General features: G+C 38.6%; 4 protein-coding genes across 7 annotated transcripts; 1 reads left to right on the top strand and 3 right to left on the bottom strand.

Annotated features, from left to right (window-relative positions):
• Positions 1 to 19,431: 19,431 nt before the first annotated feature.
• Positions 19,432 to 26,097, bottom strand: LOC107777381 (origin of replication complex subunit 4). The gene is made up of 16 exons (XM_016597389.2): positions 25,896 to 26,097; positions 25,478 to 25,568; positions 25,296 to 25,352; positions 25,095 to 25,142; positions 23,213 to 23,263; positions 23,086 to 23,129; positions 22,819 to 22,882; positions 22,654 to 22,740; positions 22,166 to 22,257; positions 22,005 to 22,086; positions 21,546 to 21,631; positions 21,334 to 21,443; positions 20,702 to 20,794; positions 20,567 to 20,631; positions 20,327 to 20,470; positions 19,432 to 19,644 (listed from the first exon to the last, which is right to left on the bottom strand). The coding sequence occupies exons 1-16, from the start codon at positions 26,003 to 26,005 to the stop codon at positions 19,609 to 19,611; spliced, it is 1,260 nt and encodes a 419-aa protein (XP_016452875.1). The 5' UTR covers positions 26,006 to 26,097; the 3' UTR covers positions 19,432 to 19,608.
• A 1,431-nt stretch (positions 26,098 to 27,528) lies between these two features.
• On the top strand, positions 27,529 to 33,164 carry LOC107777379 (sec-independent protein translocase protein TATC, chloroplastic-like). Its single transcript, XM_016597386.2, has 4 exons — positions 27,529 to 27,872; positions 29,698 to 30,005; positions 30,853 to 31,143; positions 32,659 to 33,164. The coding sequence occupies exons 1-4, from the start codon at positions 27,626 to 27,628 to the stop codon at positions 32,866 to 32,868; spliced, it is 1,056 nt and encodes a 351-aa protein (XP_016452872.1). The 5' UTR covers positions 27,529 to 27,625; the 3' UTR covers positions 32,869 to 33,164.
• Positions 33,165 to 33,361: 197 nt separating this feature from the next.
• Positions 33,362 to 63,803, bottom strand: LOC107777380 (uncharacterized). The gene is made up of 4 exons (XM_075241293.1): positions 63,611 to 63,803; positions 63,413 to 63,506; positions 36,139 to 36,348; positions 33,362 to 34,300 (listed from the first exon to the last, which is right to left on the bottom strand). The coding sequence occupies exons 1-4, from the start codon at positions 63,683 to 63,685 to the stop codon at positions 33,588 to 33,590; spliced, it is 1,092 nt and encodes a 363-aa protein (XP_075097394.1). The 5' UTR covers positions 63,686 to 63,803; the 3' UTR covers positions 33,362 to 33,587.
• A 1,190-nt stretch (positions 63,804 to 64,993) lies between these two features.
• Positions 64,994 to 70,377, bottom strand: LOC107816781 (protein DETOXIFICATION 12-like). Of its 4 annotated transcripts, none has more exons than XM_016642528.2 (7): positions 69,936 to 70,376; positions 69,677 to 69,825; positions 66,842 to 67,386; positions 66,656 to 66,742; positions 66,499 to 66,555; positions 66,170 to 66,408; positions 64,994 to 65,742 (listed from the first exon to the last, which is right to left on the bottom strand). In XM_016642528.2, exons 3-7 carry the CDS (start codon positions 67,378 to 67,380, stop codon positions 65,471 to 65,473), a joined length of 1,194 nt encoding a protein of 397 aa, XP_016498014.1. In that variant the 5' UTR covers positions 67,381 to 67,386; positions 69,677 to 69,825; positions 69,936 to 70,376; the 3' UTR covers positions 64,994 to 65,470. The 4 variants fall into 4 exon arrangements, with proteins under 4 accessions (XP_016498014.1, XP_016498015.1, XP_016498012.1 ...); XM_016642529.2 differs by having other exon boundaries at positions 65,303 to 65,742; positions 69,657 to 69,825; positions 69,936 to 70,075; XM_016642526.2 differs by lacking the exon at positions 69,677 to 69,825 and having other exon boundaries at positions 65,303 to 65,742; positions 69,936 to 70,377.
• Between the last annotated feature and the right edge of the window lie 1,712 nt (positions 70,378 to 72,089).

The following is a 72,089-nucleotide window of genomic DNA, read 5'->3' as shown; positions in this document are numbered from 1 at the left end:
CATCTTAACTCTTCAGGCCACATTGGCCGCCTCCTGGAAGGAAATCTCACTCCCTGTCTCCCTAGCCATCTGAAGACGAATCGGCTGAATAAGTCCATCAATGAACCTCCCCACCCTCTCTCTCTTGGTGGGAAGTATGACAAGAACATGACGAGCTAGGTCGATAAATCTGGTCTCGTACTGGGTAACAATCATTGAACCCTGCTGGAGACGCTCAAACTGCCTCCGATAGGCCTCTCTCTGAGTGATGGGGAGAAACTTATCCAAAAATAGTTGAGTAAACTTCTCCCAAGTCAAAGCTGGCGATCCGGCTGGTCTAGCCAAACAGAAATCCCTCCACCAAGTCTTGGCGGATCCAGACAAGCGAAAAATGGCAAAATCGACCCCATTGGTCTAAACTATCCCCATGTTCCTGAGAACCTCATAACAACTGTCTAGATAATCCTAGGGATCCTCAGTAGATGTACCACTGAAAGTAGTAGTAAAGAGCTTGGTGAACCTATCCAGCCTCTAGAAAGCATCGACAAACATAGCTGCTCCATCATCGGTCTGAGCTACCATACCCGATTGAACTGATCCAACTGGATGAACCGCTGGAGTCTAAATCTGGGGAGCTACCTACTCCGGAGTGCGAGTAGCAGGAGTCTGGGCTCCTCCTCCAGCCTGAGAGCCGGCTAGTGATACAGGGAGCAAGCCTGCCCGGGTGACACTCTCCATAAGGCCCACTAGACAGACCAGAGCATCCTGGAGTACGGGGGTAGTAATAAACCCCTATGGGACCTGAGCTGGGCCCACTGGAACTGCCGGGGGCCGGAACCTCATCATCAAAGTCAACTTGAGGATACGCCGTTGGTGCTGCTGCTCTGGGCTGAGCTCTGCCCCTACCTCGGCCTCTAGCACGGCCTCGGCCTCGCACTTTGCCCCTCGTGGGAGCTGCTGCTGAGGGCTCAGGCTGCTGGTCAGTGAATGAAGAAGCGCGTGTTCTCGCCATCCGCGAAAGAACAGAGTAGATATTCAATTAGCTTTGAGAAACCAAATCGCACGACAGGAAATAATAAATGTGAGGTTTTTCCTAACTCTGTAGCCTCTGGGGATAAATACAGATGTCTTTGTATCGATACATCAAACTCTATTAAGCTTGTCTGTGAAATGTGAGACCCATGTAACCTAGAGCTCTGATACCAATTTGTCACAACCCGGATTTTCCAACCTCGGGAGCCGTGATGATGCCTATTAATGTGAGCTAGGCAAGCCAATCCTTTTAAACTAATTACTTCATTATCCAATTAATTCTTTTTAATAGATATAAAACGATAACGTATAAACAACGGAATATTTAATTAAGTGGAAGAAAAACAATAAAATCTCTGAATCTGTAGCTATTACAACCACTTAAGCCTTAATCACCCAAAACCTAATGTCACGGTGTCACAGACGGTCTAAGACTGCTAAATACAAGGTCCGAGAATGAAAGACACGTTGTTTCTGAAGCAAAAAGATAAAACAGGAAACAAAAGATAGAGGAGACGTTAGGGCATGCGGATGCCTGCGGGTCTACCTTGAATCTCCGCGTGGACTGAAGGTAGCCTCCAACTACGGTCCAAGAGCTACTTCGGGATCTGCACATAGTGCAGAGTGTAGTATCAGCACAACCGACCCCATGTGCTGGTAAGTGTCTAGCCTAACCTCGGCGAAGTAGTGACGAGGCTAGGACCAAACCACCAAATAAACCTGTGCAGTTATATAATATACAGCGGAAAGTAAAGCAGGAATACACAAGTAAAGATGGGAAGGAGAAACATGCTTCGGGGAATAACAAGTAAAAACAGAATATCAAGAGAATAAAGGAATCAAAATCCAACCACTAACAAGAATAAGGAAAACAAAGGCAGATTTCACTTTCTTTTTACATCTTGTTGCAAGCGTGCAACTCGATCCCATTCCCTGTATCTCGTGGCAGGCATGCCACCCGCTCCCATTTCATGTACCTCGTAGCAGGATTGTCACCCGCTCCCATTTCATTTATCTCGTGGTAGGCGTACCACCCGCTCCCATTTTATTATATCTTGTGGTAGGCATACCATCCGCTCCCATTTCATTATATCACATGGTAGGCGTACCACCCGCTCCCATTTCATTATATCTTGTGGTAGGCGTACCACCCGCTCCCAGTTACAATCCAACAGTAATCACAAGGAATCCCGTCAAAGGAATAAAAGCAATATAACAACCTCCCGACAAGAGAACAATGATATTTCAACAACATCCCGGCAAGGGAACAATAATATCAAAACAAACATCCCGACAAGGGAACAATACTATCAAAACAAATATCCCGGCAAGGGATCATTAATATCAAACAAACATCCCGGCAAGGGAAAAATGGTGATAATAACATATGAAGTGCAATAAACCACAATAGAGTCATAATAATTATAATACAAGACTCACGGGCATGCTTGACACCAACGTATAGATACTAGTCACCATGTCTATACGTCGTATTCCACAATTAACATGTAGCAAATAAGACATAACTCCTAATCCCTCAAGCTAAGGTTAGACCAAACACTTACCTCGATGCCACGAACACAATTCACGATTCAACTATAGCTTTACCCCTTGATTCCACCACCAATTCGCTCGTATCTAGTCAAAAGTTACTTAATTACATCAATAAACGCTAAATGAATCAACCCCAATGCATGAAAATGAGTTTCCTAAAGTTTTACCCAAAAAGTCAAAAATCGCCCCCGGGCCCACATGGTCAAAACCCAAGGTTCGAACCAAAACCCGATTACCTATTCCTCACGAACCCAAAATATAATTTGTTTTGAAATCGGACCTCAAATCGAGGTCTAAATCCCTAATTTTTGAAAAACCTAGGTTCTATCCAAAACACCCAATTTCCCCCATGAAAATCATTAATTTTAAGTTGAAATCATTTTAAAAGATGTTAATAATTGAAGAAAATGAGTTAAAAACGACTTACAATTGATTTGGAGAAGAAGAAACTTTTGAAAAATCGTCCTAGGGTGTTTATGTTTTGAGAGGATATGAAAAATGAGTTTAAATCGGTTAAGTATAAAAGTTGCAGGTCGCAGTTATGGAAAATGCGAACAGGGGTTCGCAATTGCGAATCCCGACCTCTGCTATGTTGGGAAATGCGAAACAGGGCTCGCATTTGCGAAACCTTCAGGAAAATAGAACCTTCGCATTTGTGAACAGCATGTCGCATTTGCGACTTGGGAATTGCGAAGAATGGGTCGCATTTGCGACCCGAGGCTGAACAGGGATTTTCGCATTTGCGAAAGAATACTTGCATTTGCGAGCAAGACAGGCCTGGGCTGTTTTCGCATTTACGATCCAGCCTTCGCATTTGCAAGCCAGGCTTCACAAATGCGAAGCCTGCAGGCCTGGGCACACCAGCTAAAATTCTACAATTTTTTAAGTTCAAAATGCACCCCGTGGCCTATCCAAAACTCACCCGAACCCTCGGGGCTCCAAGCCAAATATACACACAACCTTAAAAATATCTGACGGGCTTATTCGTGTACTCATATCACCAAAATAACATCAGAAACCTCGAATTAAATCTCAATATCAATGAAATTTCTCAAAACTTCTTTAAACACCAAACTTTCCAATTAAGGTCCGAATCACGTCAAACGGACTCCGTTTCTTACCAAACTTCACAGAATTATCTTAAATCATATATAAGACCTGTACCGGGTGCCTGAACCAAAATATGGGCCTGATACCAACATGTTCTAATCAAAATTCATTTCCAAATCCTTTAAACAATTTCAGAAAACAATTTTCTTTAAAAATTCATTTCTCGGGTTTGGGATCTCGGAATTCGATTCCGGGTATACGCCCAGGTCCCATATTTTCTTACAGACTCTCCGGGACCGTCAAATCACGGGTCCGGGTCCGTTTACCCAAAACGTTGACCGAAGTTAAATTAATTCATTTTATAGTCAAAATTTATCATTTTTTCACAGATTTTCACATATAGGCTTTCCGGCTACGCGCCCGAACTGCGCACGCAAATCGAGATAATGCTAAAAGAGGTTTTTAAAGCCTCAAAACGCAGAATTCCTTTTAAAAACAAGTGATGACCTCTTGGGTCATATTGAACTTCAAATTAAATGTAGAAGCGTTGATTTCAATATGTGACATTCATAGTTTCATATTTAAACAAAACTCAATATCCAAATACTCTTTTTAAATTTCAACTTCAACTATTTTATTTTTTCAACTTCAACGAAAAGTAATCAAACACCTATGAATCAAACTAAATATTAATTTCCATCAATCTTTATTTTTTTTATTTTTTTCAAAGCCAAGTTAAAGTTCAAACCCAATTTTCATTGCATGAACGGGCCTTTAAATGCTCAGCCCAACCCATCCCTATATATATATATATATATATATATATATAATATGTATATATTTAATATGTGTATAATCATATATAATTAAATATATACTCTAGGTATATGACTAGAAAAAATAAATAATGAATATGACTGGCTACTTGTGTAAAGATTTCAAGTTTAAAACGCTACCGGGCCTACGCCGGTTAAGGACTAGACCATCTATCCATGAGCTACTCTCCTAAAGGTTTGATGTTAGGGATTTTTACACAAATATCCAGTCATATTTATTAGTATTTACTTTTTCTAGCCAGTGTACATGAATTATATATTGATTATATATAATTATACACATAATATACCTGAATTATTTATATACTATACATTCATCGACTATTTTTAATTAAGCGGTTGGGTGAATGACTATTTAGGTTAATTCTTCTCGTTAATTATCTCACTGGTTAATGGGCCAGTTGAATGACCCACTTATCTTAGTAAAAATAGCACGGTATAGCCAGTTTTTGGACTGGTCATTCAAAAATAACCAGCGTTTACGAAGTCAAGGAAAAATAGCCATTATTTTGCTGCAACAGAGACCGGTCCAGCATAATATACTGGAGTTCGATGCATCTGTGTATGAACTCCAGCATATTATGTTGGACCGGTATACTTTGCTGACTCCAGTATAATATACTGGAGACTGGAGCACCGGTGCACCAATCTCCAGTATATTATACTGGACAATTATACTTGTTGGAACTCTAGTATATTATGCTGGAGTTCTAGTGTACTTATGCTGGAACTCCATCATATTATGTTGGAGTTCCAGCATACTTATCCTGGAACTCCAGTATAATATATTGGCATATTTTTCGGGTTTTGAACAGTATTTTCGCTCAGATTTATCTTTACTGAAAAATGGCTAAATTTCGATTACTTTTAAAACTAGGCTATTTTTGAACGACCAATTTTAAATCTGACTATTTTTTAATTTCTCCCCTTATCTTATGACATATAATGGGCCCAATAAGATTAAGCGAAGGTTGAGAAGAAGGAGTAAAGTATACAAATAGTCCTCAAAGTGGATGACCTTGAATTGTTTGTCCCCGATTGATCCACGGGTAGAACTTTAAGTTTAATAAGTGTTACCACGCTTGTTCATGAGCAATACTTTTAATATTTGACCCTGAACTTCTGCCGATGAGGCAAGTGGCGGTGAAAAATTAAAAATCGGGAAATAGTTTTTTTTACACATTTTCCAATGTTTGTCACATGTTTTTGTGAACATGTCACGTGCAATTATAATGAAAATTTGTACTTTAAATCCACGTTAGAAGAATAAACAATTAAGTATTAAGAATTAAGTTCATTACTTAAGTTGCTTCTCTTCGAGTCATTTCCTCAAATTTTGGATATCGCTCTCAGCTTAGTCAGCAAGGTTATAATCATGTGCTAGGTGCATTTCTAAAAACATAGTTATATGCTTGTTAAAAAGCTAAAGACTTACGACTTATTTGATGTTTGTTTTGATTGTTACTTAAATTTTATTATATTGTATCGTTAAATTCGTTGTTACGTAAATACGAAATATGTCATTTTATGTAACGATTAATTTAGTGTGATTGCATCGTTACCTTACAATCTTTTTCTCTCATCTCAACCTTTTATTATCATTAAATAATTTTATTTTGTCATTTAAAATATATTTTATATAATAGTTTTACCATATATTATATTTTTTCTTTATAATATTGCAAATTTATTCTTTATATTGTCCGTTGTGTGATATCATAAAACGACAGCAAACGATACAATCTATTCAAACATTGTATTAGTCAAACGATACAGTACAATACAATACGATATGATACAATACATTATGAAATGATATGTAACAACCATCCAAACAAGTTGTTAAGCTTTAATTTTAATTTCTTGATTGCATGATATATTAATTTTTTAAAGAAAAAAGGGAAAGAGGAAATGAAAAAGATAAGCATCTTGGTTTAAAATAAGGTGCTATCAAAGCGTTTTAATGGATTCAATCAGAACTGTAAATTAAAACCAAACTAGGATCCTAACATGAGAAAACATACTTACATTTAAAAGGAAACTATGTACAATTTCCTATATAAACTTTATGTTTTTTGTTTATCAAATTTTTTTAGTCCCATATTCAAATTGCAATAGGGTACGGATTGGTTCATCTTATATACTAACTAAAATCATTTGAGTACAAGATTGGAATCAAGTCAAGTTATTTTTTTTAGTTGGAGCAAACGAGAAGCGCAATTTACTCCTACTATATTATGTTTTTCGATGTTTCTCACAGACGCTTAGGGGAGTTCAAACCGAATTGGAAAATCGCACAAACCGAAAAGTCAAAGGAAACCGATTAAAAAACCCGATTTGGTTTAGTATTGAGTAAAAAAATTCGAACTAACCCGACATATAAATATATAATTTATATATATATTTTTAAGATTTTATATAGAATTTTCTTTAAAAAAATGTCTAGAAATATTTAGGATTCTCTCATGGGATGTAATATTTAATAGAACTATAAAGTGAATCCATTTTTATTTTACGTTAAATAATGAGTTGTATCATCACTTTGTTATCAAATGTTATAGAAATGCGTCAATCTCTTTTTCATATTGATCATATGTCGAAATTTATTAAATTCTTATAACTTTTTCGAATTTGAAATGGTAGTTCGATAATTTTAAAGTTAAATAGAACATATCATTAGGTTTCATATTGATTTTATGCTTAATTTATTAAATTCGATTAAAAAGCGTACATCAACAAAAAATTATTGTTAGACGATTAAGAAAATAACTATAATGTATTAGTACAAAAATTCTCCCATAAGAATATTTTAATAGATCATATGTTTGTCAGTTTTTTCAATTTTTACTGAACATATATAAACTTATCAAAATTTTATCTATAACTTTAATAAATTAAGTAAGATTGAAATAATATTCATGTAACAAAAAACCGACAAAACCGAACCAATCTAAACCGATATAGTTGATTTGGTTCGATTTTGATAAAAAACAAACTAACCCGGTCCATGTACACCCTTATGATACACTTATGATAAATTACATTTGCTTCTAATTAAACTTCTACGAAACTTATATCCAAGTTGTAGATTAAGTAATCATAAGGTGTTATATTCATTTATTACAAGATGGCAATCACATGCAAAGAAAAACCATTTGAATATAAAAAGTACATGAGAAGTCTATAAATTACACCATTTGGCATCAAAACTTTCCCAAACCCTAAATTATTGTTCCTAATTAGCATGGCTTTGCTTAAGATGGGTTTTGTTTTCACTGTTCTTCTCATGGCAGCTACGAGTTAATATCTATCTTACATTAAATCTAGATTATGATTCTATCATATTACATATGTATGCATGTCTTTTCATGCATGATAATTTGAATGTGTGTTTTTGTGTATTACCATCAATATTTTAATTTTATACTAATTATAATGGTGAATTATTTCAATTAATATGGCATATTGGTTCTCTGAGACGCATCTTGTGGTTGCAAGAAATGTTGCTCGTGATCTCTCAGGAGTTGAGAGAAGACTGCTCCCGCAACTTAATACTTGTTTTCGATCTTGTGAAATAAACTACGATTGTAATGATTGTTGGACGTGTTGTACTTGTGCAGGATACGTGGGATACAGGACATGTAGATTTTAAAAGTACATTGGTGTCCAATTGCAGTTTACATTGTTTCAAATCCCTATTATACAGGACAAGAGGGGTTGCTATGATGGTAAGCAACCTCCACTTCCAACCAAGAGGTTGTGAATTCGAATCTCCCCAAGAGCAAGGTGGGAAGTTCTTGGAAGGAAGGATGCCGGGGGTCTATTTGGAAATAGCCTCTCTACCTCAGGGTAGGGGTAAGGTCTGCGGACACACTACCCTCCCTAGACCCCACTAAGTGGGATTATACTGGGTTGTTGTTGTTGTTGTTGTTGAGTCTAGTGTTCCTTGTTTTTCTTTGTACTTTGTTATTGTTTCCTTTTCATGGTTTGTGCACTATTGTTTTCTTTTCAAAAAGAGCCGAGGTGGGAAGTTCTTGGAAGGAAGGATGTCGGGGGTCTATTTGGAAATAGCCTCTCTACCTCAGGGTAGGGGTAAGGTCTGCGGACACACTACCCTCCCTAGACCCCACTAAGTGGGATTATACTGGGTTGTTGTTGTTGTTGTTGTTGAGTCTAGTGTTCCTTGTTTTTCTTTGTACTTTGTTATTGTTTCCTTTTCATGGTTTGTGCACTATTGTTTTCTTTTCAAAAAGAGCCGAGGTGGGAAGTTCTTGGAAGGAAGGATGTCGGGGGTCTATTTGGAAATAGCCTCTCTACCTCAGGGTAGGGGTAAGGTCTGCGGACACACTACCCTCCCTAGACCCCACTAAGTGGGATTATACTGGGTTGTTGTTGTTGTTGTTGTTGAGTCTAGTGTTCCTTGTTTTTCTTTGTACTTTGTTATTGTTTCCTTTTCATGGTTTGTGCACTATTGTTTTCTTTTCAAAAAGAGCCGAGGTGAGAAGTTCTTGGAAGGAAGGATGTCGGGGGTCTATTTGGAAATAGCCTCTCTACCTCAGGGTAGGGGTAAGGTCTGCGTACACACTACCCTCCCTAGACCCCACTAAGTGGGATTATACTGGGTTGTTGTTGTTGTTGTTGTTGTTGAGTCTAGTGTTCCTTGTTTTTTCTTTGTACTTTGTTATTGTTTCCTTTTCATGGTTTGTGCACTATTGTTTTCTTTTCAAAAAGAGCCGAGGTGAGAAGTTCTTGGAAGGAAGAATGTCGGGGGTCTATTTGGAAATAGCCTCTCTACCTCAGGGTAGGGGTAAGGTCTGCGTACACACTACCCTCCCTAGACCCCACTAAGTGGGATTATACTGGGTTGTTGTTGTTGTTGTTGTTGTTGAGTCTAGTGTTCCTTGTTTTTTCTTTGTACTTTGTTATTGTTTCCTTTTCATGGTTTGTGCACTATTGTTTTCTTTTCAAAAAGAGCCGAGAGTCTATCGGAAATAGTCTATTTATCTTTACAAAGTAGGGATAAGGCTGCGTCCACATTACTCTTCCCAGATTCCAGAGATTACACGGAATTTTTTGTTATTGTTGTTGTTGTACTTTGTAAGAAAATAAAGAAAGTCAAACTAATGGCTTTCGATTTGCTGTTTCCAGTTTTCTCATTGTTCTTTTTATGAAAATTTAGAAAGTCTAAGATATATATTGGCTTTCAATTCATGAATAAAAAGGGATTTGAATATCAGTGTTGTTAGGCTAATTGTAAAAGTTTGTATGATTCATTATATATTTACCATATTTATTAATGACATACTATTACTTATGTGATCTTATGCTACATTTTTTTTTCTTATTTCATAACTATATTTTGTTCATTAAATGTTTTAGTCCAATATTCAAATTGCAACACACTATAAATTACTGAGGCGTACCTATGTGTAGTGTTGAGGCCGGGGTCACCGAACCCGTAAACTTTGGCAGAGATCTTGTATATGTATATGTAGATATCTTGAAAATAATTATATAAATAACTTGGTACCAAAAAGCCATTAAAGGACGTTAGTTGAGTAAAATAGTGGTGGCCCCTCACGTTAAAATCCTGGTCCATCTATAGCTATAAATCTGTTTATCTTATATAGTATACTAATTTATATATCAAAGAGTACAAGAGATCTAATTAATTAAGTCAACACATTTTCTTATTTGAATATAACAAGTACATACAAGGTCTATAAATTACAGCATTTGAATAGCATTAGAACACAACCATAAAAACTTTTCCAAAGAATAAACTACTCTCCTCACCATGGCGTTGCTTAAGATGAGTTTCGTTTTCACTGTTCTTCTCATGGCTGCTACGAGTTAGTTCTTATCTTACATTAACTTTAGATTATGATTCTACATTTCCATGTCACTACATATGTAGGTAGATAATGTCAAGTATGTATATATAGAAAGAGAGTCAGACCTCTCTATAACAACATTCCTATATAATAATACTTCATTATAAAAGCCAAGCTTTTTTCGGAATCAATTTTTATATTATGTTATAATATATGTTCTCTATTATAGCATTTCGATATAACATTCAAAAAATATTCGGAACAAACGAGACTGTTATATATAGAGAGATTTGACTGTGTATGTATATATATATATATGTGTGTGTGTGTGTATATGTGTGTGTGTGTTCTATTGATATTACTGATATATTGTCTCTCTTTTCGTCTTCTTGAGCCGAGGGTCTACCGGAAACAACATTTGTATCCCCTCGGGGTAAGGATAAGGTCTGCGTACACGCTACCCTCCCCAGACCCCACTTGTGAGATTTTACTGGGTTGTTGTTGTTGTTATATATACATATATATATAGAGAGAGAGAGTCATAGTTCTCTATAACAGTATCCCTATATAACAATACCTCACTATAAAAGTCAAGTTTTTTTCGGAACCAATTTTTATATTATGTTATAATATATATTTTTCACTATAACAACACTTCGCTATAACATCCAAAAATATTTGGAACAAACGAGGCTGTTATAAAGAGTTAGGTTACTCTCTCTATATATATATATGAATGTCTCTCCATACATGTTGATTGAAAGTGTGTTTTTGTGTTTATACCATTAATATTATGATTTTACTAATTATGATGGTGAAATATTTCAGTTAATATGGCATGGTTCTCTACGACATATTTTACGACTGCACGGAATGTTGATCATGATCTCGCAGGAGTTGAAAGGAGACTGCTCCCACAACTTAATACATGTTTTCGATCTTGTGGATCACAGGGTGAATGCAGTGATTGTTGGGTCTGTTGTGTCTGTCATGGATACCCAGGATCTTGGAAATGTAGCCTCTAAAAGTACGTACATTGATGTCCAATGTACTTTGATTCAAATCCCTGTTATGTATTTGTAATGTTCGTGTTTTCTCTTTGTATTTTGTATGAAAAGAAGGAAAGTCAAGAGAATGACTTTCTGTTCTTGAATAAAATAGGGATTTGGATGCAAGAATTGTCTAATTTTATAATGTTTGTATGATTCACTATACATTACCAGATTTGTTTATGATGTATTACATATGTAATCACCTAATGTTTTTCGTTTTCGCGAGGAATTGAACCTGAAATTAGGGGCGGATCAAAGCCAGCGTAGGACCTGCGGGGTTCGGCCGAACCCGGCAATGTTGGTTCAAACTCTATAATTGTCTTAAAAAATTCATTGAATATGTATAAATTGTTAATTTAGAACCCAGTAATATAAATGAACTAGAATCCCAAACCCACAAGGTCCACATTCTGGCTCCGCCTCTGCTGAAACCTCATGGTCGTAAATCCACTTCATTGAACACTAGACCACACCCTTGGTTAAACTACTTTTTTTATTATTATTATTATTATTATTGTTATTTTTTTTTAAAAAGTCAAAAATATAATAAAAACATATTAAATGAAAGGGGGGGCGAAGTGCTACAAAACAACTTTGTTCTTATTTTTAGTCTGCATAATACCTTTCAAGGGTTCCAACTTGGGTTGCCGTTGAATACTTGATAGCATGTTTGGCTAAGCTTCTAAAATCAGCTTATTTTGAGAATTATTGTTTTTCTCAAAAATATTTTTAAAAAAAGTACTTTTGGTGAGAAGTAGTTTGTATTTGATTATTAATTTGAAAAGCACTTTTGAGCAATAATTAGTGTTTAGCCGAGCTTTTGAAAACTGCTTCTAAATGTATTTTTCTCAAAAAAAACTTGGCCAAACAGGCTATAGAGTGTTGTTTTAAAGTTAACAACTGATAGAATTCCTGATTTTGTATATCCATATGGCACACAACAGCAAACCTAATGGAAAAATACATGAATTCAATACTAAACACATTAAAGGTAAAATAATATTTCTTAAATCCTAAATCGGCCTCTGATTGTTATAGGCAATATTAGTACGTTGTCTTTAATACATAGTTTGAATTGCCCGCTAGTATTTTATATGGATAAAACCACTGATGTTATGAATAATTGAATGCCCTAAATACTAAGTAATGAAAAGCATTACTACAAATTTAAATGAAATTTAAATTGTAAGCTTAAGACCTGGTAATATAATACTAACATGAGAATACATATCATTATAATAAAACTATCTATAATTACTCTTTATAAGTTGACTTATGCCATGTTAAATAGATTATTTCAATAGGCCTATTCAAATTGCATGATGCTAAGGGGTCGTTTGTTATGCAGATTAAATTATGCAGAATTATATTCCTTGTTACTTGGCCCAATAACCCATTAGAAAATGGCCCATTTTTGAAGCCCTTACCCAATATAGTCCAAGTTGTACATAATCTGAAAATTAATTTTCACCAGTTAGCGCACCCCTTATTTCTTCATTCCCTTTTTTTCTTCGTTCTTCTTCTCCTTCCCGTGTCAGCCTTTGCACCACAAAATTTCTCTATTGTTGTTATTCTCCTTCAATTCTTTTCCGGATTTCAATGGTTAACTAAGGATTTGAAAAATAAAAGTCACCATTACAAGTGGTTCGAAGATTCAATTTCAGAAATTAAGTTTTCCGATTTGTTAGTTATTTGGAATGGGTGTTGTCTCAACTGATTGGAATCATCAAGATGAGTTCAAAACTCAAATTTCAAGTGATTTGGAGTAGATTTAGGCTATATTTGAGTTAAATTTCAGAAATTGAGTTTTCCGATTTGTTAGTTGTTTGGAATGGGTGTTGTCTCAATTGATTGGAATCATCAAGATGAGTTCAAAACTTAAATTTCAAGTGATTTGGAGTAGATTTAGGCTATATTTGAGTTAAATTTCAAAGGATGCCCAAGGAAGAAGAAGAAGAACACGTGAAGTTCCATTGATAGGATTCATTTGTATAATAATGTATATTATTGTATAAATAGTATATAATAGTGTATAAACACAACTTATATACTATTATATCAAGGTTGATACATTATTTACAGGCATTTGGTGAATTTCTCGAATTTTCTTCTTCTTCCTTTTCTTCTTTTTCTTCTTCTTCTTCTTCTTCTTCTTCTTCTTCTCGTTCTTCTTATACACTTGTATACATAGTGTATCAAGAATATTTTCACTCTGTGATTATACATCTTTATACACTTTTGTACAACTATATACATATTGTACCTCTTTGTATAAAAGTGTATAAGCATCGCTGACGAAATTTTTTAACGATTTTCACTTGCAATTCTTATATAAAACTAGTCCAAATCTCCAGCAAATAACTTCAAACTTTGTATACAACCAAATTAGACTATTTCTAATAAGTTCAAACAATACCCACTCCAAATTTCTCACAAAATCATAATCGAAATTTAACAAGATTAACATTAAAGGAAATGAGATTTTAGGTTTCTCGCGTCTGTTTTTGCATTTTGCAGTTGTGATAGGTATGTATAAACCTGAAGATATACAAATTTTTTATAAAAAAAAACAGAGAAGTATTGGTTATGGAAGAAGGCATGAATGAGTGTTGACTGAATGGGGAACTGATTTTTCTTTTCAGTTTTGTTTGCAAATGATTCTTTTTCATTAATTAAATTAAATATTTATGGGTGAAATATGAGGAGAGAGCTACAATAGGGGTAGGTAGGAATAAATGAGGTTGTTATAATTAGAGGGAATGAGAAAAAAAAAAGATTTTATTGATATTTGGCTATACATTTGCAAACTTGTAACTGGACTAAAATAGTGCAAGGTCAACTTATGGAGTGCATTATTCTGTAATTTTGTCATTAAATTATCCTAGGATTATAGTTCTGAGATTATAATATTCGGACTAATCTATCCCACCTGCGAGGTGGATACATAATCAGTAGTTTGTCGGGGGTAAAGTGGAATAAGATGGGATATCCAGAATTAAGTTTGCGATTAAATTTATATCGTATATAAATTTATCTTGGTTGAAATAAATTTATATTGTCAATCAAAATACAGTATAAATTTAATCATACACCTTATCCCATCTTATCCCGCATACCAAAGAACCCCTAAGTATACATGAATCCATAAACAAGAGCTTGAAATCAGGTGAACGCTTTATCTTTAATTGGAGTAATTAGAAATTATAATTTTCTGCACATCTCTCCATGTTTTGTCACATGCAGTTTAAATGGAACTTCGTAAACCTTAAACCCAAGTTAGCAGAATAAACAAATATTAAGAATTAGGTTCATTAATTAGCAAAGGTATTAATCATGTGCAGGTGCGTTTTCTAAGAATAATAATAACATAGCTAGTTCAAAAAGCTTTATCTTCCTATATATTCGATACTCATTTTGAGACCCGATTAATCTAGAATTCGAATTTGCGCCAGAAAATTTTACTTTGGGTGGTATAATGTTCCTTTCCAAAGGCGAAACCACTTTCTTTCATGGTTATACTGACCCACACATATTATGGCAGTTACATTAGTTGTAGAGTCGTTAATATGAGCTTGACTCGCTGGATCAACCTAGCATGACTCGTGACTTAGTAGAATTGGGCTATGATTTCTAGAGCCTATTCAAGTACGAGGCTTTTTAGCCTGTCCAAGTAAGCCCGCGGTCTGTGAGGTTTGATTGAGGTTGGGCTGGGTCGGCCCGTGGATCTAAAATATTTAATTAGGAATATAAAAATAAAAGAAAATAAGGAATTAAAAATAATAAGAAGAGTAATTCTTCCTCAAAGTCCACTAAAACCATCATATTAAAAGATCAAAATCTTACATTTTAATTTAAACATAAAGTTAAGTTAAATAAAATTAAGAACTAAGCAACTAATAAAATCCTGAATTTTCTAAATCCTAAAAAGAAGTAGCGCTCTTTCCTTTCTTTCAAATTTACTTGATGAAGATGATGTGTTGGTATCGGATATGTCGTAAGTTTGTATAAGTTTTTTTGAGGTTTGGCTTCTAATGGATGAAATTTTATCCTCCCTTATTTGTTCTTTATTTTAATCTACTGGAGCAACGTCAAAAGTTATTAAGTTTTGCATAAACTTTGTGCTCAACAAGATATTTTTTGAACTATTTATGTTTTTGAATTTTGTAGGTTATACATTAAATTTAAAAAATATTTAAAATATTTTTAAAAAGTGATGGGTCAGCCTGTGTGGGGCCTGCGGCCCACGTAGGGCTAAGCTGTGTTGGGCCATCAAAATGGTGGGCCGGTCTAGGCCAGACCAGGCTATCAAATGTCAAGGCACGCGTGAGCTGGGCTAGACTGCGATTAGCCAGCTCGTATTGATAGCTCTAATTAGTTGAAACTTTACTAACTTAATTGTATAATTTTTTATAAATCTTTAGTGAATACCCTATGCATTAGTACAACTTATATATTAACTTACATCATTTTAGGTAAAAGATTTAAAATTAAGTCAACTTATTTTTTTAAATTGTAACAAATAAGAGGCGCAATTTACTGCATTACGTCTTTCAATATTCTTCACATGCACTTTTATGACAAGTCACATGCACTTCTAATTAACCTCTAATAAACTTGTATCTAAATTGCAGATTAATTAAACATGAGATGTAAGGTTCATTTATTAACATGACAAAAATCATGTGCAAAGCGAAATACTTAATATGAATATAATAAGTATATACAAGGTCTATAAATTACACCATCTTAAAAGCATTGAAACACTACCTTAAAAACTTTCCCAAAGCTTAAAGTTGTATTGTCCTCATTATGGCATTGTTTAAGATGTGTTTTGTTTTCATTGTTCTTCTCATGGCAGCTACGAGTTAGTATCTATCTTACATTAACTTTAGATTATGATCCTATTATATTTCATTTAGTATGCATGTCTTTCCGAACAATACTAGTGGTCTAGTGGTAGAATAGTACCCTGTCAGTTATAGACCCGGGTTCGATTCTCGGTTGGTGCACTTACGTACTTTGAAAGGGAGCCTTGACATAACTGGTACAGTTGTCTCTATGTGACCAGGAAGTCACAGGTTCGAGTTGTGAAAACAGTCTCTTGCAGAAATGCAGGGTAAGGCTGCGTATAATAGACCCTTGTGGTCCGGCCTTTTTCCAGACCCCGCGCATAGCGAGAGCTTAGTGCATCGAGTTGCCCTACTGCCATGCATGTCTTTCCAGGCATTATGATCTAATTGATTCCGAGTTGGTGCCCTTACTTTGAAGGAGAGCCTTGGCGTAACTGGTAAAGTTGCTACCATGTGACCAGGAGGTCACGGGTTCGGGCATGCATAGCGGAAGCTTAGTGCATCGAGCTATGCCCTACTGCCATGCATGTCTTTCCAAGCATTATGATCTGATCGATTCCCGGTTGGTGCACTTATTTTTAAGGGGATCAGAGCCTTAACGTAACTAATAAAGTTGTTGTCATGTGACCAAGAGGTCACGAGTTCGAGTCGCGGAAACAGCCTATTGCAGAAATGCAGGGTAAGGCTGCATACAATAGACCCTTGTGGTCCGGCCCTTCCTCGGACTCTGCATATAGCGGGAGCTTAGTGCACTGGGCTACTCTAGTGCCATGCATGTCTATGCTCTAACTGTGTATTTTTATATTCTACCATTTAACATTTTGATTTTACTAACTATGGTGTTGAATCATTTTCAGTTAACATGGCGTGGTTCTCCGAGACACATCTTGTGGTTGCACGGAATGTGAATCATGATCTCTCAGGAGTTGAAAAGAGACTGCTCCCGCAACTTAATAGTATTACATGTGGCCGACATTGCGAAATTTATACTGATTGCAACGATTGTTGGATGTGTTGTAGTTGTGGAGGATTACCAGGATACCAACAATGTCAAATCTAAAACTACATTGGTGTCCAATTTCAATGTACTTAGCTTCAAATCCCTATTGTCCATTTGTCTTGTTGTAAGTCTAGTGTTTCTTGTTTCCTCAGAAATGCCAAGTGTTTACCGGAAACAACCTCTCTATCTTTGTAAAGTAGAGGTAAAGTCTGCGTACACACTACTTTTCCCATACCACGTTTATGAAATTACCCTGAGTTTGTCGTCGTTGTTGTTGTGAAAACTTGTTCATGAATAAAAAGGGATTTGAATACAAGGGTTGTTTGTCTAATTTTATAGTATTTGTGTACGTAATACATTATATATTTTCCATATTTGTTTAGATATATTACAATATGTAATCTATGTTAGGTTTTTTTCCCCTTATTTCTTTATTTAAAATCTTGTATCCTTCATCTTTCTCTAAACAAACTTCTCTTTAAACTATCTATTCTTAGATTTCTATTAGTTAGCAGGTATCATGAGAAATTATTTGAGAAATTAATACAAAGTATTTACAAGAAGAGAATTTGGTACGTAACATAAATTTTTTAATCTATATTCTAAGACTATGAAATTATTTTGTGACTTCATAAAAATGCTACGTAACATAAATTTTTTAATCTATATATCTAGTTCAATGTTGATTGATAAATTCATAAATGGATAAACCGATCACTAATCTGTAGAAATATATATATTTTATTCATTTGAATTTATCTTTAAAATCAATAAAAAATAAAAATTGTAATATCTCATACCTAATTGGGCTCGTGAAAAATGGGTGCACTTCAGTTATATATCGTGACTTCCCAACTTCAGAAAAATTTGTAACTTAGATGCGAATTCGGCTACATATGTCTTAAGTTGTGTCTGAAGTGGGTAAATTATATTACAGAAATTATTTAGGGTACAACTTGAAGAAGAGATGCACACGACAGCTTAGGTGAATCCCATAGAAAAGAAAGTAGAGAGTTTTATAAGGCATAACATAAGTTCACATAGTATGCACATTTTGAGACTCGATGATGGCGTAGCCCAAGGGACAAATACATAAGATCTATTGGATCAAAACAGACAAAACGTGTCATAGTCTTAGAATATATGTCACATACAATTTTCTACATTACATCTTTCAATATTTGTGACATGACTTGTTATGAAACTTTGCAAACTTCTATCCCAGATTGCAGATTGGCGGGCCGGGGGGGGGGAGGGGGATGAGAAAGGGTTTATGGAGCCGGCAAAATTAGAGAGAATTAATTTTGCAGTTAAAATATATTGGACCCCTTTCATAAAATCATGTGCCTTAAAATCGTGTGTCTCTTTTATCCGTGATGACTCAAACATGTACATCATTCAAACTTACTTATCTTTATATATTTTGTATCCTATTATCATATTCGATCTAGGGACTTTTTATGTTAATTATCTAATATATGGTATCAGAGCTAAGGCGATCAAAATATCATAAGTAGTAGAGATTAGGATTTTGTAATAGCAATATTTTCATGATAATGGAATAATTTCAATTCAATATTATTATCAGTAGAAAGTTCTCAAATATAGATATTATATGTATTAAGATAAGGCAACTAGTAGAAAGAAAATTTTAAAACATTGTGACAATTTCACTAACTTAACATTAAAAAATTTGGTGGACAATACGTCACACAGTGAAATTAGTTATCCTAAAATTATTTTGGTATGTTGTATTAATTCCGGGATTGTCAATTTTATTTTTTTATCCTAGGAAAACTTATCATTGGATTGTCATTCCATCGTCTGACAGGTGTAAGTTATTCATATACTATTTTTAATCCTAGGCGAACTTATCCCTTGATTAGTAATCAAACAAAGGATAATGTGGTACTAAATTTTTATATCAAGATTATTTTTGCTTATCCATCATACAACAACAACAACAACAACAACCCAGTATAATCCCACTTAGTGGGGTCTGGGGAGGGTAGTGTGTACGCAGACCTTACCCCTACTCTAGGGTAGAGAGACTGTTTCCAAATAGACCCCCGACATCCTTCCCTCCAAGAACTTCTCACCTTGCTCTTGGGGAGACTCGAACTCACAACCTCTCGGTTGGAAGTGGGGGTTGCTTACCATCAGAGCAACCCCTCTTGTCTTAAACGACCCCTAATATTACTGAGTTCAATTCCAGTGACCTCGATTGCGGCAAAAAGAATAACAACTTCAAAAGATATAGTAAAATTTAACATTGAAAAATAAAAAGACGACAACAAAAAATAGAGGAACAAAAATAGGAAAATGTGGCATAATTAACAATCCTTGCATATTAAACAACCATTATGTGTACTATATATTACAAAATTTCTCTGATAAAAAGCATATAGGGATGGTTACACTTCAAACTCCACGGTCAATTAGTTTATGAAGAATTGCCTGCAAATGAGGAAAATCAACATGCTAATTAGTACTGGTTGTCAAAAGCACCAAATAATTTGAAGGCTTATTTGAATAATAATAATAATAATAATAATAACTCGAAGAAACAAATAAGTAAAAGGGAGAAACAAATGACTTAAAAAAATGTTTTAATCAACAAGCCAAGACCAATTAAAAGTTGATTAAGATTTATGCGTTATTGGATATGAAGATGGATATTAAGGACAAATTCTCTACTTGTTGCAACTGCTTCGTTCCATCTATTTTCTGGCTCTTATTTCTACGGTTTCTTTCCATCTTTCTTGAGCCGAGGATTTATCGGAAACAACCTCTCTACCCTCCCAAGGTAGGGATAGGGTCATACACACTACCCTCCCCAGACCTCACTTGTGGGAATTCACTGGGTCTGTTGTTGTTGTTGTTTATACTGACAAGTGTGCTTGTTTCCATCATGAGAGTGACATCCGCAACCACCCTAGTATACTTCAGACTAAAAGGGTAGCCCGGTGCATCAAGCTCCTGCTATGCGCGGGGCCTGGGAAAGAGCCGAACCACAAGGGTATATTGTACGTAGCCTTACCCTGCATTTTTGCAAGAGGCTGTTTTTACGGCTCGAACCCGTGACCTCCTGGGTATACTTCAGACTAAAAGAATATAATTGTTCTTGAGAGTAACTTACCGGACATGAACGGTATGATTTTAGTCCCTGATGTAGTTCATATGATGAGATCAAAAGCCTCACTGGACGAAACTCAACAGATTGGCCATGCCCTCTATTGTCAACCAAAGAGATCAATTGGCGTTGTAAAAGATGTTCAAATGCCTGGAAAGAAAGCAAGTATTTGTCAGTATAACTTCAAAGATCCAAAGTTGAATGTTAGACAAAGATTATTTGTATTTAAGTCTTTGCTATACACACCCGGAGGCATACATTCCGTGCATAATAATCACTTGTTTGGAACGAATCATGTACGCTTTTGTACTCTGGAAGGCATGATAACATGGTCAGTCGCATAACATTCACATTATTAACATAAGAAGGGAGTAGTCAAACCTTTCATTAATGAATTGAAGTTGGTAGTCTCTTGCTCTTTGACTTCCAACCTCCTCAAGCAAACAAGAATATATAGTTCTAAAATGGAGCAATCTGCATCAACAAATTGAGAATCACGCTGTTTTCAGTTTGATTCGTCTTGGTGGTGGCCTAGCGGTGGAGAGGGTATTCATATTATAAAATGGTTTGCGAGTGACTCACACGATATACAAAATGGTTTGCTAGTGACTCATACCATATATAAAAAGGTCGATTTTTTTTTTTTAAAAAAAATATTAAATGAAAAGAGGGGTAAAGTGCTACGAAAATATTAAAATAACTCTGTTCTATCTTTTAGTCTATATATAAGAGGAGATACTATGTAACCGATTCTTTATGAGTGACTCACGCCATATCCCCAACAGTATGTACTATTGGGGCCTGATCAAATTTCCAAGCAATTTTACGACTCACAATGTCTGAGACTATTGTGTCGAGAGAAGATATGTGAATAGCTGAAGAGGTCGAGTGTCGAAGGAAATTTAAGAGGAATTGATGTGGAAAAGGTGAGGAGTCCGAACTATTTTAGCTCTACTCCCAAACTTTCAAGAAGAAGCTAGTCAACACTCAGCACAAAATACATAATGACATACCTTTCAAGGCTTCCAACTTGGGTTGCCGTTGAATACTTGAGAGTGCTGTCTTAAAGTTTTCAAGTGATAAAAAACCAGGTTTTGTATCCATATGGCACACAGCAGCAAACCTAATGAAAATTATCATACAATGAGTTTTCATTAAAAGAACAGATGTTTGATACAGCACTGTGAATGCAGCGAATAGGTAGTTCAATGATAGGTAGACTTACAGAAATCTCAATAGATGGTTCAACGTTGAATCACACTCACATAATGATGTAATGATGTCTTTGAATTTGTCATCCGACAAAGTATTCTAATAAATATTAAGGATAATTTAATATCTGCTAGCAAAAAACTGATTATAATTCGTCAAATTGTAGCAAATTTGATTCTTGTTTTTATGTCTAACCTAAAAGAGAGGTTTCCAAAACGAAACGAACTATTTTAAACCTTGAGTTACAAGAGAAGGACCAGCATTTCGAGTATCTCATTTAGGCTTAGCACAAATGAGTTATTACCACTGTTCTAAAGGATAACCCTATACTTAGCTGAGCATTTTTGAGCCTCACTCTTCTTACATCTTGTCGATTGCTCTCTCTCTCTCTTTTCAACTTTTCTGGTCTTTTGGTATCATCTCACTTTAATTCATTCGTTGACAATGAAAAGTGTAACGAGTGAAAGGATACAAGAAGCTTTGTGTTATAAGTAGCTACATATTGAGAAGGAAGTTCTGACTCTGTCGGCAGTAGTAAAGCGTGCTGCAAAATTCTGATATACAGACTGTCAGTATTGATAAAAATTCTTGCAGGCAGTAAATGAGGAACCAAGGTATGCAACGAGAAGTTACTTTTGCAAGTCTTCTTGCGAAGGGGGTAGAAACAACAGCTTTCTATGTGAGAAACGAGACCTTACTCTCTTCTCTAAGAGTTGATCGGCATCCTGCACAACACAAGTTGCACCACTCTTAATTTACTCATTACTTCAAAAAGTTATCCTATGGTAGCTATATGTATTAAATGACCCAAATGTGCATTAATGACAAGGCAACTATTTCAATCAAATTTGATCTTGCTCATCAGCAACTCAAAACAAGATACTCAATATTTTCACAAAAAAAAGGAAAAAGAAAAAATGAAATCGAGCATGCACATTTGATTTTTAAGTCCCAACAACAACAACAACATACCCAGTATTATCCCACACCGTAGGGTCTGAGGAGGGTAGTGTGTACGCAGACCTTACCCCTACGCAGACATAATGATGTTGAGGAATTTATGGTTCCTAGAGAAATAGAACGCGCGGAAAAATAATTAATCCTAAAACTAAGGAACATACCAATCTGCAACTCACACCAATGACAACAGCTTGCGACGTTACAGACTGCATTGCATCTAGCAAGCTATAGAGTAATCGCTGTTTACCCTGCAAATTGCAAAGACATCCAATCCTGAGAATTTGACATATTTTCTCATATTTTTCTTCACTACATGAGAATCTTACCTGTGTAAAAAGGTCAAACTCATCCAACACAAAGATAACGGTTTTATGTGCCAACCCGCACTCCCTGATAAGAAATTACAGTAGAATGAGCACATCCACCAGGAGAAGAAAAAACGAGTACACGTTTTATTTGAAGATTACCTAATTTAAACATTCATTTTTCAAAAGGAAAAGAACCAAGTTTAAACATTCTCAGGCACTTCGAAAAAAGCCTATTCTCTTTCGGCAATAAAGCAAAGAAGGAAATTACAGGCCATATAGACTCACCTTAACATGGATAATACAAACTGGGAGTTATCATCAAATGATGCCTGTTAAAGGAAATACACGATGACTGGTTGATGCTTTTGGTTAAAATATAAAATGGATATCATAACCAGAATGGACACAGTACCATTTTTGAGAACATCAAGTGATGCTCCATACATAATTGCCTTGCAATCTCCTGCAAGATGAAATAGAAGGATACAAATATCAACGACAACATTATGGACAAATATCTAACAAGGACAAAGATGTAACACTTTGTTCAAAGGGGTCAAAAAATTTTGGAAGATAAAATAGTTAAACCAGAAGTAGAAAAAGATGCAGGTGAACCCTGATATTACTTGTGTACTTCATATTTGAATATTCTGGTAATATTAAAAAAATAAAGAGAATTTTCTATGACACCCTACATATTCCATTTGAAACTAACTCTTGCTCAATCAATTTTTAGCTATCAATTTGTAAGGAATACAAATGAAGTATCAATTTAAGCACGAAAGTTTCAACTGATTATGGTTTCTCTTACTTAATAGTTGACCCTTTTATTGAACTTGATTATTCTCTTATAAACTCAGAAACTGCATTCTGCTCAACCATTCTGCTGCCATATAGTCTTCGCTTGTAACTGAGAATCAAGAAATTTTATTGTTCCCATATCTCCATTTGACAATAAAAATAATTCTGATCCCCATTAACCTTTATATATAAATGCACAATGACATATGAAATAAAGACAGTACAACAAGCATAACAGGTAACAATGTGCACTCGTTCTGAAAAAAATTCTAAAGAAGAAATTGGGGTGATTTGGCACTCTCTTCCTTTTTTTTGTCGAGATGGATGCACTTTCTCATCCTTTCTTCTTTCCAAACATAGAACTCATTGTTAAATTCATTAAGAAGCCTTTAGTTGCAGGTTTCCTTTAGAAAAATGATTTAGATTACTTTGATGGGTTAGTTTCAAACACAAAATTACCACTTGCTGCCAATGGAGTACGGTTACTGCTCCTAAGGAGTGAAAAAAGATCTCCATAGTCTTACTCTTGGTACACAATACTATCGTTATGAAGGAGGGAATAATATGATCAACCAAGACTTGTTAAGTTTTAATACCATCTTTGTTCAGAATGTAACTGTGCCTGACGAGTTGAGTCAAAATACAGTATGCTACTGTCTTGGGGGAAAAGCTTCAGAAAACAGACAAGTGCTGTTCCCTGCTATTGGGTGAAAGGAGGCTAGCTTGCTGAGCTTGAATAATTTCTTGCAGTTCCCTTTGATCCTGGAGGAGTTAGAACTTCTAGTCCATATTTCACCTTAACAAGGGTGATCTCAACCGGAAGGAACTGATACAGGTAAAAATTGGCAATAAACTCAAAGGATATATGAGCTGAAGGTTGGTTTAGAACAAGGCATGGAAGTAGCTGAGAATACGAACATGAGCTGCAAACTTAACATGATTTAGAAGTCAGAATGTAGCTGCAAGAAGCTAAGTTAGAAGTTAGTTACAACACCTGTTAGAGTCAATAAACAGTTCGATTAGTTATTTGAAGTCCAGAAAAGTCAGTAGGAGTTTTAGCTGCATTTGCACACATGTCAGCTCTCAAGGTTAACTTCCAATTTGTCCACTAATAGCATTGTATATTTTAATCAGATCAGTGAATGAAGAACTAAATTTCTTTTCTTAGTTACAATTCTATCCTCTAAGTTGGACTTCTAGTTTTAGACCGCTGAACCAACATTCCCCTTCTCGACCTGCCATAGCTCGTCTAGTCCTACCTGTATTTTTTATGTTCAAGCTTGTGCTTTGTAACACAACAACATAAACAAGACTTTTTGTTATACAACAACTATTACTACTATACCCCTCAACCCCAAACAAGTTGGGGTCAACTATATGAATCCTCACTGATCATATTTCCTATTTTAAATTTGTTATACAACTTATATTGAGCAGAAATCCAACCTGTACCAAAAAACAATTAGCTAAAAAAAGGGAATTTGTATACACACCTTCAAAGCACAATTGTCGTCACTGTGCAAGAGTCCATTCAATTTAACCTGTAATCAAAATAGCGATTAATTACAATAAAACCATAAGTCTAGTGAGACTTATTTTCCTATAGAAGTATGTCACTGCCAATTTTCACACAAGAATGCAAGATACAAAAATTGAAGATATAATACAGATAATTAATTAAATTAAATATATACCACACAGATCATATCAGGATATTCTTGCAGTAAATCCTTGATAACCAGCTCCAAAATCTGACATAAATAATAATCAAGAAAATTTAATATCAAATCAAGTTTACATTTTTATCAAATTTCACAGCACAAAAACTACACTTTGTACAAAAGATCAACCAAAAGAATAAAAAAAGTCTACTGACCGGAACTTTTCCACAACCACGAGGGCCAAGAAGAAGAACTGAGTTGTTACATGCTTCAGTTACTGAACTTGACATTATATACTTCAATTTGCTGAAACAAATAAGAGCTAAACGCAATTAAACACAAAGGGTCTTCAATAGATTATTATAAAACTACTTTGGCCAATTCTGATTTCAAGAAAATGAAATAATGTTCAATTTTGAGTGGGAAAAAAATTGAAAAATTAGAACAAAAATGGAAACTTTTAACCTGTAATTGCTATTTGGGGAATCAAAGAAAAAGGTGAAGAGCTAAATGCAACTACATATAAAAGGTATTCAATAAATTCTTGAAAAAACAAAAAATAACGAAAAAATTATATTCAATTTGGAGTAGAAATCTTGAAAAAATGAGAATAAAAATGAAAACTTTTTGTACCTGTAATTGCTACCAGGGGAATCAGAGAAAATGGTGAAGATGAAATTGGGATTGTAGAGTCTGGTTCTGAGCAGAACCTGAGCTTGCTCTGCTGGATTTTCAACGCCCATTTTGATGGAATTTTTACAAAGAGAATTTGGGAGAGAAAGTTGTGGAGAAGTAAACTTGGCGGGAATGAGGGTAGTGAGAGTGAAGGAAGCTGTGGGAGAGTTGGACTGGGCCTGGGCCTTTTGTCAAGAAAAGGGCCAAAATTAGTAAGAAATCTCGTAAAAATAGCCAGTTTTTGAACTGGTAATTGAAAAATAGCCAGTGTTTGCAAAGTTATTGAAAAATAGCACTATTTTGCTGCAACACGGAAAGTTCCAGCATAATATGTTGGAGATTGGTGCACTTGTGTATGAACTTCCAGCATATTATGCTGAAATTCCAACACGCAGAAAGTTCCAACATAATATACTGGAGATTGGAGCACCTGTGTACGAACTTCCAGCATATTATGTTGGACCGATATATTATACTGGAACTCCATTATATAATATTGGAACTCCAATATATTATGCTGGAAGTTCACATGTAAAAAATTCGATCTCCAGTATATTATGCTGGAATATTTACTGGATTTTGAACAATGTTTTCGTTCAGAATTATCTTTACATGAAAAGTGGCTAAATTTCGATTACTTTTGAAATTTTGACTATTTTTCCATTACCACTTGTAAATCAGACTATTTTTTGAATTTCACTCGTATAGCCGTATATATATATATATATATATATATATATATATATATATATATATATATAAGATCTAAATATATATTTTTTTAATATATTTGGACCAAATATAATTACTTTATCCGATAAGCTAAAAATGTTAAAAACCTTTTTTTTTCAATCGAGTACCCCCCACTAGTTATGCATGAAAATAATTCAGGTGTTTTAATATAGAGATTAGTAATACAGGAATTGTAATATAGAAGTTAAAATGCATAATTGTAATATAGAGATTAAAAAGTATTTTGTAAACTTAAAAATTATTTAATACATAAGGATTGTTTTGGTTTGTAATATTTTCGAGACAAACTAAAATTTGACTCAGGCAGCTAGACTGCTAGAGGCAATTATCCTATATATTACTTTAATTTTTTATAAAAATAATTTAATTTTTAATTTTATTTTGGTGCAATTTTTTTTTTGGAGCAAATTAAAATGGATTCGAAGGAGTTTTATTAACTATAAATATGGGTTATTATCACCAAAAATATGAGTTATTATCACTTTTAACCCGCGCCAGAAATTATTTATATATGATAGCCAAAAAAGTATATAAAATTTGTATAATTTTTATATATAATATATATGATGATATACATATACAAAAAATATATAAATTTTATAATATATTTTTTCGGCTATTTTACGACTACATAGTGTCATTTTTCCTATAAATATTTAAAGAATACAGTGAAAATATTTGTGAATGTACCAAAACACGTGAACACTATTTTTCTTGAAATAAGAAAATACAATCCCCCTTTTGAAGCACATTTTCAGAATGCGCACGTTAGAGAATATACAAATCTACCACTAGAGTACGCCAGGATCTAAAGATATTCTTTTAGCAAAGACAAGTGAGAACCAATCATCCCCTCAGCTTATTCAAAGACCCTTTCCACCATTTTCTTCTGTACAAAACCACACGCAAAACAAAACCAAATCAGAAAATAAAAGATGGGAAGTTCAAGTGCTCTCATCTCAAATCTACACCTAACTCAAACTCACTGTTTCAAATGCATAAATTCAAGAACTGCTCTAAATATTAACTCCAAAAGACCAAAATTAAATCTTTCTAGCAGAAAAGACTTGAAGAAGTTCAGTAGACTTGTTTGCTCAGCTGTTGAAGATGCTAAAGAAAAGCAAAGAGAAATTAATGGTGCAAATACTAGTAATCTTGGTTCAGCTGTTGAAGATAGGCCTGGTAAGAAAAAGAAAAAAAAGAATTACCCAAATAATTATTTTATGTAAAAGATTGCATTTTTTTATTGTTTTCTTGAATTTTTGATATGGGTATTTTGTATAAAGGTGTAATTTTTAGTTGAGTTGGTTCTTTAGCTAAGTTATATTATTGGTGCAAATGCTAATAGTCTTGGTTCAGTTGTTGAAGTTAGACCTGGTAAGAAATACACATATAATTCTTGATCCTAAAAAAGAAAATACCCAGATGATTATTATGTAAAATATTGAACTATTAATAGTTTTCCTGAATTTCTGATATGGTATTTTATATAAAGGTGTAATCTTTAGCTAAATTATGTTATGTTTCTTTGTTGCTGGAAGTGATTTCTATAAGGGCTTGTTTTATGGATTTCTGTTGTTATGTTTAATTATTCTTATGTAGCATAGAGAGGATTGCTCTGATTGGTAAGACTATAACATGGTTATTTTGGAGAAATTTGGGTTCTGGGGTACTCTAAGCAAGAGTAGAATTTGGCATATGTTTGTATTTTTTTAGTTTATCCTGCCGATAATTTCACTAGTTATCTGTGATTGATAATTGTAACTTGTAAGTTGTACTAGAGGAGCTTTGAGGTAATTTGAGCTAGAGTTTTTGCATATAATATAACACCAAGATCTCGTTTGCTGATAGTATATGGAAATCTTCACGACTTCCCTGTTAACTTTATTAACCTTGAAACTTTTAATCCATTTCGCGTCTATGTAAAATTCAGCATCCTGCTTAATGTTTTCCATCACTATCAAGAATAGGAAAGGAGAAAGAGGATTTTTGGTCTCAAACCTCTAGAGGTTCTGAGAGTTACTTCAGCTATGTTTTTTTCCTTTTCTTTTCTTTCTTGATAAGAAAGATCGGCACTTTTAATATGTACTGCCCAGCATAAAGAAAGTGCTGGATGCGTAGTTACAGATTGCAAAAATTCGATTCATTACAGCGTTTGTAATGAGCTGAGGAAGCCTGACATGGTTTCTGCTGCATCATCAGTTATGTTAAATCAGAAGGCTAGAAAAGGCATTTGTAGTCTAATTAAGTTTTCCTTTTTCCCTTCAAATTGTTTCTTTCTACCCCACAGTCCACCGAATAGCTCCAGGGATAGTCGTCCATATATTGTAGTCCACGTGAGCACTTGAGGGGTCATTCCCCATATTAGGGTTAACTAGATTGCTGATAATAATACACACTTCTGTTTGTGATTGACTGCAACGCGATGCACCTTTTAAGTTACTGAAATTGCTCGCCCTTGCCCAAGGGTCAATAATTTGTGAGTATGCATATTTTTTATTTCTTTTCTAGAAAATGTGAGAAAAATGCACATGTTCTTTGTCATTTATATAAAAGATTATCTTTTTAATCGTTTTCGAGAAGTAAATTTCCTTAATATAGTAATATGCATATATGCATGTTATACATTTTGGAAAAGAGAAAAGTGTTATGATGTGCCAAAGTGATAATGGTGCATAGGAGGAAAAAGAGGATCAAATTGAACTGTCTAATGGTATTTGTTGAAAACAATATCTTACCCTTCTCCTTCTAATCTGCACAAAATTGTTCGCGTACTAGTTTATTTCCTTATACATACTTTGCCTATTTTGTGGTTGTACAATTGTTTTTGCAATATTCAACACCTCTATGATGCAACTCTCCAGAACAACACCCTTATTGTACATAAAATGGCTCCTTTCTTTCATTATATTTCTTCATTGTGCTGTGAGCCGGTGATTGTCCCATGAATGCAAAATAGTTTAAGTGTAATTTTATCGTAATAACGCATGCTATTTTTGAAATTCAGATGTTGCTGATGGCTCAAGCGAGAGTGTATTTAAGAATGGTGAATCAGATAGTGAAGGGAGTATTGTTTATGATTTCCTTTACCCTAGTAAAGAGCTCCTACCTGATGATAAAGAAATGACTCTATTCGATCATTTGGAGGAGTTGCGTCAGAGACTCTTTGTGTCTGTTTTGGCCGTCGGTGCTGCTATAGTGGGATGTTTTGCCTTCTCAAAAGAACTTATCTTGATTCTTGAAGCCCCTGTTCTAGCACAAGGTGTTCGATTTTTGCAACTAGGTCCAGGAGAGTTCTTTTTCACTACTTTAAAGGTTAGACTGCATCTTTAATTTAATCGTCTTTATCACTCATTCCAGTGACCATTTAATTACTACAGAAAAGTTGTTGAACTTTATTTCGTGAACTAGGTGGATCTTTCTTTTGTGCTCGAGTTCTTTTTAAGGGTTAAAAGTTTGTTCTTATGCCTGATATCTGGCTCATTATCGTGATTATATGCTGAAATATACATTCCTCTATGATTGAATGACATAATTTCTATTTAGGCCATTATAGAATAATTGTTTTTGAGAATGGTAACATATTATTTAATCGTAGCACAAAGGCTGTGCTAAGGCCATATATACATATATCAAAAAGAGCAAAAACCCTTCGATAACGAGTACCTTACCACTTATAGATTGTAAAAGTTCAATCGCCCTTGCTTGTTACACGCCTTAACATTTAAAGAAACCAGCAAGTAATCAAACCCACATCTGGAATTCTGGATCCACTTGCCTTAAACTAATCCTTGTCTTAAAGTTTCATCTTCAAAATCATGTATGAGTCAAACAAGTGGTTGGAGTATTAAGTTGGCATTCTGATTCTTAACTGTATAATGTGTTCATAATTGGCGTATCCTAAAAATGTGCTTATAATTGTTTGCGAGGGACTTGTCCTTGAATAATTGTTTACAAGCTATATTTGTTCATGCGACTTCTAGTATACAGCTGGTGATATAGTGCTAAATGCTTAACTAAAATAATTTAAAAAGTTCAAACATAAGATTAGAGGTGATCACGATGTCATGCTGTTCGTGTTGTTGGGATCAATTTGATATTGGCATTATACTAATTTGGCATGTTCAGTTTAGTAACTATACTGTTCTCACTTTTGATGTAGGTCTCAGGATATAGTGGCCTTCTGTTAGGAGCTCCCGTGATTCTCTACGAGATCATAGCCTTTGTTCTTCCTGGTTTAACAATGTCAGAAAGAAGATTCCTGGCACCAATTGTCCTTGGATCTTCAGTGCTTTTCTACGCCGGCATTGTTTTCTCACACTTGGTTCTCACTCCAGCAGCCTTGAATTTCTTTGTGAATTATGCAGAAGGGGCTGTGGAATCCTTTTGGTCCATTGATCAATACTTCGAATTTGTGCTCGTACTCATGTTCAGTACAGGATTGTCTTTCCAGGTAAATCTCTTGCTTGTGCATATTTTCTTTTCTGCACGAGTATATAAGAACACCCTGCATATTAAACAGTTTTTTTTGTTTTCCGGTCAAAAACATATTAAACAGTTTAGTTGAAGGAAATTAGTTGTTCAATCTAGAGCTTCTCAAACCTTCGGCCATACTTCACTACAACTAATGCTTGCATAAAACCAAGTTGGCCATAATTGAGCAATGTTTTTGGGTTGAAAATAGAAGGGAGTATTAGAATTTTTAAGGGTGTGGCTTACCAGTCAATGAAATGAGTGCAAACCACGTGAGATCGTGATTCAAATCACAGTAGACACAAAAAGCGCTAGACGTTTCTTCTCATCTACCTAAACCAGTGTTGTGAAGAGCGTGAAGCGAGGAAAAGCGACAACCCCAATTTCACGAAAAGCGAGAAGCGAAGTGCTCGCTTTTTTTAAGTGAAGCGGAATTTAAAAAAAAATTAAAATAAATACTGCATAGACAACACATGTAATTGTAAGCAAATGTTCAATACTTCAATTTAAAAAACTAAAGAGTAGCATCAATTAAAGCACAAAACGAGCATCCTATTCTTCTACAAGATTGTCAAATTCTTGTATTCCACTATTATTATTATATTGCTCGTCATCTTCTTCATCAACTAGGGACAATGTAGCTGCCTCTTTTCCCTTCCTCTGAATAAAGGATATAAAAATTGGGCAATAAGAACTAAGAATTGGGGGCAGAAACTGGAAAAATTGGGCAGAAATTTTCTGAGAAAGAACCGAAGGTAAAAAAAAAAAAAATCGCCAGCATTTCGCCGCTTTTTGGACGTTTAGAAAGAAAAAGAAAAAGAAGAAGACTGAAAATCAAAAGTAGAAGAAGAAGAAGAAGAAGAAGACAGAACATACCTGTACTGTTGAAGTCTTGAAGAAGAAGAAGAAGAACCCTTGATGTTTTGAGATAATTTTAGAAATCCAAAGTTGATGAAGAAGAGAAGAAGAAATCGCTGTTCTTGTGGAAGAAAAGCCCTAGTCTCGCTGCTGTTGAAGACTCCAGACAGTAGGCTTGGGTTAATTTTAAACACAGAAGCGTACGCTTCTTCTCGCTATTTACAGAGAAGCGGTCGCTTTTTCGTACCAGAGTCGCTTCAAAGAGCAGAAGCGCTGCCCTTCCCGCCTCGCTTCGCTTCTCGCTTAAAGCGATGAAGCGAGCCCTTTTTTAATCACTGACCTAAACCTTGGTGGGCAAAGTTCCCGATTCATGTGTTGGTAGGAGGTAGCAGGTAGCAAGTGAAATAGTCGAAGTGCGCCTAAATTGGCCCAAACACCACCATTATGAAAAAAAGATGAGCGAGGATATTTAATGGTTAAACAGTCGAAAAATGGCCATGGTCTCCGTCATAGGCTAGTTTTGAAAATATTTGTGAATTCACTCTGTAAATACTATTGTATGATGTTGATCAGCATCCTCATGATATCCAAGTTGCTTTAATCCAATAAGCAATTTTATAATGCATCTCCTCTACAGGTTCCTGTCATTCAACTGCTTCTGGGACAAACTGGTCTTGTGTCGGGAGATCAAATGCTGTCGATTTGGAGATACGTGGTTGTAGGTGCTGTGGTCGCTGCTGCAGTGCTCACACCATCAACTGATCCTCTTACCCAAATGCTTCTAGCTGGCCCCCTTTTGGGTCTTTACTTGGGTGGTGCATGGATGGTTAAGCTTTCTGGTCGATAGAGTGATTGTTGTTCTGTGGTCAAAGCTTATGTTCTTTTGCATCAACATACCAAGAAGTATTAGTAGAATGATCATGCATATGGGAACCCAAAATTCATGTAGCATAAAAAGGACATTTGAGTGGAGGATATATGATCTGTTTTTTGAATACCATTTACTATTGTCATAATCCATGTAAAATTATCCAATGTGTATAATTAGGAGCTTAGTTGACACTCCATTCCCAAGTCATTTTGATGGATCTTTTCACTAATATATGAATGAAAAAAGTCATGGGCTATCGTTTTCATGTTATATATTCTTTCTGGCCACAGAAATGATGCAAAGGGTAACAAAATAGAGTTAAAACAATTCGTGAATGTCATAATCTTGTTTAGAACTTCTCATTGGTGTAACTTATCATTCAACTCTGGACAAACAGTTACACAAAATTCAACTAAAATGAAATTGTCTTGATCGTCGAATATCATTGAGAAAGAAATAGAAAGAAGTAATCGAACAATTTCCTATAATTCTTCACAGTATGGAATGAGTAATCGATCTACAACTCTATATTCATTTGATGGTTTAATAACTCTATATTCATTTAATGGCAAAAAACCAAGAACACATCCAACTAACTGTTAAAACTTTTTACTCCATACTCATAGCTACAAACTAAGAATCTCATTGAGAAGCATCTATTTCTCCTCCCCTTTCTCTTTCCCTTTTTACTAACATTACTCGATAACAAGGTTTTCCATCTTAGACATTGTATCAGTTGCATCTGAGTGATCTAATTCAGCTTCCAGCCGTTTCAATGAACTCCGCAAACCTGTGCATGCTTTAACAAAATCTTCTGAACACCCTTTAAGTTTTTCCAACTCGACCTGTGTTTCATCGATACTACTTGAGATCTTCTCTGTAGCAGCCCTCAATGCAGAAATTTCTTGTGGAGGATAAAGAGAAGCTCCAAGTTCATCAACTTGCAATCCGATTTCCTGAGAAAGTTTTAATAGTCTCTCCAGAGAGGCTACAAAAGTAGCATTATCCATGGAACTTTCCTGCTTAAGCAAGCTAGTAATGGAGCGAATGAGTTCTTTAATGACCACAAGTGTTTCAGACACCACATCAGTAGTTAACCGTGCAATTTTCATTTCCTCCGGAGAAAGATCATTGCCTAGATCACCACCAAATGAATCATCACTATCATCGGATTTGCTTTCTCCTTCGGGAGAATCTTGAACAGAAGACTCGTCTACTACATCAGATGATGTTGGCTTCAGTTCATTCATTTCACGAAGTACATCCTTCATGGAAACGGCAAGTTGTGTCATTGCTCGACCTATAGCAGTAATATTGGTGGCTGGAGTCTTCTTAAGAGCAGAACAAGCTTCCCATACAGTGCCCACCAATTGTGGGATCGATAATTTCTGTTTTCTATTGTCAGATCCTGTACATACATTTTGGGCAGCAAATAATAATGGTCACAAAATTATACAGCTGTTAAGAAAATCAATATGCAAGAACTAGATGCAGAAGATATATGTGATGAATGAACCTGAAAGGCAATATGCCACAACTAGAAGCGGAAGATAAATGTGATGAATGAAATTGAACAGCAGGAACTACAGCAAAATGATTAACTGAATAGCACAGAGAAAACCATATCAACTGAATAGGGTCCACTTGGTATGAAGCAACAGTGTTCTCGCAAAAAAGGTTTTCACCAGAAGATGTTTTATAAAAGAAGACAATTGCAAAAAATTTCCTACAGTATCTGGGAGAGACAAAATGTTGGTGATAGGTGACAATGATGGAGAGTAGGAGACGGGGAAATGGGCGGGCGATGTAGCATTTCGTGATAATCATAAAATAGAGTGAAGGATACGTAAAGATAATTGAAGTGGAAAATAATGAATCCCTTTGAAATTCAGTTATTTTCACTCCTCCGTACAAAATATTCTCCGGAGAACATTTCCATCACTTTTAGCCAACCAAAGACCGACAAGTGATTTCATGAAGGAACATATTTTATGTCTTTACAATCAGGGCCGCAATCTTAAGTTTCTATGTCTCAAACTATACAATATCCTGGATGAAATCATCTTACGCTGACAAGAGTTAAATAACTTGCATCCTTAGAGCTGTAAATCTATGCTTAAGCCTATAGGGTAGCACTTAATACTGTTGTTTTACTACTGTGTTCTACACATGGCACATCATTAACTTTCCTCCCCACTGTTCCAAAGAGAGTTTTGTACAAAAAATTAATTTCATCAGGATGTTTTATACCCTAACAACTGAAATGCCATCCACCTCTTTTACACGGTTTTGTGCCACTAGAAAACTTCTCAGTCTCTTCCTTTATCTTATTTTGGGAGGGTGGTATCGGCAGAAAGAGGTTTTTTCTTCCCCTTCAGCCTTTCTGCCATTTTACTTTTGCAAGATATACCATTATCTGATCTTCCTTCTGCCTCCCTTCCCCTATTGAGGACAAGATGCGGGAAGCGCGCTTAGGTGGTTTGGTCATGTGAGGAGGAGGAGCATAGACACCCCGGTGAGGAGGTGTGAGAGGTTGACACTCCTACGAAGAGGTAGAGGTAGGCCTAAGAAGAGGTGGGGAGAGGTGATTAGGCAAGACATGACGCAACTTCAGCTGACCGAAGACATGACCCTTGATAGGAAGGTATGGAGATCGAGGATTAGGGTAGTAGAGTAGGTAGTCTAGAATGTTCATAACAGTAGTATTGACACGCAATCTCGCTTTCTGTTGGTAGTAAGTTTTTATGACTAACCGTTGTTTTCTTTCATTGTTGATCACTTTACTGTCTTGTTGTTTTTATTCTGCTTTTATATGGCTTTTTGGTACTGTCTCTTCTTGTCTATATTTTCATTATTGCGGTGCTTATGCTTTCCTGGGCCGAGGGTCTATTGGAAACAACCTCTCTATCCTCACAAGGTAGGGGTAAGGTCTGCGTACACACTACCCTCCCCAAACTCCACGGTGTGGGATAATACTGGGTATGTTATTGTTGTTAATAAATGTTGATGTGCCACATATGCATAAACTAAGAAAAGATAAGCACTTTCATAAAGCAATATAATGGTATAAGCACTTTCACAAAGCAATATAATGATATAAGCACTTTCACAAAGCAATATAATGACTTCACCTTTTATCCATTTCAGATATTAACACTTCATAATATAATGTACTTGTAAGATTTTCATATGTTCTGATGTTCATGGACTTTTACATATATATGTAAAGAGAGAGAAGGAGAGTACCATATGAGGACACAGACTCTTTCATCAACATGAAACTGCTATCAACAACTTGCTTAATGGATGCATGAATGCTAGAAGACAGGGTAGGTCCTGCGCCCACTGTACTTGAGTGGGAGAGCAGAAGAAGCCCTTGCAACATATTAAAATATGAAGCCATGTTCTCCTCGAGTGCTTTAACCTCTGGTGTCTCTCCAGTCCAAAGCATTCCAACTGCATCAAAAGAAAAATAATTGTCAACTACCAACATTATCTCCAATGTAAATGCCTGAAACTTACTATTATCCAGTTAGTCAAAATTGGACACCCCTCCCACCCCACCCCAACCTCCAAATCCTGTGAATGTATATCTATGAATTTCTATGGAAGAAAGACCACAGAAGCTATATACTTCAGTTTTTAGATTTAATCAGGCAAATTCACCAATTCTCAGCCAACCACAAGTCCAAGTTGCCAAAGAACTTTCATAGGATAGGGTACATGACAAAAAGTTGATGAACATTCTTTTAAACTGGGACAGTGCAAAGCTTGTATCGTGCCTCAATCCGAAAAGACCCTTCTCTATCATTAGCAGAACATATGACATTCATTTAAATGTATAAGTGAGACATGTAAGTGTCTCTCATCCCAGACAAAAGGTGACCTAAGCATTTAAAGATGATACTTTTGTTTAATCACATTTAAGCATTTAAATATCTAAGTCACACCATTCTTCTTGTAGTATAGGTTTCTGATAACCAAATCAATGTTTACTTCCTCTTTTATGGATAGTCTATATTAGCTTAACTACAACATATAACTGCTGATGCTTCACTATCAAACATAAACACACAACATCGAATTGACAATGACTTAAATAGATTCTCTAATATGGAAACAGATAATGTCCATGCCTAGCATTGTAAAACAAAGACCTATCCTCTCTCTCTCTCTACATATATATATATATATATATATATATATATATATATATATATATATATATATATATATATATATCTTTCGAGCCATTAATAAATTCTCTCAACCATCCTTTAATTCCTTTCGCATGCACCACATTCTCTCTTTTCTTTTTGCTCGCTGTTTTTTTTTCTAGTTCTACACTTTACTTCAAGCTCACGAAGTACTATCAGAACAAACTGCTTCCTGGTAGTTATTCAAGGCTTTAGAGAAATATGTAAGTGCTCTTATTGGATTGGCTCTGAAGTGAATTCTAGTGCTCGTACTGCATGATTAGAAGCTATGGTTATGAATGCTAAAGAAAATGATAACATGTAGAGACACCTGATCGAGAACTCAGTTTGCGGCGTATCTTATTGCAATGATATCTTTGCAGCCCTAAGTTCAGTGGATCTTTTTTTTTTTTTGGCTAACCAAGAAACCCAGAGGCCATTAGCACACGGTTCGAAACTTGGTGGATAATGGACCCGACCCTCTACCCTTCTCTCCACTTAAATACCAAGCTTTTGTCCGCGTCTCGTGCCGTGCACCTTGTCACACCTCCTTTTTCCGCCCCCGCGAGGGGTGAAGGACTTTTTCCAATTAAAGGACAATCGAAACGGAATTTGTTTGTTTATTTCAGAGTCGCCACTTGGGAGATTTAGGGTGTCCCAAGTCACCAATTTAATCCCGAATCGAGGAAAAGAATGACTCCGTATTACAGTCCGCGAACCAGAAATCCGGATAAGGAATTCTGTTAACCCGGGAGAAGGTGTTAGGCACTCCCGAGTTCCGTGGTTCTAGCACGGTCGTTCAACTGTCATATTCGGCTTGTTTATCTGATTTTATACAAATATGAACTTATGTGCAGATTTTAACTCTTTACCGCTTCCATTATTATTATTATTATTTTACAGGGAATTGCAACGTTGTGAAAATGTATCTCGAACCGCGTCACAATCAATGTACACGTGGTCGTCGACACACTTTGACTCTGTTGAGATTTGGATTTGGGTCACATAAATGTGCACCCGAGTTTAAGAAAATTAAATTATTAAAGGCGCGCCTAAAGCGACTAGTGTATCATTTACTTTGGGTAGGGCCGTGAAATTTTGCTAAACGGTCCATCCCGAAGTCTAAGCAATTTTAAAACAAATATTTACTGAGGGCCTCGCAATTTTGTATTTTTATTCGGCGAGGCTCGTCTCATTCTTATTTTTTTAAAAGGAATTTGCAACGTCATGGACACGCATCTCGAACCACGTCACAATCAATGTACCCGTGATTAGAGACACATTTCGATTCCGCTGAGATTTGGATTTGGGTCACATAAATGTGCACCCGAGTTTAAGAAAGTAATTTAATTAAATCGCGTCTAAAGAGGCTAACGCGTTATTATCTTTGGGGAAGGCAGTGAAATTCACTAAATAGTCCATCCCAAATTCTAAGTATTTATTATGACCAATTATTGAGGGCCCCGCAATTTACATTGTTTATTTGGCGAGGCTCGTCTCATTATTTTTAAAAGGATGATCTTAGCATGACTACATTTTCTATTTTTCGTTTTCTAAAATAAATGAAGAAAAGGTCCTACTTGATTTACATACTTTCGAGTTATTATAGTCGGGTTCCGAATATGATTTGCAAAAATCCGAAACATGAACGCGTATATGGGCCATTGCTTAGATATTACGGGCCCAGGCCCAATGTGCATAACGTGAAACTCGGCCTGGGCCTTCCTTATTCCAATTGGGTCTGTTTAACTTATTTGGTATATGTTTGACATTTAAAAGGGGGGGGGGGGGAACTGAAATATAATGTGCTGCTTGTCTTAATCAAGCCATATTCCTACCAACTAAAAAAAACCATTTGTTTAAGGAAGTAACTATTGAGTACCTAACATGCTTCTTGACAAATAATAATGAACTAATAGAACATAGCTACTACAACATTAGTCCCTTTTAATTATAAGCAACTCGTAGAGTTTTTCAACTAAATGATATGTGTAAAGGTTCAGTTACATCACAGCTGACTACATAGTTCTATTAGAGAAAGCGAACTATCATACATACAACTAATGTTCAGTATATTTCTAAAGTGAATCCAAAATAACTTCAACTCTTCATTTCTTTGTATTCATGCTTCGAATTTCAGCCTACATTGATAAGTGTATCAGTGGGGTACCTGGTATTTGGGAAAGCAAAAGAAGAAGAAGAATGATCAGTGCAACAGTAGCACACACACACAGCAACACAGCAGAAAAGCAGCAACACAAAGACAGCAATCAGCAGCAACAAACCAGCAGGCAGACTTTGTTAAACCAAAACAAACCCAGCAGGCAAACCCAATAATGGCCAGTAAGAGGAACCAGCGACAGATTTAAACCAAAAAGGAGACCCGTGAACTTTCGAACCAACAGAAGAACCACAACACTCAACTGAAACAGTGTTCAACAAGTAAAGAAATCCAAGAAAACTAAACTGAAACCCAGCAGTATCCCAACACAGCAGACTGGTGCACGAAAACAGTAATTTTCTGATTTTTGTCAAAAAACCCAAGAAAAGCAGCTTCAAGCTCTTTAATGTAGAAGTTTTGTTTTAACACTCTACCTCTCTCAATTTCTGATGTCCAACCCCTTACTCTAACCTAAATGAGCCTATTTATAGGCAAAATATAGGCAAACCCCAGGCTGCCTTGATCCCTTCAGCCCTCAACTCTGCCCATACCCCTTTATTTCTCATTATCAGGTGTTTCGTGCCCCAAATGGTATGGGCAGCTGACAATCCCCAACTAATCCCCCATCAATTCATTTTATTATTACTCAAATGGTATGGGCCTATTATAATACTCAACCAACATCCCATGCTATCAAGTTTTGTTCCCCACTATTGTATTAATTTAATCACACTTCAGTACCCTACTGTCAGCCCACTTAAACTAACCATTTCTGATCTTTTCACACCCCCAAACTACCCCTGTTAACCCCTGGTTATTACTGTTTTACCCTGCTTCAACAGCCTGAAATTTTGAACTTCTGAAAGTTCAAACTCAAACTGCCCTAAACTGAGTTCTAGCTATTACACTGCAGCTACAAACCATTCATAGATAATGTCAAACAATCAGCTAAACGACAATGATTCGATCAATCATATGAAGCTATACGAATCAGAATATTTGAACATTCAGTCCTATAAAACTAATCGACGACATTTATCTAATCGACGACATTTATCTAATTATAACATAGAACAATCAGTCGATTAAACAAATAATACGAACAGGGTCCCAAATGGCTTCAGGCAGCTTGGCACAAAACAGGGGAACAACATGAATAAAACACTCGACGACACTAATCAAATCGAGTATGTATCCTACTACACGCATTTAATAATGGACAGAAGAATAATCGACCAAATAAAAGGTCTTACGAAGATGAAAAAAATTTGAAAGAAAACATCAGTAAAATCAACAACTAACTAAACATGCTAACAAACACAAACATCATTCAAACAGAAACAGAAAAGAAAAGGAAAACTCACTGTGGAAGCTCAACAATGAACGACCCAGGCCTGAACTGGATTTGACCATTTGAGGTCGAACAGACTTTAATCGAGGTGTTCTCAACCAAGAACACTTCGATTAAGGTCTATTAGACCCCAACCCTCCATTTAAACTGGCCGGATTCCCAAAGCTCTTGTGTTCTAGGGTTTGAACATTCCGATTCGGGGCTTGAGGGTTTGTGGGTAGATTCGGACCAAACCAAGCTTGGTTTGGTCATGAGTGAAGCCAGGGTAGTGACTGGTATGAAACTGGGGTGGGTTGGTGTAGATCAGGGTTTGGCTCGAATCTTCAGAAGAAGATTCGAGACGGTGTAGGTTGATTCGAACCCAACGGTTCGCAGATCCGTGTTTAGGGTGGTTGGGTGCATCAGGGGTGTTACTTTGGTGGTCACCGGCATCGTTGCAGCCAGGTTTACGGTGAGGGGATGAAAGGGCGGCGCTAGGGTTTGAATGGGGGATGATGGGTCGTGTCTGAGAGAGGACGTGATGAGGGGCTTATATACGGAACGTGGCAATTAATTTGAGCCGTTAGATCAAATGATCTCAACGGCTTGGATTAATTGGTGAGGGACAGGACGGGGTCGTTTGGTGTAGAAACGAGGTCGTTTGGTTTTTAATGAGGGGCTGGGTCGACTCGGGTAAGCAGGTCGGGTTACGGGCGCGATCGTGGACCGTTGGATGAGTATGGATGAATGGCTCAGATCAAACGCCCTATGCGGCGTCGTTTGGGGGCGTCCCTGGAACCCTGGTTTGGACTGGGTCGTTGCAAATTGGTTTGGGCCTGATTTTTTAGTTAAATATTGGCCCAAATCCGGTCTTTCCTTCTTATAATTAAACCAAAAATTCCTAAAACCCAAAATTAAACTACACAAATATTAATTAACACCTAACAACAATTATCCAACGAATTAAAACATTTAATAAAATTGCCATGACAACAGATAGAATAGAAATGCATATTTTTGTGATTTTCGCTTTTAAAAACCAAATAATGGTTAATTAATTCCTAAATGTGCCATTTTCTTAAATGCATGCAACATGTATTTTTGTATTTTTCTAACTATAGCAAGGCGAGCATTTACGGACAAAACAATTATCAAAAATGTCACACAAATCCTCAAAATTGTACCCGAAGGTAACTTGTTTTATTTCTTTTCCGATTTCTTTTGGAGTAGTTTCCGTGAAGCAAAAATCACGTGCTCACAGCTGCCCCTCTTTGTCCGAAAGCACAAAGAGCTTTCGTGCAAAGATAAAGTGAGCAGACACGAGCGACTTTGCTCGTTGGAAGACTCCGTGTGAAGCATTTTGTTTTGAAAAAGATTTTAACCGAACATTTGCTTCAAAGGTTTCCTACATATCCCTGGCTAGAAGGGAATCAGGTTAATGTAGTTCGGGAAGTGTTGGTAGCTGGGACTATCATGGGACTGCGATTTGTTGTTACTGCTGCTGCGTGCTGTTACTACTGCTTACCGATCTCCTTATTACATCGTGTTTAAAAGAAAAATCAAGAAGCTAGGCTAGATAACGGATTACAAGATCCCATCCATCTTCCATTTGTTCTGGACGCCTCGCTTTCTTGTCGACTTGCGTCTATTCCGGTGCTGCTTTCTTCCGAACACTGATGGGGTGACACCAACCTCTTGCTACTTTGAATACCAATTATCACTGTCTAGCTCGGTCCGCTGGGGATGGCTTCCTTCATTAAGCTTTGTTATGCCGGGGATTTTTGTTGTAACCTTCTGCCTTCCGGTGTGTTACTGATTCCAGGACCTGAAGTATAAGACTGAAAAATATTCCTCTCGTTATACAGGTGGGCGCCTGAATGCAAAAATATGAAATGTATTCCCTCGTTATACTGGTGGGCGCCTAGGACATGAAATGAAAAACAAAAATGTATTCCCGCATTATACTGGTGGGCGCCTAGGACATGAAATGAAAAACCGAAGTGTATGCCCTCATTATACTGGTGGGCGACCTAGGACATGAAATGAAAAACATAAATGTATACCCGCATTATATTGGTGGGCGACCTAGGACATGAAATGAAAAAACAGAAATGTATACCCGCATTATACTGGTGGGCGCCTAGGACATGAACTGAAAAACAGAAATGTATTCCCTCATTATACTGGTGGGCGCCTAGGACATGAAATGAAAACAGAAATGTATGCCCGCATTATACTGGTGGGCGACCTAGGACATGAAATGGAAAAACAGAAATGTATTCTCGCATTATACTGGTGGGCGCCTAGGACATGAAATGAAAAGACTGGAAAGTATTCCTCTCGTTATACAGGTGGACGCCTGATCAACTAAGACGTAAAAATATTTGAATTTGTTTCCTCGTTCCTCCGAGAAAATTTTTGGACAACGGCAGAAAATTTCCTGCCCTGGTTTTGGTGACCTTCCTTGTGGCGTGTCTTTCTGCCATCATCAACCTTTATTTTCCTGTAGAAATCAAAGGGAGTTTTGTTAGTTTTAACATGGTGAGTGATCGTGTCACTCCTGCTGGGGGATGATTTTCCTTTCCCTTTCCCTTACTCCGTGCTCCCAAAACTGGTTGGGGATAAAGTTGCTTGCTGGGGATGATATGTCTGCTGGGATGGTTTTCCATTTATCCCTTCCCTGCTCTTTTGTTTCAAAACATGTTGTGGGAGTCCTCTTCAACTTCAAAACTACTCTCTTAAAAGTTTATTTTCTCCCCAGCCCTGCAGGGCATAACATGTTATCACCTGGGATAACGTTATTGAGGATAGGACTGTTAGGGTTATTTTGCTGCGGATTAATTCTCTCTTCCTCCTTCCCCCTTTCTGTGGTGTCTGACCACCTTGGACCTTGGTCCGTGATCTATCGAAGTTCTTGCTGGGGATCTTCTTGGAACTTGGTCCATAAGTCCCTCAACCGTCATGTTCCCCTTAACTTTCTAGGCCAGTTTGTCATTTGGTTTTGCAACAAACACCTTTTGTCTTATTGCCCCGGCTTTGGCCTGTCCCATTCGCATTTTGCTTTGTACCATTTTGGCCCCTGGTAGTAAACTCTGAAAAATCCTTCTCAAAACAAATTTCTGGAAAAAGTCTTTTTAGACTAAGAAAATAAAAAAGATAGAAAAAGAGAAAAATTTCTAAACAAATGCTGGGGGAAAGGAAAAAGAAAGAACTTATCTGGACTGTATGAATGGTCCCAACGATCATGTCGTGCATTACGGATTAATCGACCCAGCCTATTTGTATCAATCAATCTTCCTGATGGCCTCACTTGCTGGGGATAAAAAGGTGCCCGCCTCTTTGTAAATGCGGATCCTTTTTGCCAATCTATCTCGTCGCCTTATAGTGCCGTTCGAGGGGTTTTCACTAATAAGACTCTCTCCTTTCTCTCAGCTCCCGTCGCCTTATGGTGTCTGTAAAGGTTCTCACCGATAAGACTCTCTCGTTTTATTTCTCTCATCTTTCGTCGGCTTATGGTGCCTGTGAAGGTTTTCATCGATAAGACTCTCTCATTTTATTTTTCAGCGGGGGATTGGAGTGTTGCCGATATGACTCTCTCTTTCGGAGATTCTTTTTGGCTATCAATTCATTTCCAGTTTATGATCCTCTTCTTTGCTGGGATCAGTGTATTATTCTCGGCTTTCATTTGCCTGACTTGGCACCTCTCGGATATTGATCGGGAGGTCTTTTTTGGACGTTGATGTTGGTCTTGTGTGGGTTTAAAGTAAGGCCAGCAAAAATTCAAAAATGACTTCGACGGGTGAAACGCTACAACTCTTGGAATCATCCCTTTTTGAAACTTCAACACATAAACCCTGCCCCAGTTTTCTTGCTTGGGGATTTTTATATTTACACTATGTGGAGCTATGCACACTATGACCGAGCCGTGAGGCGCCTACGTATCCTCTTTGAGGAATCAGGTCAAACGTAGTTCCTACGGTTCCTCTGTTTTTCTTATGACCTTTATCTTGTTTTCATTTTTTTTTTCTTTTTTTTTCCATTAGTGATTCCAAAAGAGGGGTATGAAAGAATAAATAAGGCTCGAAGGGGGGAAACAAAGGTTAAAAGTGTTTGGATAGAAAAAAGAATTGCCTCCGTCATTTCATTATCCAATAAGTACCAAGTACAAACAAACGAACCAATAACTATCATAATCAAAGAAATTACGCATAATATCTTTTGACTGCATCAGAATTGATAGTCATGTCGACGCATCTTCCTTCGATATCTGTTAGACATAAAGCGCCGTTGGATAACACTCTGGTCACAACATAAGGCCCTTGCCAATTTGGGGCGAACTTGTCTTTTGCTTCGATCTGATGTGGGAGGATTCGTTTCAATACTTGTTGCCCTACTTCAAATTTTCTGGGGCGCACCTTCTTATTGTATGCCCTCGCCATTCTTTTCTAATACAACTGGCCATGACACACTGCTGCCAATCTTTTTTCATCTATTAAGTTCAGCTGCTCCAGTCGAGCTTTGACCCATTCATCGTCGTCAATCCCGGCTTCAGCGACAATTCGGAGGGACGGAATTTCGACCTCTGCTGGTATTACTGCTTCAGTTCCGTATACCAACAAATAAGGAGTTGCACCTATGGAAGTCCGGACTGTAGTGCGATAACCCAACAAGGCAAAGGGTAATTTCTCATGCCATTGTCTAGATCCTTCTACCATCTTCCTCAGTATCTTCTTGATGTTCTTATTGGCTGCTTCAACTGCTCCATTCGCCTTGGGACGATATGGGGTGGAATTGCGGTGTGTAATCTTAAACCGTTGGCATACCTCTCTCATCAAATTGCTGTTAAGATTTGCACCATTATCCGTGATGATCACTTTTGGGACCCCAAAACTGCAGATGATATGGGAGTGAACAAAATCCATCACTGCCTTCTTGGTTACCGACTTGAAAGTTTTAGCTTCCACCCACTTGGTGAAGTAATCGATGGTCGCCAGAATGAACCTATGGTCGTTGGTCGCCGCCGGCTCAATAGGCCCAATGACATCCATGCCCCATGCAACAAATGGCCATGGCGCTGACATTGTATGCAATTCTGTCGGCGGAGAATGAATCAGATCTCCGTGTATCTGACATTGATGGCATTTCCTCACGAAATTGATACAATCATGCTCCATAGTGAGCCAATAGTACCCTGCTCGAAGAATCTTCTTTGCCAATACATATCCGCTCATATGTGGCCCACAGACTCCAGCATGCACCTCTGCCATAACTGTCGTGGCTTGATGCTAAGGTGGCCAATACATCGGCAACCTCATTATGAACTCTCGGAATGTGTCTGAATTTCACTGATCGAAATCGCTTGCTCAGATCGTGCAAACATTGTTGATATGGTATGAGTTTCAAATCCCGTGTTTCCCACTCACCCTGAATCTGATGCACCAGGAGGTCCGAGTCTCCCAAGACCGAAACGTCCTGGACATCCATGTCTGCTAGTCGCAAACCCAAAATGCATGCTTCATACTCGGCCATGTTGTTGGTACAATAGAAATGTAGCTGAGCTGTAACAGGATAGTGACGTCCTGTTTCCGAAATGAGTACCGCCCCTATTCCAACCCCCTTCGCGTTTGCGGCTCCATCAAATAAAAGCTTCCAGCTTGGTTCCTCGGGTAATTCCAGCTCACCTGTATGCATTACTTCCTCGTTTGTAAAATACGTCCTCAAAGGCTCGTATTCTTAATCAACGGGATTCTCAGCCAAGTGGTCGGCCAGCGCTTGGGCTTTCATGGCCGTCCTCGTCACATAGGCGATATCAAACTCTGTGAGCAAAATTTGCCATTTTGCTAACCTCCCTGTAGGCATAGGTTTCTGGAAAATGTACTTTAATGGATCCAAACGGGAAATGAGATAAGTAGTATACGAGGACAAGTAGTGCTTCAACTTCTGAGCCACCCAAGTTAGGGCGCAACATGTCCTCTCGAGTTGAGTGTACTTGACCTCATATACTGTAAACTTCTTGCTAAGATAATAAATGGCCTGCTCCTTCCTTCCTGTAATGTCGTGTTGCCCCAACACGCAGCCAAACGAATTCTCCAGGACCGTCAGATAAAGAATTAATTGTCTCCTCGGCTCAGGTGGAACCAACACAGGTGGATTGGACAGATACCCTTTGATCTGGTCGAAAGCCTTTTGACACTCTGTCGTCCAGTCTACCGCAACATCTTTCTTCAGCAGCCGAAATATGGGTTCACAAGTCGCCGTGAGTTGAGCGATGAACCTGCTGATATAATTTAGTCTTCCCAATAGACTCATTACCTCCGTTTTGTTCTTTGGCGATGGCAAATCTTGGATGGATTTGATCTTGGACGGGTCCAACTCAATACCCCGTCGACTGACGATGAATCCTAACAACTTTCCTGATGGAACCCCGAAGGCACATTTGGCCGGGTTGAGCTTAATATCATACTTTCGAAGTCTTTGAAAGAACTTTCTTAAGTCTGCTACATGGTCTTCCTGACGCCAAGACTTTATGATCACATCATCTACGTACACTTCAATTTCTTTGTGTATCATGTCGTGAAACACAGTAGTCATTGCTCGCATGTACGTTGCCCCAGCATTCTTCAATCCGAAAGGCATCACCCGGTAGCAGTAAGTTCCCCATGGCGTAATGAAAGCCGTCTTTTCCGCATCTTCTTCGTCCATTAAGATCTGATGATATCCTGCATAGCAATCCACAAAGGATCCGATCTCGCGCCCAGCGCAATTATCGATCAGGATATGGATGTTGGGCAATGGAAAATTATCCTTAGGACTTGCCTTGTTAGGATTGCGGTAGTCGACACATACCCTGATTTTCCCATCCTTCTTCGGCACTGGTACTACATTGGCCAACCAATCGGGATATCGAGTGACCCGAATAACTTTTGCCTGCAGCTGCTTGGTCACTTCTTCTTTGATCTTCACACTCATATCCGTCTTAAACTTCCTCAGTTTTTGCTTGACCGGAGGGCATGCCGGGTCAGTGGGCAACTTGTGTACCACTAGATCGGTGCTTAATCCCGGCATATCATCATATGACCATGCAAAAATATCTTTGAACTCGATGAGGGCTTTGATCAATTCCTCCCTGATGTTTGGCTCAATGTGGATGCTGATTTTGGTTTCTCTGACATTATCTGCATCCCCTAGATTTACAGCCTCGGTGTCATTCAGATTAGGCTTGGGTTTCTCTTCGAACTGGCGCAATTCTCGGTTTACTTCTTCGAAGGCTTCATCCTCGTCATATTCGGACTCATCATCATAACCGATCTCTTGTATAATTAAGTCGGAGTCAGATTGATTTATTAGACTAGGTCGAAGATCCGTTGTGCATGTCATGTCATTAGAACCAGTAAAAAGAGAACTGTTCAGAAAGAGAAAAGAACAAAACAAAATTAAAATGAGACAAGAAAAGAGAATTTTATTAAAAATGCGGGATAACAGAGTTAACACTTTACAAAATATAATGGGATTTGGATTACACCCTGGAATAATCCGAAAAACAAGAAAGAAAAATCAAAGCCTACTACCAGGACTCCTCCCGGGTAGGAAGAGGAGCTACCGTCCAATTGTTGGTATTGGCCTTAGGCCCCACAAACTGTATGCCTGCTTTGCTGGAACCCTCTCCAACTTCTATTACATGGACATCAGCGAACAGCCTTTCGAAGCTCTGATTCAAATCCCCGTCCATCCCAATCAACGGTCCGAGAATTTTCGGGACCGGTGACCCCTTGGCACTTGCCCTAATAAAGGATCTGGAGAGATGCGGAATTGGTTTGGGAAGAACCCAAACTTTCTTCTTCATCTTCCGTGCTCGCTTTACATCTGCCGCAGTCGGTTTGAACCCCAATCCAAAGGTCTCTAAATTCTTGGGCAAGGAGACAGGTTGAACAATCCCCTGAAGCTCAGCCCCCAGGCCTTTTCCTGGCACAAACCCATTACCCAACATTTCTGAAACCATCATGACGGTTGCGGGAGCTACCCTGGGGTGTGGAATACTTTCACCCTCGGTAATCTTGTTTGCTGATACTGCATCAAAAATCTGGTAAACCCAGGGACCTTTGTCACCGTTGGTTTCTATGAAGGGCACAATGGCGCCTCCCATGGTGCACGCAGTGTCCTCCCCATGCAGCACGACATCTTGTCTGTCCCATTCGAACTTGACCATTTGATGCAGGGTGGATGGCACCGCTTTGGCCGCGTGGATCCACGGTCGTCGCAACAAAAGGTTATAAGATAACGCGACATCCAATACCTGGAACTCCATGGTAAACTGGACCGGGCCGATGGTCAACTCGAGTATAATATCCCCCACGGTGTCTGTTCCACTTTCATCAAATCCTCGGACGCAAATGTTGTTCTTGCGGATTCTACCATGGTCAATCTTCAACTGGTTCAGGGTGGATAACGGACAAATATTGGCACTTGAGCCGTTATCCACCAACGCCCGAGTAACTGCCGAATCTCCACATTTGACAGTCAAGTAGAGAGCTTTATTATGTTCTGTGCCCTCCACTGGCAGATCATCATCAGAGAACGTTACCTTGTTTACCTCAAAAATTTTGTTGGCAATCGTTTCAAGGTGGTTTACTGAAATTTCAATGGGCACATGAGCTTCATTCAGTATCTTCATCAGGGCCCGGCGATGTTCATCCAAATGGATCAATAGTGATAACAACGAGATCTGGGCCGGTGTTTTCTTCAATTGTTCGACCACGGAGTAATCCTGCACTTTCATCTTTTTCAAGAATTCCTCCGCCTCTTCTTCTGACACAGGTTTCTTTGTTACTGCCGGGTTGGACCTTCTCAACTCCACGGGAGCAAAACACCGTCCCGACCGAGTCAGCCCCTGTGCCTCACAACTATCCTCCTCCACTTGCTTTCCCATGTACATTACCACTGCCTTTTCATACTTCCAAGGCACGGCATTGCTATCAATCACTGGCAATTGGACTACCGGCTTTATGATGGCTGGTTCCCTGTAGACCCCTTTCACAACAACTACTGGCGTGGATGACGTTCCCGATACCACCAATTTGGTTGGCTCTGGTTTCCTTGTTGCGGTGGATGGACTTTTCCCTAATATCAACACTGGCTTGGCATCTTTCCCCTTCAACTGTACCCCTGCTTCCCTACCGATCGATTCTTCTTTCGGAGTGGGCATGGATCATCATCACCGTCGGTGAGGGTTTCCTCGGCTCTCCTCCCTTGTACACCAACTCGATCATGTGAACTTCGTGGTGTACTGGCAATGGGTTCTGGTTGATGTTGGGTGCCTCCGGCGTCTGGACCTCGATCTTGTTGGCATCAATAAGATCTTGTATTGCATGCCTCAACCTCCAACATTTTTCGGTATCATGCCCAAGCATTCCCGAGCAGTACTCACAGCTTATCGATCGGTCCAAATTTTGGGGTGGGGGGTTTGTCCCCCTAGGCTCGACAGGACTCACCAAACCTAGCTGCCTCAATTTGTGGAACAAGGCGGTATAGGTCTCTCCCAACTCAGTAAAAGCTCTCTGTCTCTGTAGCCTGTCATTTCTAGCCGCTTGATTTCCTCGAAAGCCCGCCCCTGGAGGGTTCCTGTATGCCTTTGGTGGAGGATAGGCGTTTTGTGGTGGAGGGTATGTGTTCTGTGGAGGTGCATATGTGTTTTGGGGAGCCGGCGCGCGCCATTGCGGGCGAACCGGAGGCTGAGTGTATGTTTGGACTTGGTGCACGGAGAAGTGTGGTTCTTGAGGTGGATAGTAATGTTGTGGCGGGCTGTATGGATAATTTGGCCTGTGGGGTCTGGGTTGGCTGTAGTATGGTTTGCCGGACCTGGACCAACCGCCTGTCTCAACCGTGGCGACTTCTTCTTTCTTCCCAGCGCACCTCCCGTGCCGCTCTGAATAGCCTGGGTCGTTGCCTTGAGCGCGGAGTAATTCAGGATTTTATCGGACCTCAGTCCCTCCTCTATCATAACCCCTATCTTTACTACTTCATTGAAGGACTTTCCAACCGTCGTCACCATGTGACCAAAGTAAGTTGGATCCAGTGTTTGCAGGAAGTAGTCCACCATTTCTCCCTCTCTCATGGGAGGATCAACCCTGGCTGCCTGTTCTCTCCAGCGGAAACCAAACTCGCGAAAGCTTTCCCCAGGCTTCTTTCCGGTCCTCAGTAATGTGAGACGGTCAGGGACTATCTCGAGATTGTATTGAAAGTGACCCGTGAAAGCCTGCGCTAGATCATCCCAAGTGTACCATCTGCTGGGATATTGCCTGGTATACCATTCCAATGTCGATCCACTCAAGCTTTGAATAAAATAAGCTATCAGTAGCTCATCTTTGCCGCCTGCGCCTCTCATTTTGCTGCAAAAACCCCGTAAGTGTGCCATAGGATCACCGTGCCCTTCGTATAAGTCAAACTTGGGCATTTTGAACCCTGTCGGGAGTTGAACGTCCGGGAAAGGGCATAGATCCTTGTAGGCCACGCTGACCTGGTTGCCCAATCCATGCATGCTCCTGAAGGATTGGACCAGGCTCTTGAACTTCCTCATTACCTCGTCCTGCTCTGGAACCTTAACCGGCTTTTCAATCTCCGCCGGGACTTCTAAGTGTGGATTATAGGTATGGGGTTCTGGTGCATTGAATGTGGGTTCAGGGGGATAGTACTGCGCATCGTGAGCTTGAAACAACGGCTCACTGGTTGATCTTTGCAGTGTGGGTCCCATAAAAGTGAGAACATTTGGTGGTGGGAAAGGTTGATGGGGTGGTAGAGCTTGGGAATCATAGGGGCTTCTCTCCTGATAATAGCGGTGATTCAGGAGGCTTGTTGAAGGGCCAGAGTGAGGGTAGTCCGGCACATGCCCTGGTGGTTCAGGGCTCTTTTGTACTTTAGCCAAGGCTAACTGCATCGCATTCATCTCCAATCCCATTCTTTCTATCTTCTCCATTGCCTCTTTCAGCAACTGGCTTACTGGCCTTTCTTCCTCGACACTGTTTTCTGAAGTAGTCATAATTATTGGCACATGTCCCTTGGATCTGGTTTGATAAGGATGTGTTGCCAGAACGCTTTAACAACTAATTGTCTGGTATTTGTGGAAAACAACAAACTTGTTAGCGTTAGAGTTTAACAGATTTGGTAATAGCACATTGGGGATGCAATGCTCCTAAGCAGTTAACCATTTCTAACATGTTTTTGCTTCAACCGCATGAAGCAAAAACGCCTATCCTCCACCAAAGGCATACAGGAACCCTCCAGGGGCGGGCTTTCGAGGAAATCAACCATTTCTAACATGTTTTTGCTTCAACCAGAAAATGCTTGCTTGAAAATGTTTGATTGTTTGGTCCCCCTCGAGGGTTCCTGTAATCAGCATCTTTGTAATGATCTCCCCCTCGACACCGCATCTTTGTAATCAGCATTTTCAGTCATCAATAAAATCATCATCATCATTCAAAACCCAATTCTCTCTCAGCTTCCGCAATTGCTCATGACATTGGTTTTCCCGCACGGCACTGACAATCTAGTCTAGCGTGCGAAGGGGACCTCATTGGCGGACAACAACCGCACTGACATCGGTTGCTTAGCCTTACGTTGCCCTTCCAAAGAACATCAGGAAGGCGTTGCGTAACAGTTGGTATCAGAGCCAGGTTTCGATCCTGGGACCTGTTGGTATAAAGGCTTTGGTTACATTTTGGGACCCGACCCACAATGTATTCCACTTCTCGGATTTTGAACTCACCCCAACCTTAGAAGAGGTAGCAGGCTACATGGACGTTACAGAGGAGTTAAGGCACAAATATCTGATCGCTCCGAGAGCCGTAAATTCGCACAAGTTCATGGACCTACTGAAGATAAGCAAGGGAGTCCCGTACTCTGAATTGGATAGGGGTTTTTCTACTTTGCAATTCACATACCAGAGGTATGGGCATATAGGAGGGTTCGATGATCCGGAAAGCGGTGTTTGCAGCAGAGGGAATCGGACAAAGTGGGATGAACATAGGCGTTTCGCCTTCATGGTAGCATTCTTGGGCATTGTGGTGTTTCCTCGGAAAGATAGAAATATTGATTTAAAGGTGGCTGGAATCGTCAAGGTCCTGATTACCAACAACAAAAGCACGCTTGCTCCTATGATAGTGTCTGAGATATACCGAGCTCTCACAGCCTGTAAAGCCGGGACAGATTTCTTCAAAGGATGTAATTTGTTACTGCAGATGTGGATGATCGAGCACTTATGTCATCATCCTCAGTGTATGCGCTATATGTCTACGAACGAAGGCTGCATCGAAGGATATAACCTGAGGGTTTCAGGGCTCAGATTACCGGAAGGGTTTGAAGACTGGGTATCCTATCTACGTGCCATCATCGCAGTACAAATAGATTGGACATTGGGTTGGCTTCCTGTTGAAGGAATTGTGTATATGCCCGCCGTTGGTCCTTACTTCCTCTTAATGGGACTCAGAGGTGTTCAACCTTATGCTCCTTACCGGGTGATGAGACAATTGGGAAAATGTCAGGTGGTACACCCAGACGAAGATCTCAGTATTTATGCAGTCGAGGTCAGCAACGACGGCCAATTTCATGAAAAGACAGTTCGTTATATATGGAGCGAATGCCAGTATTTGCCGGCGAATACTCGAGTGTGTGACCTATCCAGAGGCGAAGTCTCACCTGCCTATCTCGCTTGGCATAGAAAGAAGAGCACTGCGAGAGACGAACCAGAACGGCCAACCAAAAGACCTCACCTCCAAGATTTTGTTGAGTCATCGCAAGAACAATGGGGCTGGCTTGCAAAAGAAGAAAACTACAGGGCAGAAATAGGCAAGCTAAAGCAACAGATTAGGGACCTGGAATTTGAAAACGATGTGCAAGTTGCTGCCGACAAAGGGGAAAAGAACAAGTTGGCCCAAGAAAACAAGGCCCTGAGAGCCCGAATCCGCCAAGACAGAAAGAATGTCGGTGACCAACAGAAAAATCGGTCCAATGAGAGATTGATAGCAGAGCTGAGGAGCCAGATTAGCAAAAGCCGAGAGGACTTGGAAAAATCTGAAGCTTGCATAGCGAGAATGCGGGTCAGATGGGCAAAAGGTACAATGGCCCGGAGAAAGCATCTGCAACAGGTCATAAGGGATTCTGAAATAAGCATCGGACTATTAAGAGAAACAAACTCCACTCTTCAGGAGCGGATCTTTAAACAAGCCCGAGATGCCCAAACTGACAGAAGACGCTGTTATGACATGATGGCCAGAATGGAAAAACAAATGGAGAGATTCCAGGATCGACTCGCCGATAATGCTCAAGCACTGGGACTGAAAAACCGGCAAATAGAGCAGTTATTCAGGGAAAGGGACAACATCCGAAGTAGGATTGACGAGATTGGGCACTACATTTACATGAGATGCTTGGCATGTGAGCAAATGCCTCGTGATGCCCTACTCACCTCCGTCATGGGCTACGTTCACCGGGTCATGAATGAGTTGAAAAGCTTACAAAGGGGTCTCACACCAAAGCCCGCGGAAAGGCCGAACGATGCCTCGCGAGCACCTGAGTTGAAATCCTTAATATATCCCTAGTTCGAGTCTTGTTTGTTGACTTTATGGGTCCGTTATGTTGTTTTTTTTTCTTTTCATCGAGTCAGGTTAAGAATTTTGGAATCTGTACTATTGTTGTTCTTTGTTTAAAATAAGTAGTTTGTAATAGCAAATTTTGGGTGATGAATTGAATGATTCCAAAAGAGTTTTGTGTCTTTACTTTGTGGCAGAACTACGCCCGGTCTGATTCACGCGGGAACGTGATACGTAGGCAATCCACATAAGATTCGACCGCCACTAAAAGAAAAAAGAAAAAAAGGAAGAAAGAAAAGAATAATAGAGAGAAAAATAGGGGGTTCCCAAAACACTTTAAAGGCACAAATAAAGCAAGTCGGGATGACGCATGCGGTTGAAGCAAAAACATGTTAGAAATGGTTAACTGCTTAGGAGCATTGCATCCCCAATGTGCTATTACCAAATCTGTTAAACTCTAACGCTAACAAGTTTGTTGTTTTCCACAAATACCAGACAGTTAGTTGTTAAAGCGTTCTGGCAACACATCCTTATCAAACCAGATCCAAGGGACATGTGCCAATAATTATGACTACTTCAGAAAACAGTGTCGAGGAAGAAAGGCCAGTAAGCCAGTTGCTGAAAGAGGCAATGGAGAAGATAGAAAGAATGGGATTGGAGATGAATGCGATGCAGTTAGCCTTGGCTAAAGTACAAAAGAGCCCTGAACCACCAGGGCATGTGCCGGACTACCCTCACTCTGGCCCTTCAACAAGCCTCCCGAATCACCGCTATTATCAGGAGAGAAGCCCCTATGATTCCCAAGCTCCACCACCCCATCAACCTTTCCCACCACCAAATGTTCCCACTTTTATGGGACCCACACTGCAAAGATCAACCAGTGAGCCGTTGTTTCAAGCTCACGATGCGCAGTACTATCCCCCTGAACCCACATTCAATGCACCAGAACCCCATACCTATAATCCACACTTAGAAGTCCCGGCGGAGATTGAAAAGCCGGTTAAGGTTCCAGAGCAGGACGAGGTAATGAGGAAGTTCAAGAGCCTGGTCCAATCCTTCAGGAGCATGCATGGATTGGGCAACCAGGTCAGCGTGGCCTACAAGGATCTATGCCCTTTCCCGGACGTCCAACTCCCGGCAGGGTTCAAAATGCCCAAGTTTGACTTATACGAAGGGCACGGTGATCCTATGGCACACTTACGGGGTTTTTGCAGCAAAATGAGAGGCGCAGGCGGCAAAGATGAGCTACTGATAGCTTATTTTGGTCAAAGCTTGAGTGGATCGACATTGGAATGGTATACCAGGCAATATCCCAGCAGATGGTACACTTGGGATGATCTAGCGTAGGCTTTCGCGGGTCACTTTCAATACAATCTCGAGATAGTCCCTGACCGTCTCACATTACTGAGGACCGGAAAGAAGCCTGGGGAAAGCTTTCGCGAGTTTGGTTTCCGCTGGAGAGAACAGGCAGCCAGGGTTGATCCTCCCATGAGAGAGGGAGAAATGGTGGACTACTTCCTGCAAACACTGGATCCAACTTACTTTGGTCACCTGGTGACGACGGTTGGAAAGTCCTTCAATGAAGTAGTAAAGATAGGGGTTATGATAGAGGAGGGACTGAGGTCCGATAAAATCCTGAATTACTCCGCGCTCAAGGCAACGACCCAGGCTATTCAGAGCGGCACGGGAGGTGCGCTGGGAAGAAAGAAGAAGTCGCCACGGTTGAGACAGGCGGTTGGTCCAGGTCCGGCAAACCATACTACAGCCAACCCAGACCCCACAGGCCAAATTATCCATACAGCCCGCCACAACACTACTATCCACCTCAAGAACCACACTTCTCCGTGCACCAAGCCCAAACATACACTCAGCCTCCGGTTCGCCCGCAATGGCGCGCGCCGGCTCCCCAAAACACATATGCACCTCCACAGAACACATACCCTCCACCACAAAACGCCTATCCTCCACCAAGGGCATACAGGAACCCTCCAGGGGCGGGCTTTCGAGGAAATCAAACGGCTAGAAATGACAGGCTACAGAGACAGAGAGCTTTTACTGAGTTGGGAGAGACCTATACCGCCTTGTTCCACAAATTGAGGCAGCTAGGTTTGGTGAGTCCTGTCGAGCCTAGGGGGACAAACCCCCCACCCCAAAATTTGGACCGATCGATAAGCTGTGAGTACTGCTCGGGAATGCTTGGGCATGATACCGAAAAATGTTGGAGGTTGAGGCATGCAATACAAGATCTTATTGATGCCAACAAGATCGAGATCCAGACGCCGGAGGCACCCAACATCAACCAGAACCCATTGCCAGTACACCACGAAGCTCACATGATCGAGTTGGTGTACAAGGGAGGAGAGCCGAGGAAATCCTCACCGACGGTGATGATGATCCATGCCACTCCGAAAGAAGAATCGATTGGTAGGGAAGCAGGGGTACAGTTGAAGGAGGAAGATGCCAAGCCAGTGGTGATATTAGGGAAAAGTCCATCCACCGCAACAAGGAAACCAGAGCCAACCAAATTGGTGGTATCGGGAACGTCATCCACGCCAGTAGTTGTTGTGAAAGGGGTCTGCAGGGAACCGGCCATCATAAAGTCGGTAGTCCAATTGCCAGTGATTGATAGCAAGGTCGTGCCTTGGAAGTATGAAAAGGCAGTGGTAATGTACAGGGGAAAGCAAGTGGAGGAGGATAGTTGTGAGGCACAGGGGCTGACTCGGTCGGGACGGTGTTTTGCTCCCGTGGAGTTGAGAAGGTCCAACCCGGCAGTAACAAAGAAACCCGTGTCAGAAGAAGAGGCGGAGGAATTCTTGAAAAAGATGAAAATGCAGGATTACTCCGTGGTCGAACAATTGAAGAAAACACCGGCCCAGATCTCGTTGTTATCACTATTGATCCATTCGGATGAACATCGCCGGGCCTTGATGAAGATACTGAATGAAGCTCATGTGCCCAATGAAATTTCAGTAAACCACCTTGAAACGATTGCCAACAAAATTTTTGAGGTAAACAAGGTAACGTTCTCTGATGATGATCTGCCAGTGGAGGGCACAGAACATAATAAAGCTCTCTACTTGACTGTCAAATGTGGAGATTCGGCAGTTACTCGGGCGTTGGTGGATAACGGCTCAAGTGCCAATATTTGTCTGTTATCCACCCTGAACCAGTTGAAGATTGACCATGGTAGAATCCGCAAGAACAACATTTGCGTCCGAGGATTTGATGGAAGTGGAACAGACACCGTGGGGGATATTATACTCGAGTTGACCATCGGCCCGGTCCAGTTTACCATGGAGTTCCAGGTATTGGATGTCGCGGTATCTTATAACCTTTTGTTGGGACGACCGTGGATCCACGCGGCCAAAGCGGTGCCATCCACCTTGCATCAAATGGTCAAGTTCGAATGGGACAGACAAGATGTCGTGCTGCATGGGGAGGACACTGCGTGCACTATGGGAGGCGCCATTGTGCCCTTCATAGAAACCAACGGTGACAAAGGTCCCTGGGTTTACCAGATTTTTGATGCAGTATCAGCAAACAAGATTACCGAGGGTGAAAGTATTCCACACCCCAGGGTAGCTCCCGCAACCGTCATGATGGTTTCAGAAATGTTGGGTAATGGGTTTGTGCCAGGAAAAGGCCTGGGGCTGAGCTTTAGGGGATTGTTCAACCTGTCTCCTTGCCCAAGAATTTAGAGACCTTTGGATTGGGGTTCAAACCGACTGCGGCAGATGTAAAGCGAGCACGGAAGATGAAGAAGAAAGTTTGGGTTCTTCCCAAACCAATTCCGCGTCTCTCCAGATCCTTTATTAGGGCAAGTGCCAAGGGGTCACCGGTCCCGAAAATTCTCGGACCGTTGATTGGGATGGACGGGGATTTGAATCAGAGCTTCGAAAGGCTGTTCGCTGATGTCCATGTAATAGAAGTTGGAGAGGGTTCCAGCAAAGCAGGCATACAGTTTGTGAGGCCTAAGGCCAATACCAACAATTGGACGGTTACTCCTCTTCCTACCCGGGGGGAGTCCTAGTAGTAGGCTTTGATTTTTCTTTCTTGTTTTTTCGGATTATTCCAGGGTGTAATCCAAATCCCATTTTATTTTGTAAAGTGTGAACCCTGTTATCCCGCGTTTTTAATAAAATTCTCTTTTCTTGTCTCATTTTAATTTTGTTTTGTTCTTTTCTCTTTCTGAACAGTTCTCTTTTTACTGGTTCTAATGACATGGCATGCACAACGGATCTTCGACCTAGTCTAATAAATCAATCTGACTCCGACTTAATTATACAAGAGATAGGTTATGATGATGAGTCCGAATTTGACGAGGATGAAGCCTTCGAAGAAGTAAACCGAGAATTGCGCCAGTTCGAAGAGAAACACAAGCCTAATCTGAATGACACCGAGGCTGTAAATCTAGGGGATGCAGATAATGTCAGAGAAACCAAAATCAGCATCCACATTGAGCCAAACATCAGGGAGGAATTGATCAAAGCCCTCATCGAGTTCAAAGATATTTTTGCATGGTCATATGATGATATACCGGGATTAAGCACCGATCTAGTGGTTCACAAGTTGCTCACTGACCCGGCATGCCCTCCGGTCAAGCAAAAACTGAGGAAGTTTAATACGGATATGAGTGTGAAGATCAAAGAAGTGACCAAGCAGCTGCAGGCAAAAGTTATTCGGGTCACTCGATATCCCGATTGGTTGGCCAATGTGGTACCAGTGCCGAAGAAGGATGGGAAAATCAGGGTATATGTCGACTACCGCAATCTCAACAAGGCAAGTCCTAAGGATAATTTTCCATTGCCCAACATCCATATCCTGATCGATAATTGCGCTGGGCGCGAGATCGGATCCTTTGTGGACTGCTATGCAGGATATCATCAGATCTTAATGGACGAAGAAGATGCGGAAAAGACGGCTTTCATTACGCCATGGGGAACTTACTGCTACCGGGTGATGCCTTTCGGATTGAAGAATGCTGGGGCAACGTACATGCGAGCAATGACTACTGTGTTTCACGACATGATACACAAAGAAATTGAAGTGTACGTAGATGATGTGATCATAAAGTCTTGGCGTCAGGAAGACCATGTAGCAGACTTAAGAAAGTTCTTTCAAAGACTTCGAAAGTATGATATTAAGCTCAACCCGGCCAAATGCGCCTTCGGGGTTCCATCAGGAAAGCTGTTAGGATTCATCGTCAGTCGATGGGGTATTGAGTTGGACCCGTCCAAGATCAAATCCATCCAAGATTTGCCACCGCCAAAGAACAAAACGGAGGTAATGAGTCTATTGGGAAGACTAAATTATATCAGCAGGTTCATCGCTCAACTCACGGCGACTTGTGAACCCATATTTCGGCTGCTGAAGAAAGATGCTGCGGTAGACTGGACGGCAGAGTGTCAAAAGGCTTTCGACCAGATCAAAGGGTATCTGTCCAATCCACTTGTGTTGGTTCCACCTGATCCGGGGAGACCATTAATTCTTTATCTGACGGTCCTGGAGAATTCGTTTGGCTGCGTGTTGGGGCAACACGACATTACAGGAAGGAAGGAGCAGGCCATTTATTATCTTAGCAAGAAGTTTACAGTATATGAGGTCAAGTACACTCAACTCGAGAGGACATGTTGCGCCCTAACTTGGGTGGCTCAGAAGTTGAAGCACTACTTGTCCTCGTATACTACTTATCTCATTTCCCGTTTGGATCCATTAAAGTACATTTTCCAGAAACCTATGCCTACAGGGAGGTTAGCAAAATGGCAAATTTTGCTCACAGAGTTTGATATCGTCTATGTGACGAGGACGGTCATGAAAGCCCAAGCGCTGGCCGACCACTTGGCTGAGAATCCCGTTGATGAAGAATACGAGCCTTTGAGGACGTATTTTCCAGACGAGGAAGTAATGCATACAGGTGAGCTGGAATTACCCGAGGAACCAAGCTGGAAGCTTTTCTTTGATGGAGCCGCAAACGCGAAGGGGGTTGGAATAGGGGCGGTACTTATTTCGGAAACAGGACGTCACTATCCTGTTACAGCTCAGCTACGTTTCTATTGTACCAACAACATGGCCGAGTATGAAGCATGCATTTTGGGTTTGCGACTAGCTGCAGACATGGATGTCCAGGACGTTTTGGTCTTGGGAGACTCGGACCTCCTGGTGCATCAGATTTAGGGTGAGTGGGAAACACGGGATTTGAAACTCATACCATATCGACAATGTTTGCACGATCTGAGCAAGCGATTTCGATCAGTGGAATTCAGACACATCCCGAGAGTTCATAATGAGGTTGCCGATGCATTGGCCACCTTAGCATCAATGTTACACCACCCTGACAGAATGTATGTTGACCCATTGCACATTCAGGTTCGTGATCAGCATGCTTATTGCAACATGGTAGAAGAGGAAGTGGATGGCGAGCCATGGTTTTATGACATAAAGGAGTACCTCAATATGGGGATATATCCGGAGCAGGCCACCGGAGACCAAAAAAGAGCCATTCGGCGTTTGTCAAATGGATTCTTCCTCAGTGGAGGAGTGTTGTACAGAAGAACCCCAGACTTGGGATTGCTAAGGTGTATAGACGCCGATCAAGCCACGACAGTTATGGCAGAGGTGCATGCTGGAGTCTGTGGGCCACATATGAGCGGATATGTATTGGCAAAGAAGATTCTTCGAGCAGGGTACTATTGGCTCACTATGGAGCATGATTGTATCAATTTCGTGAGGAAATGCCATCAATGTCAGATACACGGAGATCTGATTCATTCTCCGCCGACAGAATTGCATACAATGTCAGCGCCATGGCCATTTGTCGCATGGGGCATGGATGTCATTGGGCCTATTGAGCCGGCGGCGACCAACGGCCATAGGTTCATTCTGGTGACCATCGATTACTTCACTAAGTGGGTGGAAGCTAAAACTTTCAAGTCGGTAACCAAAAAGGCAGTGGTGGATTTTGTTCACTCCCATATCATCTGCAGTTTTGGGGTCCCAAAAGTGATCATCACGGATAATGGTGCAAATCTTAACAGCAATTTGATGAGAGAGGTATGCCAACGGTTTAAGATTACACACCGCAATTCCACCCCATATCGTCCCAAGGCGAATGGAGCAGTTGAAGCAGCCAATAAGAACATCAAGAAGATACTGAGGAAGATGGTAGAAGGATCTAGACAATGGCATGAGAATTTACCCTTTGCCTTGTTGGGTTATCGCACTACAGTCCGGACTTCCATAGGTGCAACTCCTTATTTGTTGGTATACAGAACTGAAGCAGTAATACCAGCAGAGGTCGAAATTCCGTCCCTCCGAATTGTCGCTGAAGCCGGGATTGACGACGATGAATGGGTCAAAGCTCGACTGGAGCAGCTGAACTTAATAGATGAAAAAAGATTGGCAGCAGTGTGTCATGGCCAGTTGTATCAGAAAAGAATGGCGAGGGCATACAATAAGAAGGTGCGCCCCAGAAAATTTGAAGTAGGGCAACAAGTATTGAAACGGATCCTCCCACATCAGATCGAAGCAAAAGGCAAGTTCGCCCCAAATTGGCAAGGGCCTTATGTTGTGACCAGAGTGTTATCCAACGGCGCTTTATGTCTAACAGATATCGAAGGAAGATGCGTCGACATGACTATCAATTCTGATGCAGTCAAAAGATATTATGCGTAATTTCTTTGATTATGATAGTTATTGGTTCGTTTGTTTGTACTTGGTACTTATTGGATAATGAAATGACGGAGGCAATTCTTTCTTCTATCCAAACACTTTTAACCTTTGTTTCCCCCCTTCGAGCCTTATTTATTCTTTCATACCCCTCTTTTGGAATCACTAATGGAAAAAAAATGAAAACAAGATAAAGGTCATAAGAAAAACAGAGGAACCGTAGGAACTACGTTTGACCTGATTCCTCAAAGAGGATACGTAGGCGCCTCACGGCTAGGTCATAGTGCACCATAGTGTGCATAGTGTGCATAGCTCCACATAGTGTAAATATAAAAATCCCCAAGCAAGAAAACTGGGGCAGGGTTTATGTGTTGAAGTTTCAAAAAGGGATGATTCCAAGAGTTGTAGCGTTTCACCCGTCGAAGTCATTTTTGAATTTTTGCTAGCCTTTCTTTAAACCCACACAAGACCAACATCAACGTCCAAAAAAAACCTCCCGATCAATATCCGAGAGGTGCCAAGTCAGGCAAATGAAAGCCGAGAATAATACACTGATCCCCAACAAAGAAGAGGATCATAAACTGGAAATGAATTGATAGACCCCAAATCCGGGGGCCTGATTTTTTAGTTAAATTTTGACCCAAATCCGGTCTTTCCTTTTTATAATTAAACCAAAAATTCCTAAAACCCAAAATTAAACTACACAAATATTAATTAACACCTAACAACAATTATCCAACGAATTAAAACATTTAATAAAATTGCCATGACAACATAGAAATGCATATTTTTGTGATTTTCGCTTTTAAAAACCAAATAATGGTTAATTAATTCCTAAATGTGCCATTTTCCTAAATGCATGCAACATGTATTTTTGTATTTTTCTAACTATAGCAAGGCGAGCATTTACGGACAAAACAATTATCAAAAATGTCACACAAATCCTCAAAATTGTACCCGAAGGTAACTTGTTTTATTTCTTTTCCGATTTCATTTGGATTAGTTTCCGTGAAGCAAAAATCACGTGCTCACACACCTAACCCATAAATCAGGAGTTGTATTCTAACCACTAGACCAAAGCTCTGGTGGCAACACTAACCTTTTCTTTTGGTCCACACGATAAATTGGAAACCACTCATTTATAACTACTTTGCATCTTGTTCTATTCATTTTCAATCGAAGTCCAGTCATTATGTCTAATGTGCTGAGCTTTCATATATCTATCTCTATTGTGTTGATGCCCGAATTTTTTAATAAGTATCAACCTTACTCTATAATATCATCTACAATGAAAAGGATATTCGGTAAAAATAAGCTCATCACAACATTACAAGACAGAAGAAATGGCTCAAGGAGGACTGAGAACTTTCAATATCAACCTTCATCTTACATTTATAATATTTAAGCATAAATTGCATTATTTAATTTAAAAGAAAACATAACTTGCATATAAACATAAATTTGGAGGTAACCTCGTTTCAGCAAAACCAAATATAACCACAAACATGGCATATATATATAAAGCATAAAAATTGGAACTTTTAGCAGCAAAAATTAAATACATAAAACAGAGAAAGAGAAGATTGACCCATAGTAGCTTGTTTATAAAGCTGTTCACCCAATTGAATTACTTCTTTCCAGCATACTCTTTCAAGTGATGATGATGGTGTTTGATTCAATACCTATAATAATAATAATAAAAAACTCTTTTTCGTAAATCACACTATACAAATATAATAAAAAATGCAAAAAAAATAAAAAAATTAAAGGAGTTATAAAATTAAACCTGAAGAGTTTCATGAATGGTATTGAGATGTTCATTTAGAGCTCTATTCAATTGTTCTTTTGCTGTTTTCCCCATTTCTCTTTCTCTCCCCTAAAAGTTAAAAGGCAAAACCTTCTCCACTATTTGCAGAAGAGTTGAGGCGGAAGAACACGGTTGGGTTTTATTATCAATCGCTGGAAGAATAATACGACATCGTTAAAACGAATGCGTCTATAAATCGCATTCTGTCGATGCGTTTATAATTAGCATGTGTATTTAATAAATGCGATACAAAATAAAATATATTTTGGCGAACTTATAACATCAAAATTGTTTATAAATATAAGGGACTATTTTAAACTTATCTCAAATACAATGAACTATTTTTGTCATTTTCTCGTTTCTTGTCCTAATTGAAAAAATAAAATAAAAAAATTCCCCCCTTATTACTGGTGTACATTTTTTGAAAACTGTAAATTTATAATTGCACCATATTATGATAATTGCTATTCTAGCTGAAGTTTAAATTACTTCTTTTCTGTATGTTTCTATTTTGTCGTAAAATCCCACAATTATGAGTTATTGCTCCAAGTATTAGCTTTTTTTCCCTTCTAATTTTTATATAAAAAAACTCTTGTTCCATTAAAATATATCTCTATTATCTTTTAAATCTGAAACTGGTAGCTAATAACAAAATTTCACGTGTGCCTATGATCATCTTAATCAAGCTAATTAACAAATTTTTAGGAACAAAACATTTATAAGTCCCAAATAAAAAAGGTGAAAATAGCACGGGCTAGCCAGTTTTTGGACTGGTAATTGAAAAATAGTTAGCATTTGCAAAGTCATTCAAAAATAGCCATTTTTTTTGCTGCAACACGGAATGTTCCAGTATAATATACTGGAGATTGGTGCACCTGTATATGAATTTCCATCATATTATGCTAGAACTTCAATGCACGGAAAGTTCCAGCATAATATATTGGAGATTGAAGCACATGTGTATGAACTTCCAGCATAATATGCTAGACCAGTATATTATGCTGGAATATTTTCCGGATTTTGAACAGTGTTTTCGCTCAGATTTATCTTTACATGAAAAGTGACTAAATTAGATTACTTTTGAAACTGTGATTATTTTTCAATTATCACTTATAAATTTGGCTAATTTTTGAATTTCTCCCCAACTAAAGTGTAGCAATTGAAGGGAAACCTTGGAATAGCGATAAAATTATCTTTATGTGACCTACAGGTCAAGGTTCAAACCGTAGAAGCAACCATTAATTCTTGCTTTAGGATAAATTGTCTACAACGCAGTCCTTAGGGTGCGACGCTTCATCGAACCCCTGCATGAATGCAAGATACCTTGTGCCACGGGTTGTCCCTAACTAAAGTCTAGCAATTGTTTGATGCCTCATGTGACATTCATGCTTGACAATAAATTGCCCAAATTTACATCAACGTGATAAACAAGAACTACGCTTCAATACAAACAAGTTAAGATCAGCTATACAAATCCTCACTTCTTCGTTTAAGCTCAACTCCTATCAATCAATGTGACAAAAGAAGAAAAAGAACTCAACTTTGATTATGCAGATTTAGAGGACATACAAATTAAAGTACAAACTTTAGAGGACAGAAGGGAAAATTGGATCCTCTCTCTATTTTTTATTAGTTCAGTATTCTGTAACTTGTTCTAGACTTCAATGATGGTAAGCAACCTCCACTTCCAACCAAGAAGTTGTGAGTTCGAGTCTCCCCAAGATCAAGGTGGGAAGTTCTTGGAGGGAAGGATACCGGGTTGGGAAACAGCCTCTCTACCGGTAAGGGTAAGGTCTGCATACACTTGTTCTAGACTTCAATAAGAGAAGTTCAATTCATTTACATCAATCTGTTATCAATAGATGATTTTTCATCAGCATGAAGCCTCTCCCTTGCCATTGCAGCTTGTTTTTTCCAATTTGTGCAGCATGTTATCACAGATAGTAGAATAGATTGCACAACAGCACCAGAAAGTACGCCGATCCACAGGCCTTTTCCCCTAAAGTTAAGCCAAAAAGCTAATGAAGCAGCTATAGGAATTCCGCAAAGGTAAAATGAAGCAAGATTGACATAGGCTCCGATATGCTGCCAACCACATCCCCTCGCAACACCTACAATGTGCACAAAGCAGCAAATAGTCACACGCCCGTTCTTGTCATGTATATGTTAGTGGCGGATTTAACAATTTATACATATACATAAAGGGAAGCCCGTGTACGAAGCTCTCGCTATGCGCGGGGTCCGGGGAAGGGCCAGATCACAAGGGTCTATTATACGCAACCACTCTGCATTTCTGTAAGAGGTTGTTTCCACAGGTTGAACCCGTGACCTCCTGGTCATATGACAGTAACTTTACCAGTTACGCCAAGGCTTCCTTTCACTTTATACATATACATGTTTAAAAAAATTCACCTATATACATAGTACACCTTCCCGATAAAGGGAATTCAGTTGAACAACCCCCTTTTGGTAAATGTGGCTCCGCCACTGATATTTGTTAACTTTTCTTGTAGTAATTTGATGTGGAAAAAGTCTAACCTGAAAGAGTTCCTTGCAAGCTGTCAGTTATGACCGATATACATAGAAGAGGGGCCATGTTTGCGACATAGTCCACAACTTCCTTCTCGTTGCTGAAAATGTAGCCAAATACGTTTCGACAAGCAAAGACAGTTGTGCTTACGAGTATTGTCTCTGTGGCCGCGATGAGCATTGCAGAAAGCACAGATACGCGAGCTCCTTGAGGATTTCCAGCTCCTAATTGATTAGATACTCTAATGCTGAAAGTAAACAGGAAGTCAATGCTTAAGCAGATATTTGAGAAACAAACCACATGGAAGTGGAAAGTTGGATTAAACACTTAGACAAACCTTACAGCACCAGCGAGACCAAATGGTATTGCATAAAGCGTAGAAATGGTGTTCAGGCTGCATTATAAAAATTCCCAAAAGATTAGCAAAATCTTGGATTTCATGGATCATATTACTAACTGAGTTTACTCATTCGAGAGCGAGATGCAAAACATACCATATAGACAGAACTGAAGCTTCAAGTTGGGGATTTGGCAATAGGCCTGATAGCAAGATGAGCAGCTCAAATGACCACCACTCAAGACTACAAAAATACAACACGTAGCATAAATTTCGTAGAAAGACACACGACTGAAAAGTGTATTTAAATTCTTCAAGTGAGTGGAGGAAGGAGCTGAAGTACCAAATCATGATTGCAGAAGGGATAGCAAACTGAAAGAATTCTCTCATTCCCTTGACGATCTCCCAAGACATTGGTGCACGGGTTTTTGCACAAGCGGGAGACAACCTCATGTATGAAGCAAGGATTATGACATTCAACCACATCGATATACCAATAGCTATTGCCGCGCCAATATTACCTAAGCCAGAGCGAAACACTAGCACCCAAGACAGCGGTATGTGGAAGCATATTGTCATGCAGGAGCTTACGAGCATGGGAACAATCATACTTTGCATTTGATAGTACCGAATAAGCGGATGAAGATTTGCATAAGCAAAGAGAGCAGGAATCAGCCACTTAATGAACTTTCCAGCTTCATGAGAAATCTGAGGATCTTGGCCGATGAAGGTAAGCAATGTTCCCATATACATCCATAAGATTGTGAGGGGAATGCAAACAATGAAGAGAGAAAAAATGGCAGTGTATGTTTGAGTACCAAGTCTTTGGTATTGCTTAGCTCCAAAAGCCTGTCCGCAAAGAGTTTCTAGTGCACTGGCCATTCCTAACTACAAGGCATATTTAAATAGTTGTCAGCGGAGATGCCAAAAAAAGAAAAGAAAAAAAGAAAGGTTGTTCCTAAACAATTAGTCCATCTCTTCATATCTTTCGACAATCTATAACTCAACAACAACAACAAACCCAGTGTAATACCACAACAAGCTATAACTCATAGTTTGCCAAACTAAGAACGTCTATCATGTGCATAGGATATTCATTATCATACAATAAAGTATGATAATGATCAAGTCATTCAAACCATTTCATCTTGATATGTTTGACCACTGGCCTAGCTGTTAACTTCAAATGATCAAAAGCAATGAAGGTTCAAGAATATTAATGTTTGCTTAATAGATAGTTGCAAAGATGAAATGTTTAAACAAGAAAGCGAAGAGCTTCTATACTAATAACTATGACATTCCATTTCTTCGCTATACTCTCAAGACAACAATACACTGTTTCTCCAAACATAATTTTCTGCTTAGCGCATTTCATCTCATATTTCTCAATATCTTTACTTCACAATATTCATAACTTTATCCTTTAGTTAAAAGAAGAGCTAGCAAGCGAAAGTTAGCACTGAATTAAGTTCGACAACAACAATTTCAGGCAGGACAATAAAGCACAAATCTTGGCACTACTGACATTAAAAGTTCCCAAAAGATTTTGATACTACTTGCTCTCTGTTGTTCTATGTTTGCCGAGGGTCTATCGGAAACAATCTTTCTGCCCCATCGTTGTAGGGGTAAGGTCTGCGTACACACCACCCTCTCCAGACCCCACTTGTGGGATTTTACTAGGTCGTTGTTGTTGTTGTTGTTGCTCTCTGTTGTTCTTTTCAATAAATAAATGTGCCATTTGGAAGATGTTCCACAACCCCACTTATGGAAACTGAAATTTTGTCTAACTCTAGAGAAGACAAAGGAAGAAAATAATTTGAAACTTTGTTTTGTGGAAAATCAGTATTTCTTAATCACTCTAGAACTAACTCTACCCTCTAAGCTGAAGATAGAAAAAAACAATAATTCTTTGTCTAATTCTACTTTGAACACATTGTTATTCTCCTATTGCTTACACAAAAATAGTGTCTTCTCTGGCCACAACCTCCCCCCCCCCCCCAACACACACACACAAAAAAAAACTACACACATAGAAAGACCATTTCTTTTGCCGCCAAAACATTGAACTACAACCTCGTAGACATCAAAACATTATAAGTTCCCAAAATTGTAAACATAACACGTTACAAGTTGCATAAGGAAGAAAGAGTTTAACTTCTGGCCACACATAATGTATTGATTTTTTTACATCATTAGTCAGGTTTCTTTAGACCGTAATAGAAAGACCACTTCTTTTGCCGCAAAAAAATTGAACTACAACCTCGTAGACATCAAAACATTATAAGTTCCCAAAATTGTAAAAATAGCACATTACAAGTTACGTAAGGAAGACAGAGTTTAAGTTCTACCCACGGATAATGTATTGACTCTTTTACATTATTAGTCAGGTAAAACGGACCTACAACTATATTCATTAAGTATTATATGATAATCTGAAATATAGAGCAAGAACCTGCTATAACAGTTAAATTGCACTAATAGAAAGTTCATTAGACTGTCACAGAAAGATCATTTCTTTTGCCACAAAAACATTGAACTACAACCTCATAGACATCTAAACATTATAAGTTCCCGAACTTGTAAAAATAGCACATTACAAGTAACATATGTCATAAGGGAGAAAGAGTTTAAGTTCTAGCCACGGATAATGTATTGATTTTGTACATTTTTAGTCAGGTAAAACTGACCTACAGGCTACAACTATAGGCATTACGTATGATATGATAACCTAAAATCTAGAGCAGAACTTGCTATAACCAGTTAAATTGCACCAATAGAAAATTCTTTAGACTGTCATTGAAAGACCATTTCTTTTGCCGCAAAAACATTGAACTCCAACCTCATAGACATCCAAACATTATAAGTTCCCAAAATTATAAACATGACACATTACAAGTTACATAAGGAAGAAAGAGTTTAACTTCTGGCCACGGATAATGTGTTGATTTTTGGGATTGTTACACAAATAGCCTGCTAAATTCAATGTTTACTTTTCTTAACCGGTATACACAATTATACATATATTATACATCAGCCGCCTATTTTAAGTTTAAGCAATTAGGTGGGCGTCTATTTGGATTAATTCTTCTTGAAATTTTTACATTACTAGTCAGGTAAAACGGACCTACAACTATAGGTATTAAGTATGATATGATAACCTGAAATATAGAGTGAGAACCTGCTATAACCAGTTAAATTACACTAAAAGGGCTGTCGGTGCAGCTATGCGCGGGGTCCGAGGAAGGGCCAGACCACGAGAGTCTATTGTACGCAGACTTATATGCATTTCTGCAAGAGGCTGTTTCAACTGCTCGAACCCGTGACCTCCTGTTCACAAGGCAGCCACTTTGTCAGTTACTCCAAGCCTCCCCTTCAACCAGCTAAATTACACTAATTGCGTGACAAAGAATCATAGGTATAGCCGTATAGGTACTTACAAGAAAGCTGAAACCAGTGACACCAGCAAGAGAAAGAGCAATAGCAGTACTTGAAAGAGAAAGTTCACCTAAATGACCAACCATCATCATTGATATTACTTGTAAAAAATACTGTGAAAGTGTTACTGCTATCATTGGTCCAGCCAAATAACCAAGTTCTTTCATTTCTTCCCAAATTACTTCCCATCTCAATTCAACTACACCCTTTTCTTCTTTTTCTTTCAATAACAATCCTTCTTCTATATTCTCCATTTTAAACCAAAAAAAAGGTTTTGAATTTGTTAAAAAAGAGACCCCTTTTGGGAAAAGATTGTGAAAATCTTGAATAAAAGTTGGATTGTGGCGGTGTGCGGAGAGAGAGAGACAAGAAAGTGTGAGAATTTGTCATGTAATGGTTTGTTTGAGTAGGTATTGGTTGTCTTCTGCTGACTGTTTCTTCGATTGTAGGTTGGCTAATAGTATTTGATTACTACTACTAATAAATTAAAACTAAGTGGCGTTTGGACGTAAGAATTGTAAAATTTCGATTCTTTTATAACCGAATTCACTGTTTATAACCGGTTACATAGATTATACATAGTTATATATATCCTATAATCAAGTGAAAATAGTATTTGAATAATTAGAGTAGTGTTTGGACATGGATATAATTTTAGGTTGATTTAATTTTTTGTGAGTATCTGAAGTGAAAATTTTGAAAAATAGTTTTTTGAAGTTTTTAAAAAATTTCAGAAAATTTTAAAAATTTATCTTTAGATGAAAATCGAAAATTTCATCGCCAAACACTGATTTTTAGAAAAAAAATCGGAAAAAGGAATCTTTTTTTGCCAAACGGGCCCTAACTAATCTCTCTTCCATGCTTCCCAATATGTTCATAAGATACTTTTATTTTTTTATAATGAATTTAAAATATATACTCTTGAATAATGTAAGATATTTTGTCATATTAGAATTTTTTTAATATACCGTAGTAAGATATTGTCTCACCTAAAAGAAATTTATACTATAATTAATGTATTTTGCTATATCACCCCTAGAGGGTGCAGCCCTTCTTAATTTTTATAATTAGTGTATTTTAAATAACATACTTAATTATTGTAGTATGATATATGTAACATCTTCTAAAAAGTTAATCCTATAAATAGTCATATTATAGATAGTCTTGCAGATATCTTTTAAATAACGTGATAATCAGAAGCGCTCTATAAAAAATATGTTAATCATTATTATTATTAGGTTGAGTAATTTTTTCTTTTTTTCAGAGGAGACTGGTATTAGTAAAATGGAATGAAATTCTTTCTTTTTGTTCACTACGTGATAATCATATTGACCTTAATGTCATGTCCTTAGTTGTTAACTAAGTATACGTGCGGCACTTAACAATTCGCTCATGATCTTGCACAACTTGTTCAGGTTCTTGCTATGTCAAGTCAGCCTTACTACACTCAAGATCGCTAAGAGAATGAAAGAAAGAACACAAGAGAATTGTTAAAGAAAGCTTTGTATTAGAGAGAACTTGAATTGTTTGCTTGATGAATTACAAATGAGTGGCCCCCTTTATATACTAGTCTCCTAGGGGCTACTGTGTAAATATTAATTATTATACAAGTCCTTGATATTTACAAGATAAGGGCTTTCTCTAGAATTCTCTACAAGCCTAGAAGATTCCAAGGACTTTCTTAGCAAATCCATAAGGATCTAGGTTCTTCCTTAGGAAATGTCCATACCTCTCTAGAATCTTCTCACAAATGTTAACCTTCTTCTTATGTAAGCTTTCACATGGCATTAATATATGCCAAATGACGCCTGTGCGGCATGATGATGTGGCGGGTCATCACACTAAACATTAAAAGCCTTTAGGGACACTGGTTGAGCAGAATATTGTGCCTCCATCGCATAAAAATCTTAGGTCCGCCTCCGCTGATAATGTATAACTGCTTTTATGTTATTAGTATAGACGAGTTAAACTCTTTTTTGATATATTTATTATGTATAGAGATTTAATATAATTATGTATGGATTTTTTATTCACTCCGAATTGATAGACTTTTAAAATTAATCAAATCAATAGTTGTGTCTTTCTGAGTGAACGAGGTCGACTCGATGGCTGAGGGTTTGCGTGGAGACGACATTTCGACCACAAGCTTGAACGTC

Source organism: Nicotiana tabacum, chromosome 20 (genome assembly GCF_000715075.1).
Source record: "Nicotiana tabacum cultivar K326 chromosome 20, ASM71507v2, whole genome shotgun sequence".
NCBI lineage: Eukaryota > Viridiplantae > Streptophyta > Magnoliopsida > Solanales > Solanaceae > Nicotiana > Nicotiana tabacum.
The sequence above is the reverse complement of the archived record's forward strand: the minus strand, read 5'-3'. Positions and strand labels throughout refer to the sequence as shown.

Bases quoted from the DNA above. Each gene is read 5' to 3' on its own strand.
- LOC107777379 (XM_016597386.2), top strand. From the start codon at position 27,626: ATGGGAAGTTCAAGTGCTCTCATCTCAAATCTACACCTAACTCAAACT. The intron at 27,873-29,697 runs GTAAGAAAAAGA...TTTGAAATTCAG, and splicing joins AGCTGTTGAAGATAGGCCTG to ATGTTGCTGATGGCTCAAGC. The intron at 31,144-32,658 runs GTAAATCTCTTG...TCTCCTCTACAG, and splicing joins GTACAGGATTGTCTTTCCAG to GTTCCTGTCATTCAACTGCT.
- LOC107816781 (XM_016642526.2), bottom strand. From the start codon at position 70,187: ATGGAGAATATAGAAGAAGGATTGTTATTGAAAGAAAAAGAAGAAAAG. The intron at 66,556-66,655 runs GTATGTTTTGCA...TTTATAATGCAG, and splicing joins GCTTCAGTTCTGTCTATATG to CCTGAACACCATTTCTACGC. The intron at 65,743-66,169 runs GTTAGACTTTTT...TGCACATTGTAG, and splicing joins CTTGCAAGGAACTCTTTCAG to GTGTTGCGAGGGGATGTGGT.
- LOC107777381 (XM_016597389.2), bottom strand. From the start codon at position 26,005: ATGGGCGTTGAAAATCCAGCAGAGCAAGCTCAGGTTCTGCTCAGAACC. The intron at 22,883-23,085 runs GTGAGTCTATAT...ATTTCTTATCAG, and splicing joins TTTGTATTATCCATGTTAAG to GGAGTGCGGGTTGGCACATA. The intron at 21,632-22,004 runs GTATCCTTTCAC...AATATTTATTAG, and splicing joins CTTATAACACAAAGCTTCTT to AATACTTTGTCGGATGACAA.
- LOC107777380 (XM_075241293.1), bottom strand. From the start codon at position 63,685: ATGGGGAAAACAGCAAAAGAACAATTGAATAGAGCTCTAAATGAACAT. The intron at 63,507-63,610 runs GTTTAATTTTAT...TTATTATTATAG, and splicing joins CCATTCATGAAACTCTTCAG to GTATTGAATCAAACACCATC. The intron at 36,349-63,412 runs GTCAATCTTCTC...CTTTTGATGCAG, and splicing joins TTATAAACAAGCTACTATGG to TTGGAATGCTTTGGACTGGA.